At 32.9% G+C, this 72089-nt stretch overlaps 3 protein-coding genes and 2 long non-coding RNA genes across 10 annotated transcripts; 3 read left to right on the forward strand and 2 right to left on the reverse strand.

Moving 5' to 3' along the window:
* Positions 1–3131: 3131 nt before the first annotated feature.
* On the forward strand, positions 3132–14319 carry LOC128163734 (uncharacterized). Its single transcript, XR_008240856.1, has 2 exons — positions 3132–3427; positions 13355–14319. It is a non-coding gene; the product is annotated as an uncharacterized LOC128163734 (long non-coding RNA).
* On the reverse strand, positions 8806–18374 carry LOC128163735 (uncharacterized). The gene is made up of 3 exons (XR_008240857.1): positions 18241–18374; positions 10781–10856; positions 8806–9245 (listed from the first exon to the last, which is right to left on the reverse strand). It is a non-coding gene; the product is annotated as an uncharacterized LOC128163735 (long non-coding RNA).
* LOC128163732 (kinesin heavy chain-like) lies at positions 17905–30524 on the forward strand. 6 transcript variants are annotated; one of them, XR_008240855.1, is made up of 9 exons: positions 18377–18523; positions 19090–19541; positions 21349–21397; positions 21617–22424; positions 23814–23948; positions 24721–24808; positions 25147–25279; positions 29300–29404; positions 29973–30524. XR_008240855.1 is itself a non-coding variant. In XM_052827385.1 (8 exons), exons 2-7 carry the CDS (start codon positions 19133–19135, stop codon positions 25272–25274), a joined length of 1617 nt encoding a protein of 538 aa, XP_052683345.1. In that variant the 5' UTR covers positions 17905–18278; positions 19090–19132; the 3' UTR covers positions 25275–25279; positions 25686–26665. The 6 variants fall into 6 exon arrangements, 4 of the variants coding, with proteins under 4 accessions (XP_052683345.1, XP_052683346.1, XP_052683344.1 ...); XR_008240854.1 differs by having other exon boundaries at positions 29317–29404; XM_052827385.1 differs by lacking the exons at positions 18377–18523; positions 29300–29404; positions 29973–30524 and adding exons at positions 17905–18278; positions 25686–26665.
* A 1659-nt stretch (positions 30525–32183) lies between these two features.
* On the reverse strand, positions 32184–49026 carry LOC128162980 (kinesin heavy chain-like). Its single transcript, XM_052826430.1, has 25 exons — positions 48562–49026; positions 48028–48115; positions 47068–47141; positions 46835–46939; positions 46527–46575; positions 46170–46225; positions 45201–45288; positions 44615–44739; positions 44148–44252; positions 43702–43850; positions 42543–42691; positions 42120–42298; positions 41518–41673; positions 40872–40991; positions 40413–40562; positions 39844–40035; positions 39163–39280; positions 37954–38140; positions 37544–37706; positions 37285–37356; positions 37000–37116; positions 36609–36745; positions 36297–36382; positions 35835–35967; positions 32184–35368 (listed from the first exon to the last, which is right to left on the reverse strand). Exons 1-24 carry the CDS (start codon positions 48688–48690, stop codon positions 35840–35842), a joined length of 2922 nt encoding a protein of 973 aa, XP_052682390.1. The 5' UTR covers positions 48691–49026; the 3' UTR covers positions 32184–35368; positions 35835–35839.
* A 2028-nt stretch (positions 49027–51054) lies between these two features.
* On the forward strand, positions 51055–53571 carry LOC128164266 (uncharacterized). Its single transcript, XM_052828039.1, has 2 exons — positions 51055–51365; positions 51629–53571. Exon 2 carries the CDS (start codon positions 51886–51888, stop codon positions 52864–52866), a length of 981 nt encoding a protein of 326 aa, XP_052683999.1. The 5' UTR covers positions 51055–51365; positions 51629–51885; the 3' UTR covers positions 52867–53571.
* The last annotated feature ends 18518 nt before the right edge of the window (positions 53572–72089 follow it).

A 72089-nucleotide genomic window follows, 5' to 3' on the forward strand; every position in this document is an offset into this window, starting at 1 on the left:
AGTATCTATCCAGTACTTATAAGTGACAAAACGTTCGTTCTTGTTCAAAGAGTCGCTCTATATTTCCGATTCGAAAAAAGGTCAGAGAAATGTCAATTTTTGACTGTTTTTGATTGAATTATAAAAATAGCGTTACTTCTGACGTCATATACTGTCAGTGAGTGCGTATTTTATAAAAAAAAAAAAAACAATAGGTGAAAAACATATTTTAATGTCAACTCTTTTATAAAATAACACTACAAATTAATGTACCTGAATCACTTTAAAATAATCGAATTATGGTGGCCAAATTTGACTAATATCATATTTAGTTCTTTGTGGTGAACACAATGAAAAGTCATGTTTTAGACTGTCATTTTCTATGTAATATATAGAAAATAAGTATAAAATCAATGAGTTTTGTCCATTTTTTTGTAATGAGATACATCTAAAATGCCTACAGTTTGTCCAAAGACGGCACTCAACAAGCTCTTGACTTTCTCTTTAAAAAATATGCCAAATTTTATATTGGTCCGGGGTTACTTTTCTCGTGAGTCATTAAAGAATGTTAAATAATTGTTTATTAGCTCACCTAAAAGCTCAAGTGAGCTATTCTGATCACATTTTGTCCGTCGTTCGTCTGTCTGTCTGTCTGTCTGTCTGTCTGTCTGTCCAACCGTCCGTCTGTAAAAGTTTCACATTTTAAACTTCTTTTCTAAAAACCCTTGACCAATTTCAACTAAATGTGCCACAAAGCATCCTTATGGTAAGGCAAATATAGATTGCAGAAATGAAAGTCCGATCTTTATTCAAAGCGGAGAAATCCTCGAAAATGTAGGAAAAAGGGGGGGGTGCATTTAAAAGTCTTCTCAAAAACTACTGAGTCAGATTCAACGTTATTTAGCAGAAATATTCCTTGTGGAAAGAAAATATAAATTGCAAAAATTATGGGCTAATTCTGTTTCAAATCTGAATTAGTACGAAAATAATAATAAAGGTAATGCGTGTTTCGATCAGATTATAACTTCGGGTTCGGTATTCCATACTTCTAAAACGGGACGGTGTAAAAGTAGGTTCTTTGTTTAAAGAAGCCATGTTGAATGATAAACGGGTCGATCTCACAAATGTTGTGCAACAGTTTGCGTGCAAAGGGAATGTTTGAAACATGCAAGATATATTGGTGCCGATTTTGTGAAGTAAATTGAGGTTAAATATTTCAGTGCGTTGACAGTTTTCATACTTGACGGTTGTGTTATATTAGCTTGTTTTGATTTTCGTTCATTTTCATAATAATGCCTTGTAACCTAGGGAACTATCGCCTGTATTTTGTAATTTTTACGTATCAAATCAAACATAGACTTCGGTAATGTCAATGACAGTTGATTGTTTACCTGCGCAAATAAGCAAAATCTGATGTATTAACAAATTACTAAAATACAATTCATTCTATTGGTAAATGGGTATGATTTTTTATATAATAGTTGATTAATGCAATGTGTTTTGTTAAAATGCTCAGCATTTTCTCGGGTTTATTCAGTTTGAATAGAGTTTAATATCGCTTACGGAAATATGTACTAGGTATATACATGATACATTTTACCAAAAAAAATGGTTTTAAAAACGTGCCTGTAATAGTTTGTGTTTTGGTCTTCAATTCATGTTCATGACTGTAGTATGGCTTAGTCTTATTTTAAATTACATTAAAAAATTGTCAAATATATGACTTGGAACCCCTACCCCCAAACAAACTCAAATATAAACTGTTGCCCCCCCCCCTTTAATTGTCGAATGATCTTTTAAATTCAAAATATAATTTGGGGTCTTAAAAGTTTTATAAACTGGTAAAAATTGTTATTCTTAATTTTTTTTTTTTACATTAAACCTTGCATAATTGACAAATGATCTATTGAGATATGATGAGAAGTCATATTTCTACCTGGGATCAATAACTAATATTCATTGACAAGTTAAAATTATGGTACAATATCCTTTGAACGCTCATATAAAGTCATTGTTGCTCAGGTGAGCAATGTGGCCCCATGGGCCTCTTGTTTTTTAATATCATTTCTTTAAAGCCGTAGAGTACGAGAAAAAATATTTCACCAAATCTATAAGGACTTCATAATGGATCTAGCACCAAAAAGACACTCTGAAGACCTTGATAAAGCAAACATATGACGTCAGAGTTAATCTAAATTGAATCTAAATTACTGTTTTTAAGTATTTTTCTTGTGATCCAAATAAATAAATTGATCACTTTCCTAAAACTTCAGGTATTGGTTAATATTTTCATCACAATATAAAATATTAACACGTTGTTAGTAGTTTTCACACATAAGACTTAGACCTAATTATCATTAATCAAAATAAAGAAAACATAATTAACACTCGATATTTTGTAGAAATATCAGGTATAATGGAAACCGACATTTAATTATTTTCTTTACGACGCAGAAATGTTTTATATTTTTCTTTTCTAAATCACGCACAATGTAGCAAATCCGTGAATTACTGCTGTCATATTGAAAAATAATGATTTTACTACCAACGGTTAAATTAAAGAATTGCAACGTGACATCTTAACAGTATGTCTTTACGTATTCAAGTATTCAAGCTTGTAACTTTGAACTGTAATGTTTGTTAGCTTTCATTTTTTCTGCCATTCGTTTTAAAGCAAATTATATTACTGGTAAACAATTTCTATAATTTAGCAATTAGTTGGCAGTTTCATGTAAATCGCAAGAAGCAAGAAAAGTGTTTTAGATTGATTTAATCATCATTAATTAAAGATGTGACTTAAAGTAAATAATCTATTGTAATCAAAATAAAATGCTTTTAAAATAACATTAACAAAACAGGACAGCAGTCACATGTAGCATGTTTCTTAAATTGTACAGTTGATGCTCGGATATTTGATTTCCATAAAGAAACCTTTAAGGGTCGCTACGAAAACCTCACATATTTTCCATAGTTAACTTCCAGCAATAAAACGCGTACGTCCACGGGGGAAAATTCTTTCTCAAGGATTTGATTTATACAATCTATGATAAATCATACTCAAACATTAGTTGATCCATATCGAGCCATATTATCGTAATCAATGAATTCTACTCACTCTAATATATAAATAAAATACCGATTGGTGAGTTAGAGGGCATTCCTTTCAATAAACAGCGTCGCTGATACTGTATACGGCCTTTCATTATCATAAGAGTTACAATGGAGCCATCTGCTTAATGTAAGACAGTTGATTTACTGACACTGAAAGTCGAATAGGAAGAGAGTATTTAGTCAACTAGCAACAAATCTCGTTATCGCTTATGTGTGCCTGTCTCAGGGTATAAATTCTTCCCTTAGTTACGTATCTCGTAGTGTGCTGGCAGCTTCGATTTATAAAGTTTGATCTACCGTAATATCTCGGATCCTTCAGGGCCACCATATTGATAAAGTGAGTATGATTTACCTTTACTTTTGTAAATTAAACAGGTATTTGATAGCAATAGTCTACATAATTAGCTACTATAATCATATCGCATTTGTTTGTTTTATTTCCTATATATTCATTGACAATAAGATAGATAAGAGAAAAAATATTTTTCTGATATTTTCCTATATCCTGTTTCTTATATTTGCTAAATTATTTGATTCTACAAATATTTTGACTGTATAGTCATATTAGAATATGGGGTTAAAAATGATTTAATTTGCATCATACTTTTGGTTCTGTACACGAAACAGTTGAGTTTTCATGCATATGTAATTCACATTTATATATGTTATGAATTATATTCAACTGAAAAGTGGTTTTAAAACTAGTAAGAATGTTTTCGCTTCTTGTAACTGGTCCCTGATTCGACCAAGCCACGAATATGTCAAACCAACCACCCGGTTTAAGTAATTATCCTTTCCGAAAATCTAGAAGCATAAGTATAGTATGACAATGTTCTGTATGCTAATAAGAATACCTATTCCACCAGACTTTCATGATATCTTTAGCATCAACGTTTTCACAAGTACTTAAAGGAATTAGTTATTACCCATCGACGATCCTATTTTCAAATATGCTATTATATATGATCATAAACTATAAGAAAAGACATATCGGGATTGGCATGCGAATGATTTAATATTGGAGTATACTGCATGAGTCATTATTCAACAAATATAGCTTTTTCAAGATTATGAAATTTACTTAAGAAATAACAATTGTTTGGTACTTGTGGTACCTGTAAATCAAAAAATCTTTAGGAGTTCTGCGTATACCTGTGTATGTATAATATAGAATGTATGTATATATGCATATGATTGACTGTTCAACCAGGGTTCTGTGTTTGTATATTAAGCCAGTTTTGCGAAGAACTGTTACATAATGCAAAACTAAATTATTGAATTATTAGGTTTTCCAATAATACTTAAATTTCGTATATAAAAAAATAAAATCCAAAACAAGGAAAAAAAAAGCATTTGGTCATAAATTCAGAAAAGATTGATATCATTCGTGAAAAACACGTAAATAGAGCTACCATTTCACTAGTCTGTCACTTTAAATAGAATTTCGACAAAGCAAAGATACAAAAATTGAATTTAAAACACAGCATAAAGCTTCTGGTCGCTAAATTATTTTTACTCTTTCCTCACTGGTATCTTAAACGATTCTTCATTTTCCAGGGTTTGGTTTCACAATAATGATTACGACAGGTTCGTAACTCTTTTGGGTCACATTGAATAATTTTCAACATGCACGATGTTTACAAATCAGCTTTTTCAAAGTATTTCAACGCTTACGAGAATGTTGTTGTACTTCTTGTTGAAATGCGTTGTAGCTAGGCAGGTTTATTTTAAAAATAAAATATTGCATAATCAAAAGAAAAAGTATGACTTGTTTTATCAAATAAATATCGCTGATATTACTCCCTGCAAAGTATTAAATATATGATATATCAAGCTTTATCCCACAAATTATTAGATGATCTGTCTTACGTTTGAAGCCAAATATTAAAAGGTCTTGACAACGTTTTAAATCTTAAATTAAGTAATTCTTGTTAAATTTTTATGCACATGCCGCTCAGTTATGAGATTATATTTTTCAAAAAAATAATTATTTAATGCTTTTATTTACATTTTAAAACATTTCTTGGTCTGCAAATGGGAGTTATACCTAAACATTCCATTTTATCGTATGATGTGACTTCAGTGCAAAACTCACCATTTGAACCGTTGGGTATAATGTCTGTTATGGTGTTATATCTAAAGAGCTTTCCACACACTTTACATGAAAAAACATGTGGAATGTAAATATTTAGCTTCATTTTCTGGCAAAACTTCACAAATACTTTTTTAAAATATATTTTTGAAGCTTTAGAAGGAGAACGTGTGTCAAACTAAGATGACCTCTTTTCTGTCACGTGAAATCTCACCTCCTACCAGTTTTAACACTTTTTTTTTAAATTATTACAAGCCAGTACTGAGTTAAGATTATTTTACCTAGATCTTAAGGATTAACATTGGGGTAAGTGCAACAATTGATTTCCGATAACAAAATATTCAGTAAAGAAATACTTATTTGCCCTAAGGGAGGCTGTGGATGGTCAACAAATGTACCATCAGATGTGACTAAAACTTTTAAATGTGATATTTGGCCCTAAACTATTCACTGAGTAAATTAATCCCCCGTTTAAGCTTTTAAACTTGAATGTTTTCCTTTATTTTCATACAGAGCTTTTTATTTAAAAGGTTATGAATATAGCTTAAAATGGCTATGACAACCTATCCCCTTTAAGCACATACTCATTTCACAATTCATATTAAATTTTAACTTTCTGCATAGAAATCTATAGCCATATAAATGAAATTGCATGTAAATTAAATTGTACAGTTGTACATATACGCAATGCAGCCAAAAATGAGCTTGCAACTACCCGAGTTTTAAATTATGTGTACATAGACTATATTGTTGATTTATTTTCTTATATTTCAATTGTTTATGGACTATTTAACACTCTTTCACCAAGAGATGTTTAGCATTGATCATATTCTTGTTCATGTCACATGTTCAAGGTATGATTTATTTATCGTTTTGAAAACAAAACACATTGCATTAATCAACCATTACGCAAAAGATCATACCGAACTTCAGATAGAATGAATTGTAGTTAAGTACTTTGTTAATACATCAGATTTTTCTTAATAAATAAACTGAGTGCTCATATGTACTACATAGTTACTATGAGAACTAGTTGATATCGTATTCATTGCCTTTATGAGAATTTGATAGTTAATGTCATTTAAGACTATTATTGATCTTTATAAGAAAAATATCTTTTTTTTTTTTTAGATATAGGGAAAATATTAAATTTCTTAAAACTTAGATAAATGGACTTGTTTATGATAATAGATTACAGCTTTAAAGTCTTATCTTAAAATATAAGGTTAATTTGGTCGCTAATAATATCTTTGTTGACCAGGCATGTTAAAAGACGTGTTTGATTTCCTATCGCTGTGTTTATATCAACAGTACATCAATGTGTGTTTAGGATATGGAACCTTAAGTCTGATATCAGTAATATCTCAAACATTTCTTGAACCAATCTTCTATTTGGATAGTATCTCAGAATATCAGCCATTGCCGAATTCTTCAATGTGATCTCTATCAACGTTTCCAAACATTTACCTCCCAAAATAAAAAATAATTCTTGCATCTAAAGACTTTATATTATATCATAAAATATAAAAGTGTTAAGTTTTTTTTCCATCAAAGGATGAATCTCTGCCATTCAGTCAACTGAATGACAACCGATGGTCTTGAAAGGTGACTGAATGGCACACATATGCCATTCAGTCACATTTCAGTTACCATTCAGTCATCTGTCAATTGACTGAATGGTAGAGATTCATACTGTGCTTTCTAATGTAAAAAATGCACAGTAGCAACTGTTGAATTTTAACTGATTCTACTGTTATGTTCTCTTCTTACTTTTTCGTTTGAAATTCTGATTATCAAAAATGAAACGAGGAAGGGTGGTTAGGTTGGTGGGTGGTGTAACAAGTTCGACACTCAATATCTGACTTACCGTTGACAATTTGCAATTGTATTTTTATATTGACACATAAGTGCATGCGGGGAGAGATTAGAATTATAGTGTTTGCACTTAAATGTGATATATTTGATTCGATTTTCATATTTAGAAATATTAATACTTTTGGTTAGTATAATAAAGGGATAAAAATGATACAAGGTGTCACGTATAACTGATTAATTTTACCAAGAAACAAATTATTTCTACTGCATGATTAAAAAATGGATATAGCAGTGAGAAATTAGGAATTTCCACTTCATTATTTCTGCTTGGAATTACATTATTGGCGGATAAAAACGAAAATCTAGAATTTATTAGTCATTCTTCTAATGCAATCTATGATACATGTACAAGAATATTTAGTTAGAGTTAGAATATTAATACTTTTAGTTTCCAAACATTGCTTAGGCATACGTGGTTTGTAAAACAATTTCTCAATCCCCTCCTACTCAGGTAAAGCTGTAACAGTTAGCCGTCGATTATTTTTGTTATTAATTTTACTATCGGAATAGCAACATCAATCATAGTCCCTCACTTAATCCCATACATAAGACTTAATTAAGACGTTGGGTCGTCCACAGGTATTAATCCCACGTTATAAGACTTAGTCGTATACGATGTTTTAATCCTTTCGGCAACAAACGGGAGTAATAGTGCTTTGTAGGGTGTTTGATTGACGATGCTAGATTCCGACTGCTGAAACTCAAAAGAATTCATCAGGATTATTGTCTGTAGTAAAATGAGGATTTTCCCCCGGTTTACATGGATCTGTCAGTAGGTTTAAGTCTGAAAAATGTGTCTTAACGTTCAGAACAGCTGACATAAGTTTTTTCTGGCTTCCAAGAGAGTTAGAATACCCTCTGATTAAAACTCTCTTACCATAATATAAAACACACTGTCTCTTTCCTTAAGATTATATAAGAGCAATATCAAACAGAGGTTTTGTTTTTCAACAAGACTTATTTTCATTATCTTACGACATGCTTTAGTGCAGTGTGTAAATTTGACGTTTTTACGTATAAGTGATTTTAACATATACAACGTCCTATCATATGGACAAAATTACTTTTATGTTTGCTACATGTCATCTATCATTAACGTTATTCGCCTACGAATTTGTTCTCTTAAGCGAAGCAGCGTACAACAACGTTGCTTACTTCAAATAAAATGAATGAACTTTAATATATTTTTGTAAGCCAAGTTTTATTCGAAATGTCCGAGATGTTTGCGAGGGCCTCATTGTCGCGAATATTTATCGCCGTGAACCAGTCGTTATCGTATGGTTGTTATGTCTTGAGAAAACTTGGTCGCCGCGAACCAGTTTATCAGAAGTAAATCGCATAATGAAGCCGTCACGAATACAAGTCGGTTAACAGTAGTTATGTCAATGCTACTTTTACAAAAAAAAAAATTGTAAACTTACATTACCCTACATATGCAACTTAATTATTTTAACTTAATTTCTCACGAAATTTTACCATATGTAACCCTTTTCAGAAAAAACCCTTTTTACTTACGAGTGGTTTCCTAAAAACGACTTAAGAAATGACTTACGGTATTCGTAAGTCTAATAATTTAAATTCAATTTTTTTTATAGGTGGAAAGGGCTTCATGTCTCCACTATATCATAGACTGTTCTATACCAGTGTTATACCCACCCGGTTATCGTTTTATTCGTTACTTGTGATTTCAAACCACGCAAAAAAACAAAACAAAAACAAAAACACAGAGCGATGACGTATTCATTAAATATTGCATAGAGTTACCCTGATATGACTAAGGCACAGATATTAAAGACAAACAGATTTTGTTTTTTTCAGTTTAATTAAGACCTTGTTTAGCTGCTGATGACTAACGCATGAAATTGAAGTCGTCAATATTTTTTAAAAAATGAAACCATTCTCAGTGCTTCGGGTTCTTTATGACAAACGCAATCTTTGTACTCTTAAATCAATCAGCGAGCAAGAAAATTTTAATTCACTTTAATCATGATATAATTGTGCACTATTCCAAAATAAATGCTCCCGAGGTGGTTCATTGGAACACAAAGGTACCGAGTGACGCAGAAAAAAAAATACACAACACGAATAAGAAATGAAGACATTTTTAAAAAGAATTACGTTTGTTTTTATGTCCTTGTTCAATTTTCATTTCATTTCAATTCAAATCTTTTCCGGTCTGCTCTGCTCCCTGAAATTAAAAATAAAACTCAGAAAAGTGTGTTTGTCATCACACAAATTAAGGGAAAAAAATTAGGAAAGTTTGTGTGTCATAACAAAATTAAAAATAAAACTCAGAAAAGTTTGTGTGTCATAACAAGAATTCATGATAAAACTCAGAAAGGTGTATCAGACTGATTAGCCCCATATATCAACAATTAATGTGAAGAACGTCTTATCGTTAGCAGAGAATCTGAATTCGCTCTCGTCATATTTGTTTAAAAGACGAAAGTTTAAAGAATATTTATATGCGTTTGTTTTAACTTAGAATTAAAAGCCAAGATCTAGTAAATGAAAAACGTCTCCGAGATTAAAAAATTCAGGATATAAATTCTTTTGATGATGTTTCATAAATATAGCCTTGTTTGATACTGTGTTTAATTACCGGTAAACACAATGGAAACCGTGTTTTAACTGCCAATTGCTTTGTATATGCAAGTGCATAATTTTGAGGTTTTTTCCATTTTGACTAATGAAAAAAAAGGAGAAAGCCCACATTCTCTAAAAGTGGCAATGGTCAAGCTATTGACATTCCCTTTAAAATAATGTCTAATGAAACAGAGGTATTAGGATTCCTTTTCCCATAACTGAATGGAATTTCATGAAACTGTTTCAACAAAATTCCTTCAAAGTCGTAAAGTAGGGAAAAGAGATTAAACAATTAAACTATGACGTCATAATGGTTCTGGCACCAACAAGACATGCTGGAATCATTTACTAAATTTTGACAGTCAAGATCAAATAAATCATTTGATGGGTTCTTTTTGGTGCTAGAACAATTCTGACGTCACAATTGATTCGATGAAAAAAATAATTCTGTACTCTACAAGCTCTTGACCTCCGCATTAAAATCGCCTCAAATTGAATACATTTATCGGGATTGCTTTTCCCGTGATTTAGTTTAGAATGTCAAGAAATCGTTTCATTTTCTACATATTTTCTTTAAAATCGTAAAGTACTGGGAAAAGATGTAATAAATCAATTATGACGTCATAATGGTTCTAGCACCAAAGAGACACTCTGGAATGATTTACTAGGTCTTGATCTTAATTAAGCGAACTGATCAGTTTAAACTAGCTTTAATTTAGCATAATCAAAGAAACAATTTGTATCTCAAATTTCAATAGCCAGTTCCAGTGCCCTTGATTACTAACTATCATAACATGATAACATCTTCTCAAATTCCCCGCATACCATAAAAACAGTGATAGTTAAAGTAACAAATTTCACATGTTTTTGAAGATTGAAACCGGTCATTACTTGCATTATTTCGAATCCTCCAACAATTAACAATATCAGAGCGATGCATTGTTTCCTTTGATTTAGCAACATGTTTCTGATTTCAATACTGAGTGGCTTTATATATCAACGGTAACACAAAATTTAAACTGTCCATCAGTCCAATTCTCACTCCGGCTTCGTTTATGATATGATAACACGTCATTACAATTACAGTTTTTAATTATACATTTGAAATATGAATAAAAATCAAATCAAATTTTTTACAACATTTTTCACCGGATCTCAGAACCACACACGTAAGACAATATGTTCACTGTATCAAAGACATCGTTCAACATATCTAGGGATAGGTAAAAATACAAGTTATGAACAACATTGGTTAAAGCAGGCACAAAAATTATTAAACGGTTCAAAAAGGCAAAAACAATGTAGTAGTATTAATAAATATGTAACAACTTTGCTACATATGTACAACTGTTATGATAAAAACAATTATCTGCAATGAAATCATAATAAAGAAATATATATAATATATAAAGTGAATAAATGCTATAGTGCACGAAGATTAACGACCGATCGTAGATTTCCTTATATTAACTATCTGGGTACTGACGACGTGATATAATCAATTAATCCATTGTCATGTCTTACAACAATGTGGACGTGAGACTGATTTTTCATCGCATTTAATTAACTTATCTTACTGTCATACTGATATATTAGTGACGAAACTCATAAACTTCATCTAATTTTGATTTGATTAACAATGAAGACCGAACATTCGTAATATTTGCAATAACACCTGGTAATCTCGCCCACCTTTAATAAAGGAAATTAACATAAAACAGCTGTTATTAGGTTCCTTAATAAATTTTTACTAGCCTATAAATTATTCACCTCTGTTTGCTTACCAATCATATATTAACATAAGAGTATATAATAAAAAAATTGAAAAAAATATTGTGTTTAATATATTAATATCGGTAAATTCAAATGTATATGGCCTCCAAAATATATGATTTCTTCATTGTCAATTGAGACGCTACGATCTTAGGGGCGAGTACCCGTGCATTGCTACCTGTGCACTCTATGTCTGAGATTTAATCAGAGGAGGATGTTGTCTAATTAGGCAACAAATATCGACAGGAAGTTAATTAGAATTTTGTCCGCCAAAACAAAGCTCGTTATCATTATTAGCCAATATCATAATGCGTCGGGAAGATCGGAGCTTTAGATAAAGAAATTTGTGACAGCATTTGGTGTTTGTCTGAGTATCGAAGTCGAGATTGACGTCATGCATTACGTCATTAATGTTTAAAAAAAACTTTTCCTTTGTAATTAATATAAATGTCGTACTTTTAATTAAAACCCATTTTTTGATAATTAAAACCCATCGTTTGATATTTAAATTTCTAATTTGAGAAAAACAAAAACTAGCTCTGGGACTGATATTGGTGTATGGATTGCGTTTAAGAGCATGCTTAATGATAATGATACGGTTCAAAGTGATCCCGTGGCCATTATGACAAGACAAAAAACTGTCCTCTTCCTATAATCAATCGTTTTAATCCACATCTTATGATGGCAAAATAGGTCAAGGCATCATCGGACAAGAAATAATTTGTTGATTATTGGATACACGTGGTCATTAATATTGTTTATTAGGATTCAGTGAAGTCTACAAACTTTCTTTAAATGAAGACAAATATTGTCTAGGTTATATGGGGTTTTTTCCTGTTGTGTTTTTTTTACTAATGACACTGGTTTGCGTTTGCTTTTTTTTTTTTTAAGTTATAGTCTTTAGAAAATTCAAAACGAATATATGAAATTAAATTAAAAACAGAACAATAATATGGTTAAGTGATGCAAGGATGTTAGCCTGCTCATTTTGCATGTGCAGCGTGTGTACATGTTACACTCGTACCACAGGTGCAAGAACTCTTTGAGTGTGTTTTCTCAAAGAAATGGCTTCGCCCCGTAAACTTAAGTTTGACTTAATTACTGTTTTAATTACCTGGTGTCACTTGTGCTCGGTTGTATCACTATATATCTGATTGGCTCTCAGTTAATCTATTTTAGCTTGAGTCAATTCAATACAATTATGTATTCACTCAAAACTCACTCTCTATTGTTTGAGGTTCGAAATAAGTATATACAAATGTACATGAAAAACAGTCAATGATCACATATACAGTAGAAGTAATAATGATAAAAAAAGGAAAAGATAAGTTTGCAATACGGGAGGTTGTTAAAGTTTATTTCTGGAAGAACAGATTTTAAAAATTTTCTTAATCTTGACAAGTTAAAAAAAAAAAGTTTTTCTACATTATAAGTAAACATTAGTCACACAATGCATTATAAACATTTTTAACGCATATAATCAGTAATATATCCGGCCCCGTCGTCAACAAAACTTTAAAATCACTTAACTCGAGTCGCAACTCAAATTTTTATTAACGTCCATACAGCTAAAGTCAATGATCAGCTTTAGCTTAGGAGTGCTCAATGGTCGTGACCAATTTAAGACTGTTCTGAACTCCTTTAGATGAAGAGCTCTATGTTAACATACAGAAAAACACTGAAATGTGAAAGGTTATATTTATCGATCTTTTCCTTACTTGATAAATGTTTAGAGCAAAACAAATTATATCTTAAAACTTAAGGTAGATCTTATGGTTAATGTGTTGACCATCCAGCCTCCTTAATGTAAATACTGACTTTGATTTGGGAAAGTTGTGCGGGCGGGGCTAGATATCACTGCAATAATTGTTATGAACATAAGCAAATATAAATACTAGTACTCTACTGTGACTTCTTAACGTATTTAATCTTTTTCAGACGACAATGAGGACTGGCGTTCTTTTCTACGTCACCATTGTTTGCTGCATTTCAGCATCCGTTGTGTGCGCCAGAAATTCTCAGTTTAAACATTTGCCCGTTTTCCCGGGATTCCTGAATCGACCTCTGTCCACCTCACCTCACTTTGATCTGCAAAACCTGTACGGAACAGTCGACAAGAGGTTCAACATGGATAATAGGGCATTCGGCGAAGACGACAGATTCAATCATTTCATGGACTGGAGAACTCTGTTCGGAAAGAGAAGTTTCGGAGGCCCGGATAAAATTGGATTCCATAACATGGAAAGTCCATTTAAGAGTTATTACCAAAATTGGCGGGAACGATTCTTTCCCAAGAAGAAGGGTGCCAACAAATAAGCGTCATTTCCTGTCAACTAACGTCTGTCACCACTAGAAACGATTTACTTATTTATTAGGAACACTCTATTTCCTCTGTTACACCATTTCTGTCCATTCCGTCAGTCATCATTCCAAGGAAGTGTCCAAGTACGATACGTACATCTTGCAGATCGTGATTTCATTATTTCGATGTCCATTATTTTACCCGAAAGAAATGTCATGATTGATTTTAATTTTCAGATTGTTTTCACCGAATGGTTTCGGAGGGTTTCAATAAAATTCTGCTTCAATGCATCAAATTGAAAACCAAAAGAGAATTTTATCATTTTAGAAGTGAAAAAAATAATCTTCCACCTCTGTCAACAGTAATGTTTTGGTGCATCATACCATTTTTCGTATTTCTTTTACACGCTAAATGCATGCTCTATATATCTTAAGGAAACAACTAAGTGCACACATTTTTGATCACATTAAAAAAAAAACTCACTTAAACCTTCTCTTTTTGTTGTGTCTAGTCTTAGAAGTTGATTTCCTTTTTTTTTCTTCATCATAAGTGAAACTTGATTTTAATTTCCTTTTCGGGGAATAAATTCTACTCTTTTATATATCTCCCCCGTTCTCTCTGAATGAATTGCTAGAGAAGCAGATTGATTTTTTTCCACTTCTTTGTGATTGGAACAAGAGTCAGCTAGTCTGAGTAATTTTAGGTTGAGAGCAAAGCTTTAATTTCAGCGATGATAAATGGAATATTCTTAGCGGTGTACACGAATGTATGAATACTCATATATTTATTACATGTTGCAGTTATTTTCCTTTTGTTACGTTAAAAGTTTAAAATCAAAGATTTCTAATGTTTTTTTTTAATTTTAAAAATCTATAATCTGAAATTTTTAAAACTTTATATGACTTTATATGATATCATTTACTGATGGGTTGTATTTTCTTAACAAAAGCCTACTTGGGAATTCTAATCCTGACTATGAAATTTCAGCAGCGTTTTTTCCTTAGTAATGATCGAAGAAACATTTATAGTAACATAAAGTCACATAGTGTTTGGCCTCCTTCTTTCAACCGATATTTATTTCACCTCTCATAACTTTTCAATTTAAAGGGCTATATAGGCGCGGCCATTTTCCGACTATATCTATCTGGGGTTTTTCGTAAAAAAGAAGCTGGATTGAAAGAAACTACTCAAATCTTAAAGTTTAAAATTTTCAACATTTTTTTACTTAATGATAGTTTATGTCTAAAAGATCATGCTCAAGGAGGCTGAATGGTTAAAATTTTATCAGATCTACTTTAAATCTTAAGATATGATTTGGTTAGCTAAATATTATTATTAAGTAAATATTAATCCCATATTTGATCTTTTAAATTTTGTTTTCTTCCTTTTTATAGCTCTTCTTGCATAGGAGATCAATACAGTCTAAAATGGCCACAAACATCGAGCCCTCTTAAAATTTAAGAAATCGAATGGGTAATAAGTACCTAACTATCGTAATGTCCTTCAATGTACAAATATTTCATCTAATATTACTGGATATATAATGTATCATGAAATCACTATTGAAAGAAAAGCAAAGGCCTCATAAAATTTCAGTGGAGATTTTTCTGATTTTCATTTTCTGATTTTTTTTATATCAATGGTATTTGAAGTTTAATTTGATGTTTGTGACCGCATGATAATATTTCTTGGAACTTGTCATGAATAGTTATTAAATATGGTGAAGATTTTTCTGTTTGCTAATATTTGGAAAATCTAATGAAAGTTGTTCACGGAAAATGTCACTTACAGAAAAGAAAGCAGAAAACTATTGTAATAAAACTAGGCCAAATTGAAAATTTAATTGGAAAAAATTGCCAAATCTTACATCAGAAGCAATTCCCATTGAAATAAAAGCCATCAGAATAAATGCAAAACATTAGTCTAATTAGTTCCTTCTACTATGAATACTTCGCAATATGGTAATACGTTCAGTTTTTTTAACCGGGTTAAAATAAAGTAAATAAATCTTTTTATGACATTGTTACTTTTTGCATCCTTATAATTAGAATTTCAGACGACGTCGTTCATATATATATATATATATATATATATATATATATATATATATATATATATATATATATATATATATATATATATATATATACATACATACATACATATATATATATATATATATATATATATATATATATATATATATATATATATATATATATAATATATTATATATATATATATATATATATATATATATATATATATATATATATATATATATATATATATATATATATATATATATACACAGCTCCTATCTCAAAATGAATCTCTTACTGGATCACTGCATTCGCCGATATCTATACTTTTACTAAAGGGGATTGAAGGAGAAAATAAATGCAGTCTTTCTTAATCATTTATAACATTAAGAAGAAGAAAATATGTTCATATGTTCATGAGCTTATGTGGGACAGTTGAAAATTATCCAATAATCTTGAAACATATCATTTATTAAATATCCTCTCTCTCTCTCTCGAAAAAAAAGAAAAAAAAGAAAAAAAAGAATTACATTATCCCCGCATTAAGTAATAATAATAATATATCAATTAACTTAAAGGAAAATAAAACTGATAACATACCGGTTTAAATTATTGCCCCTAGTCAATTAACATGAAAGTGAAATTGGAAAAGGGGAAAATACAGAATGAAGTAGAAAAAAAAAATTTCTCTCAAAAATTGGAATTACTCTTGTGATTATCATAAAAGTAATATGCAACATAATGGTATCATCATAATAAAAGATTCTTTTCACAAAACAAGGACTTTCCCAGAGTGGTTTATTTTGGCAGTGTCAATCACAAAATAATATCTATGTTCTCCCTGTAATCAAACCAGAGGCCCATTGGCTACTTTGTTCAACTGGGTAATAGTTAATATTTCAGCAACAATTGACGTAAATTGAGTCAATTTACTGATTAGCTCCAAATTCAACATAACAAATGTATCTCCATGCAAATTTAAAGGAAATTACTGCACACCCATGAAAATGAAATATACTGTTATCGTTTTGAAATGAACTATTTCAATAATTATTTTATATATAAGTCGGGGTAGCTATTAGATGAAGCAGAGTTGCTGTGTAGTTCAAAGAAAGTGAGTTACATGAAAACCTGAAAGGTTAAAACTTCCAAGAAGTCAAGGAAGAAAGAAGCCAGGCGAGGAACAGAAAATGCGAGGGTAGGAAGCAGAGTTCCATCAGCTCTACTGGTATCTGGAAAGTCATTTAGGAATCAGACCGAAGCAATTATGTAGAAGATTGGTGTACTCGTTAAATTACAAATTTACGTGAAAAATAATATATTCATTATACAAATTAGTGAAATATTGCGTATTGTAGTCCAGCTTAACATTTTTTTTCGTTTTTCACAGCACTGTCGGGTAATGATATCTATGCTCTTATTCACCAGTTCAACCGAACATAAATTATTTATAAAATAAAACGCAAACACATGCTTTATAAGATGAGCTCGCAAGTGCGAATGCATCAGACTTTAATAATGTATATACAAGTATATAGTACAATGTACATGGCTCTCAAGTCACTTTACTTTCATGTAGAAGCATTTTCATTCTATTAAAGAAGACAAAATCATGTAAAAACAAAACTGACCAAAATTTAATGTTATGATTTGGGAGGGGTGGATGGGGATAGTCTGTTGCAAAGTGGCATCGAACTTCGAATAATAAAAAAACAAATTCTACTTATACCGTATATGTACCATATGTAACTGTATTGAGATAGGAGATGAATTTCATTATTTATTTCATTGTACAGATGTAACAATTAAAGATAAGAGATTTTTATACATACCTTCATACTTCTACACACAACCAAATGTTTACAAATTTCAACAACTCTTTAATACTAGTAATAAAAAATTGTTGATTAATCTGTGTAAATTCATTAAAGTTATAATTGAGAGAGTTACATTGTAGCTCTCTAGGTTAATTGTTTATCATACTTTTTTCCCTTTTTCATTTTTTTTCCTCACTTTTGTATTGTCACTCCAATGCATGCAATGTATATACTATATGTATTATTGTTCAAAATTTTTTTGTGATTTTTCTCAACACTGTAATTTATGCAGTTCAGAGAATAAAGAAATTGTCATTGTCATTATACGTGTACAAGTTATGCGTAGCAAGGATTAAATCACCCTATTCACCTGTAAACATCCTTAAACAGCCAATCGATATACATGTATGATCACGCCCACTTAATTCAAAACAAACACACGTGTTTTCTGTAACTTTTATGAATATATTTGTCTACACATTTTAGTGAATATCAACTGTATAACCTAAAGCCTATCCTATGATGCTATGGATTCCAAGTATTTTTAAATCGAAAATGAAACTACTTTTCAAAAAATTCTCTAGCCTGTAACTACGAAATCTGTTGTGAGAGTATATATTTCTTAATGAAACTCACAAATATGAGTTATGAGTTGTTACAAACCTCCAAAGTCTGACGGATAAATAAGACGTCCAACTTCGGTAAGGTACAGGTACATATAACAACAATGGATATGTATTTAATATATTGTGGTTATTTATTTAATCCAGAACCCGATGGTAAAATTCACTACAATTCCAAGTATTTAAAATCGAAAATGAAACTACTTATCAAAACATTCTCTAGTAGGCAGAAAATGATCCGAAAAAAAATATAATGTGGACACGTGTGTGTAAATAACTGCATATGGAAAAGTGAATGTGTGGACTAAATAGACAGAATTAAGGTATCTATAAAAAAGGTGTCTCAAAATACATGAGTACGAACATAAGAAAAATGTTTATCCTAAACCGAAAGCACATGTGTGTTCTTGAAAGGGACATAACCCTGATTTTATTGTTCGATTTGCATGCGTTACTAGTATTTCAGTCGTCGCTTCAAATGCGAAAATAAACTCTGTCAAGGGAATTATAATCTTTTAACGCCTTTTGTCATGCTGTTTGACGCACTTCGGTGGTAAACGTAGAGACAAAAGATGTATTAATTACTTTGAAAGAGGTTCAGTTGCTAAATGATTAATAAAAGAACGAAATAGTTTTCAGTTTTGGCTTAAAAAGTACGAAAAAAGTTTGAAAAATCCAAACAAAACTTAACCTTCAGAATAAACACATTATCAGTTATCTGTATTCATTTGACACCATACGTTTTGGAAATTATTTTTAAAAATATAAACATCGAACATAACAGGAACCAAGTGCAAACATAAGAATCATTAAATCGCATTGTATTATTACATTACTGATTTACTCCGCTAAACACATCGCCGTTTTAAATTTTCGACTTGTTCTTCAGGAAAAAGGGGTCAAAACCAATAGTGGTTTTTGTTCTGTTTGGTATGATGGCAGAAGAGACGGCATCTAAAGACACCTATTGGTTAAGTGAGACTCCATCTCGTCGAATGAAATCATGGCGGTCCCGAAGATTCAAGCCTTTTGACAGGAAACGCAATATAAGTGAAAATGAGGACAGCCACGACAGAAATACGAAATGTCCACCAGCCCCCTCCCTATCAGTTTCAAGTATCAAAGCCGACGCAACATTGAATTTCAACATGGAGGATAATGATACTGAAGATGTAAGATGGTATATTGGAAGAAGACGAAGAAACACTGAGATGAAACATCTTGCATATACAATGAATAGTTCCCCGTGTCGATTTCCTCTATATATGGCAGATATATTTAGTAAAACTAAGGACGGACAGAGCAGTGCATCTAGGTGTCGGTGTTGTATTTACTTAAAAGGTATGTGGCTAATTTTACATTCGATAAGCCAAATACATCAATAAAAAGTATTTGATTTCTAATTGGAAAACACCAAAATAATGAAACCCTGTCATACAGTCAAATGAAATGGGACTGAAAGCAGAGGTCTGTCATTCAGTTGCCTTTCCTGGCCGTTTCATTAACAATTAAAGGGAGAGTTTATTCCTTAGAGAGACGGTGGATCGAGTCATTTGCGTGTTTCCCAAACAGGAATGGAATAACTAATTTTTTTCCCTCTGATTTCTATACTATACTATTAATAAATCTGGTTATAAGTAGCCGCGTACCTGAGTTTAATTTACTTTCAATTTTCTTTCATCATAACATATTACTGTTTGAAAGTCTCCCCAAGTTTTATCTTCTTCTTTTAAAGAACACGATCGTGAGATCTGCAAATACTTTGTATTTACGTCTTTTTCGCCTTTTGATGTATGATTAAAAGTTTTATTAAATCTGATTAAGACCAGGTTTCGAGGCCAACAACGGTAATTTTTTTTCAGAAAGTTTTTCCCACCAAACGTTCAACAAAATAAACAGGTCATAAACATGAGAACTCACTGAAAACATACTCAAGGGTCACATATGAAGACAAAAAAAGAGAATGTCTTCTCTCTTCATTGAGAAATCATGTGCAGGGATACCTGTTAAAAGCCCTAGTGCCTCTACCATAAATGCTGACGAAGATGTTGATCTTCGCAACATCATTGGTAACATCAATAGCAGTGAATAAAGTGTCTAGGAAGTTAGAACCATTTTAACAAGAGCTTGGACTTTGGGTAGTTGTGCTAAACTGTGACGTTGGTCTGTCTATTTTATTCCTGGCCACTCAGCGATGACGTTTTGAAATCAACAAGAGTTGTCTGGCTTTTGAGGTAAGACTATGCAATCGGTGCATATTTCGCTAGAAACCGCGTCATTTTAAACTTGTTTTGACGCAAGAAATAGAAAGCTACGCCCTAATGAAAGTCCAAGTTCTTGTTAAAATGGTTCTAACGTCTCAAGTTCAATCTGGACAACGTTTATCACACCTTGTCTCTTCCTTCTGTCGCCATTATGCAGCCTCTTCTTCCAATGCCTAATCTTTATCATTGCTCCTATCTCACCATCAACTACAGCATTACTTACAACAATTAACTGATCGAAATTTCATGCAGAATGGAAGGGTACATTTAGAACAGTGTTGAACTTTGTTTAACTCTTTATTTCAAAACATTCATATTTGAAACTTGTTGAAGCTATTGCTTGGTGATGTGTGTAATCCTTCTTATATTTTACAATTTAGAATGTTTTGTGCAATATTAAGTTCTACATGTTAATGTTGACTGTTATATTTTTAGTTTACATATGTTTAAAATAATTATCGTGATACTTAACATCTGTTTCATGTTAACTTATAGAATGCTACAGACAATATGTTAAATGTTGAAATTCATTATTTGTTTTCTACATATATTAGAAGATGTGAATGTGTAACATTTCCTGACTAATTATTTCATAACATAAAAGTTTCTCCAATCAGTTAGAGTAATTATTAAACTATTATGGACTTCATTTTTGGTCGATATGTGGTTATATGGACCAATGTAAAGTGATATCGATCGAAGACACAGAAAATGATATCGACCGAAGATATCACTTTCTGTGTCTTCGGTCGATATCACTTGACATGGGTCCATATAACCACATATCGATCTACAATGAAATCCATTATTGTATAATATATCTTTATAAATAAAGATTGTTTTAAAATATACTTTTAAAACAATTACTCTACTTATTCGTTTAGAAAATAAAGAGCCTGAGGTTGAAGTGTTTGATCTGGTGGGAGTACAAACAAAGGTAAAATCATTGACCCCCAATTTTTTTTAAAATTCTACATAGTGTTAAAAACAACCGATCAAACCAATTTTATTCAAATTTCAAGGGTAATAGCTATGCAGTATTTAGATGCAGAGTTCAATTACAAAACCATATTGACGTATTTTTAAATTAATTTGCGGATATTAAAGCCATATGAAATTTGAGATATTTTTATTTTATTTTTAATATTTGTTAGACTCAATCAAGCCAGAAGATAAAGATATCAGGAGACCTAGAGGGGTCCAAAAAAATTATTATGGCGAACTAAAGACCGAGGAGACAGGGTTATTAAAGACATTCCAAACTGATTATAACAAACTAAAGACTGAGGAGACAGAAAAATCAAAGAAATTAAAGGAACTACAAACTAATTATGACAAACTAAAGACCGAGGAGACAGAGAAATTTAAGAAACTACAGGCTGATTTTGACAAACTAAAGATCAAGGAAACAGAGAAAGTAAAGAAACGACAGGCTGATATTGACAAACTAAAGACCGAGGAAACAGAGAAATCAAAGAAATTAAAGAAATTACATACTAATCATGAAAAACTAGAGACTGAGGAGACAGGGATATTAAAGATATTACAAACTGATTATGACAAACTAAAGACTGAGGAGACAGAAAAATCAAAGAAATTAAATAAACTACAAACTGATTATGACAAACTAAAGACTGAGGAAACAGAGAAATTAAAGAAACTACATACTGATCATGACAAACTAAAGACTGAGGAGACAGGGATATTAAAGATATTACAAACTGATTATGACAAACTAAAGACCGAGGAGACAGAAAAATCAAAGAAATTAAAGAAACTACAAACTGATTATGACAAACTAAAGACTGAGGAGACAGAGAAATTTAAGAAACCACAGGCTGATTTTGACAAACTAAAGACCAAGGAAACAGAGAAATCAAAGAAACTACAGGAGCTGTCCCTGCAGATAAATTACCGCGAGCAAGCTAAACAGGATCTAAAGGGGCTGGAGGAAAATGTGGTAATTAAACTATATATATATATATATATATATATATATATATATATATATATATATATATATATTGCCATAAATTTTTGCGGTATCGAACCCATATCATAAAAACCCTAGGTACATAAGGTTAGCTTATGTCAGGTACTCTAACCACTGAGCCATTTCAGACACAACAAAGTTGGCTGATTAAATATTATGTTACTTTGACATAAAATTTACGCACTTGCATTATTTTTTCAAAACGTTCTATTGTTGGGAAACAAAATGATATTTTAATGTATAGTGGGTCATCTCCCCACGTTTTTGTTGATTGAAACTGGTAGGTACTTACCACAATCTCCTCTTGCCCATTGCTTACCCCTTTTAATACTGTTTGGCCTGCTTAATACAGTGGGGCCTCAGATATCCGGACGCCAGATAACCGGACGCTTCAGTTTACGGACGATTTTATTTGGGAACAGTTTTTTTTATACATTATTTTGTCTCATTTATCCGGAAATCCGCGTTCCGGATCCGGACGGTTTGTTTTTACCACAAAACACTTATTTACTACTAATCTTGCTTCATTTAACCGGACAGTAAAATTTGATGATACCCTACTCAGTACAAATAATTACCCCTGTCAATTAAGTTTCACACCTTTTTTACGTGCTAGACCCTAATGAGTAGCTTGTATAAACACACTGACTTCCCAAATCACTTTCAAAAATTGGAAAATTGCAAACAAGAGTGTATCACACACATATCACACTTGGACACAAAGAATTTAGCTAGATTTGGTTATCATTATTGTCCGGTTAATATTTTATGACAAAATAATAAAATGAAGCAGAGTTCTTTATATTTAAAAACGTTCATATCAACAGACAACTCTAGCATGTGTTGCTATATGGTATGAAAGGCAAAAAAAAACTAGTATCAACACTGGGAGCCATTGTATACAAAAACATTATCATTCATGACAACAATAGATACATTTCAGATATCCGGACGCTTCACCTATCCGGACGATTGGACTTGGGAACGAAAGCGTCCGGATAACTGAGGCTCCACTGTATACAGTTACTGATTGAAACAGTATTAAAAGGGGTAAGCAATGGGCAAGAGGAGATTGTGGTAAGTACCTGCCTGAGCAATAATGACACATATACTTGTATAAACAAAGAAAACCTGTATAATATAGACACATATACAGTATCTTTGCACTATTTTCTTTGGCTTCAGAAACAAAGTATTATCTAACTTATCTCATTCAAATTGTTTAGGTGTAGAAGACCCCATTTTTATCTACAATTGCAACAGATAAAAGAAAAACAATAAGTCTTTACTTGCTTGGAAGACAATAAAAAAATTATGATGAGAGTGATGAACAAAACAATTTTCTGTACATTTCAGCTTGTGAGGGATAATGCTGACCTGCGGAGTGAACTTCCTAAGCTGAAGAAAAGACTGCGAGCCACAATGGAGAGAATAAAATCCCTGGAGACAGCGCTAAAGGAGGCCAAGGAGGGTGCCATGAGAAACAGGAAGAGGAAGGGAATTGTGGGTAATAGGGAAAATAAAACAGTATTGTGGGCAAAAGGAGGACACCATAAAAGACAGGAAGAGGTAAGGAATTGTGGGTAATAGGGAAAATAAAACATTATTGTGGGTAAAAGGATTGACCTGTGAGAGACAGGAAGAGGTAGGGAATTGTGGGTTATAGAGAAAGTAAAAAAGTAGTGTGGGTAAGAGTAGTGAGCCATAAGAGACAGACAAAGAGGTAGGGAATTGTGGGTATATGGGAACATGAAAAAAGGGCCATCAGGTTTGGCTTGTAGGTTGAAAAACAGGATGTACAGTACTGATCAGACCCAACCTAACACCAGAGTAAACACCAACTAAACCCCGGGTTTACTTTTTGGGTTTACTTGGGGTTTACTCTGGGTTTACTTAGAAAATCTGGGTCAACTCGTGGTTAACTTTGGGTTTACTCAGGGTTTACTTTGAAATTGCTTTTGAGGTCAACTGTATGCACTAATGTGTGAAGCAGACTAGTATTTTATCTTACAATCCTACTGCCTGTAATTCCTACCCTTTGTATACTTCTGACTGGGTTAACTCTCTGTGTCCACTCTGGGTTTACTTTGGGTTTACTCTGGGTCCACTCTTGTAAATCCAGAGTAAACCCAGAAAGTAAACCCAGGGTTTAGTTGGGGTTTACTTTCTGTTAGGTTGGGTCTGATCGGTACTGTATAGTATATAAGTATGGAATGGATAAGGAGTGGATGCTCAATAATCCAATTTAACCTGGGGTTTTTTCAGATACCAACATGAGGTGGACAGGATTAAGGAAGCTGTCCGACAGAAGAATCTCGCCAGGCGGGGCCATGCCGCTCATGCACAGATTGGTAAGTGGGGCCACCTCTCTCCCTCTTTGTTATAGTATTCCTTCCGAAGTATTACATATACACCTGGTACAGCATACATTTCTCATGTTTCTCTCTCTGCTTTGTTTTTCTCTTGATTGTTTGTTTTGAACCAACAACATACTAACCCCCCAAACTTTCTTTCTGCAATTTTTCCATCACTTTCAATATCTGTCTGTCTTTCTCACTTTCCCTTTTTCTCTCTCTCACTTGCATCAAAATGTCTTGGCTGTAGTTAAATTTCTTTTGTATCTTATATCATTATGTAAAACAAATTATTTAAAAAAACCAGTAATGATAATTCTTGATTGTATTTTCAGCAAAACCCATCAGGGCTGGACGTGCTCCTGCAGCATCCCCGGAAACCACAGGGATTCGTGGGGGAGGAGGGGGCGTTAATGGCCCCGCCCCCATCAAATCAAAGATGGGGACCGAGTCACAGGCTTAATGGAGGTAGGCCATAAGACTTAACAGAGCCTACCCTTCAATGTGTACTTAAATGATGAGAGATCATGGTGTATGATAGAGCTCACAATACTTTTACAAGGGTACACGTAGAGAAATTGCATGATTTGAATTAAATTTGAAGGTTATTTCAGGGTTTTTTTTGGAGGGGTTGGGAGGCTGTTTCCTAAAATACAAATTATGAAACGGTATATGAATTCAAAAGAGTTTGGAGTTTGATGGAAAATATTGTTTCAAATTATCATTAGCATTGAAATTAAAAAAGTTCTTAAGATATTTGATTGATTTACAATGGTATGTTTGAACTATTCAGGTACTGTTATGTAATTCTTACATCAGTTGTCTCCCTTTTGTCAAGTTTAAGCTGCTCACTTTTTACCTTTATCTTTTTCAGTTGTCAGTAGTGTTGAGCTAGCTAGCCTTGAGAGGATGTTCTTTGTATTTCATTACAAGAATCACTTTGCAACCACTATTGAAATACAACTACTATCGAAGTAATTATTTCAATAGAAGTTAGGGATGCATTTCATTATAAGAATCACTTTACAGACACTTTTGAAAACTAATGTTTGATTTATTTTTTAATCGTAGACGAGAATGAATTTTTTATAAATATGACTTTGTAATCACTATTGTTACACATTTGGAAAGAAAAAAGTTGTACATCATTTTTGCAAACTAATTTGAAATGCAAGAAAAACTTTATCTCGCAAATAATTTCAAGTACACAATGAAGGTGTTATAGACTTGCATATTTTATGGTATTAATAACAGAGACTAAAAAATATATGGTATAATACTACGATTTTCACGGGTGTGCAGAAATAAATAACCAATTCTCGGAGATTAACATGCATATAATTTTTTTTTTCTAACGAAAAATTTCAAATTCACAATAAAGGTTCTAAAGACTTATATTTTTGGTAATAATAATCGAGACTATAAATTTAACGTACATATCTTAGGATTTTCACTGTTGTGCAGATATAAAATTGTTTTTATATTCTTTTCTTTACCTATTTCTTTCTTTAGATATATCATGTTCTATGAAAATTGTAAATTATTTGTACAAGAATGAACACATTAGATATTGTCACAACTTCTATTCAAACACCCTGTACTTTGAAAAATCATTTATAGACCACTATTGAAATAAATTACTTCAATAGTAGTTGGTTATAAAGTTTATTATGAGAAATAATTCGTAACCACTATTGAAATACAAACACCATTTAAAACATTTTATAATATATATCATTATAATTATTTTTATTGAAATATGTTATCGTAATGGTGGTTAAAGATGTATTTCATTATAAGAATAACTGCTGTGTTTGGAATAAATTTCATTTTACATATCACATTTATGATAAAGGTCGTGGATGTATTTCATTATAAGTATAAATTTGCAAATAATAATTCAATATTTTGTTACAAATAAATGTATAAATGTTATTATATACATGTATATCATTATTGAAAAAAAAATATTTAAATAGAGGTTGAGGATGTATTTTATTATTAGAATCAATTAGCAACATGACTATCTAAATACAACCACTGTTGAAATAAATCATTTCAATAGTGGTTGAAAGGAAACGCATCTCCAACCACTATTGAAATAATATTATACAATTATTTAATGCTTGAGCTGGTCTATTGACTGTTCAAGCATTAAATAATTGTTTTATTACCTAATTCCTTTTTTAGTTTTCGGGGTTTACAATTTGCATATTGCAGATGGTTTTCGTGCGATTATGCAATATACTCAGATTTTATTTTCATCTTTTACATGCACAAAACCTGTTGCATGCATTACAACATATCAATTTAATATTAGTTTACACAAAGAAGGGGGAGTTTTCAACACATTAGATTTTAAATAGTCTTTTACCTTATGTAAAGCTTTAAACTGTTGATTATTTGATACTCCATGCATTTTGATAACATTGAATTTGGTTTCACAAAGTACTAAAAACAGCTTCTATGTAAAGGAATATACATTCCCTGAGAAGTATTGAAAGGATGTAACATTAACATACCCGCGTTCTGAAATACGTTGCCGGTCCAATAGATCGCAGTTTATTGACCGGCGGTCTAATAGATCGCAGTCTATTGACCGGCAGTTCCAATTAGACGCAAATATTTAATTTGTAATAAAACAACAAAATCCCTTTGATTAGGTAATAAATTTCATTATTATGCCTTATTTTGTCACTATGTATTCAGTACCCATCTATTTCCGCATAGTATCAAAGGATTTATAAAGCGTAAGCATACTATGCCGAAATAGAGCACGGCAAATGTTTTCAATGAAAATTTTTCAAGCGCCGACAGAGTTTCGAACTCACGACGCTAAAATCATTCCAGCGTGAAGCCCAACGCGTTACCGCTACGCTAAATAAGCAGTCATCTAACTCGCGGTATTTATATATATAAAACGTAGATATATACGACTGACATCAAGCAATTAAAATTATTCATTTTTCCAAAAACACTTCATTATTGACGGTAATTTTAAAGTTAAACTTTCTTATAAACTTTTGAACAAATTGATTGACCATTTTTCAAAGAAATTCTACATGAGAATCACAAAAACGCTTTTTTAAATGACGCTTGATAAAGAATGTACAAGAAAAAAATTCAATTAGATTTCGTCTGCTAAACATTTCGAGTTTTCTCGGTAAGGCCAAACGTCTCTCATTTCTTGAAAAGAACATAAACCTTTGTTGACTTTTTATTGTACAAAAACTTGTTGATTAAATAAACAATCAAATCAATTGATTAATTTGAAAAAAAAACCCCCCACAAACGCTTGCTTTTCCGGTGATTATTTTTAGGGACTTGTCAACCCTCGAACGTCACAGCTACTTATAGCAAAGCACGTCAGTATATTCAACAGTCGGCATAATAATAACAATAGTGTTGTGTTGTGCATGTACTATGCCTAAATAATAGTCAGGGTTTGATACATACTCTGACTACTATTTAGGCATAGTACATGCACAACACAACACTATTATATATAAATAGTGGTCGTAATGAACTACACCCCCAACCACTATTGAGATAATGTATCTCAATAGTGATATTTATAATAATATTTATCAATAAATAATTATTCAATATACAGGGGGTTTAAATAATGGTTCTGGCAATTTACAAGATGTTCACTCCTGTACAAATAATTTACAATATTCATAATACATGATATTTCTATAGAAAGGTAAAGAAAAAATATTAATTTTCAAAGTAATATTTATAAAGAAATTTATTCTAAGCTATGATTGAAAAAGTAATTTTTTTAGTAGTTGTACTTCAACAGTGCCTGTACATTGATTCTTAAAATGAAATATATCCCCAATTACTATTTCAATATTTTATTTCAATGGTGGTTGTATTTCAATAGTGGTTGCAAAGTGATTCTTCAAATGAAATATATCCCTAACCACTATTGAAATAATTTATTTCAATAGTGGTTGTATTTCAATAGTGGTTGCAAAGTGATTTTTCTAATGAAATGCATTCCCAACCACTATTGAAATAATTTATTTCAATAGTTGTTTTATTTCAATAGTGGTTGCATGTCATTTGTAAAATCGTGATGAATTGAATAACTGAAACTGTATTTGATTAACAATTGTTTTAAAGAAGAAAAATAATTCTTGAGATAAAAATACTAGTATTATAGTTGTATAATAAAATCCAGTCCCACCCTTCTATTGGAATGGAGAACAGACATACACGCTTAAAAGCAAAAATGAATGCACTAAAAAGAATGCATTGTCCAACCATGATCTCTTGAAGTTTAAAAATTACTTCCAGTATTGTAACCCATTTGAAAATAATTCTCTCTCTCTCTCTCTCTCTCTCTCTCTCTCTCTCTCTCTCTCTCTCTCTCTCTCTCTGGTGTATACAGTCCTGTATTAAGTACAGTAGTTTGGACTGATAGAAAATACAAGATTTGTGCATTTTTTCTATTATTACCTAAACCCTTATATATCTTAGATTTTCACACCCAAAAGGATGCAGTTAAAAGATGAAACCTGTGAAACATTGATGATCATAAAGTGCAACAGCAATCTTGTATTAGCTGATAGTGAACAAGAACCTGTAAATATTTTAAACATGTTTTTTAATGAAAGCAAACATTTACAAAAACTCTTTATTTAGCTTTTAAATTACTTTTTTAAAACTTACTGACTTTTCACAAAGTCATGGTTATGGTAATGCATTACTTTTCTCAAGTAATGCTGCCCTAATTCATGAAGTAATGGTAATGTAATGCATTACTTTACAATGTAATTCGCCCCAAGCATGGTCATTTTTATAGAGATGTGAATCACAATCGGTTCTCTTAAGAAATAAGGGAGAAATTACTTCGTGGAAAATACTTCGTGGATGTGTATATTTTGCAATAAAAAGGTTTGTGGGGCAGAATTTCAATTTTTAATGACAATTAGCCATGTTCTTATGATGATTATGGTACCATATTTGGATATCAAAATAGATTATACATGGGTGTATGCCCTTTACGCACAACTGAATAGAAAATCTTTTTAATATTGCTGCTGATAATAGGGCCTATTATCATTTATCGAAACAAGCTGTTTAATGACTATGGCTACTTATTACTAATTAATGAACTAATGATAGAACATCTGTACTTATTACTTTTCAGGAATATCTGATGCAATGATGATAGAAGATTTTTAACACTAGTACTGAAGTGATGTAATAAAAATGATGATCTGTAAACAAAAAGAAAGAAAGAAAAATATAGCAATTCGCTTTATCTTGTATTATAAACTGTATTCAATTGTTTATTCAATTAAATTTACTGTATTGTATAGTACAAAACAAGTTTGGTTTGCCTAAAACCCGGGATGAATATCGGTAATAGGTATTGACAGGGATATCAGTTATCTTTCGCTTCTTTTTTTGTTTTTGTTGTTGTTGTTGACCGATTCCCTATCAGCGATACTTAAAGAAGAACTCCTTTGCATCATGTTAATTATTTAGAGTAAAATATGTGGACAACAGGAACGGTAAAAACAAGCAATCCTGTCCAACTCGTTACAGAATTGGCCTTTGAACGTTCTTGATGCAACATCTGGAATATATGATGTTAAAATTATGTATTGGGTAGCCATTTTGGGTCACCTCTAGTCTGAGAATTCTTTATCACATATTAATTCTAGCAGCATATTCATATTTTACAATGCCAACTAAACTTTATTGAATGAAATTGTTTAAAAAAATTAAATTCATACAGAGTTTAGTAAGGCACTATAATGGTTTTACAAAGATTCTGCTTCATTCTATCGATATATTGGCTGAAGATACATCGATGTCTCTCTTCATGATCTGTTCATGAGCTTATTCCCATATATATATTTACATTTTCATCTGTCTTTGTCCGTGAAAACATAAAAAGAATCAATTTTAAACCCTAAAATCCAATAGCTTCATAAAACATGAGCGACAAAAAATATTAATGGGCGTGTCTTATAGCATAACCGAAAAACATTCATGTGATACATGAAAAAAAAATAGTGGCTTTAGTTAATTTATGTTGTTTTAAAGTGTAGAAATTAGAAATAATAATAAATATAAAAATAGGTAATGAGGAATCATTCTTTGAATATTATGAGGTGATAATTTCGACCGGAGCGTGGTCAAATCTATCATAAAGCCCTTCGGGCTTTATTAAATTTGACCTCATAATACTAAAAGAATGATTCCTTATTCCTTAAATCATTTTGATCACATGATTCCCACGTTCATCATCAAAACTTTAAAATCCCTCAAATCAGTTCTTGAATCCTTTTAAGGTCAATGCCAGTTCTGAGGCCGAGTATTGACCTGTTGACTTGTTGACAGTTGATGACGACGGAACCCTGAACAGAAATAAAGCGTTCTTCTTGGTCGTTCTTGTCTATCTTTGCTTGCTAAGTGTTTAATACAGCCGATTTCAAAAATTCACAGTTTCTTTGATTTTCCTTGCGTTTTTTTCTTCGTAGGATTGGTATATTTTTGCACACGTTCAATTTTACTGGATGGATATCTAGATGTAGTTGAATTGTTGCATGGCACAAAAGCTCTGTTTGTGTTTTCATTTCAATCCAAGATGTCTTAAGCATTACAATTGTATTACCCATTATATGCCTTATCTTATCCCATGTCTTCTTTCTAGACACATTTTGTTCCAAGACTTCTCAACCTTTTGGTGTGTTTGATCTGCTTCCTCTACGTACAAGTGAATCCTTATGCATATATTTCTTAGCAATATTATATTAAGCATAAACTTTCTAAGCCCGTGATCAGCTAAAATCCAAAACTAGTTTAATTTAATTGTTGTTTTTAATCGAGTCTAATGTTCTACTAGTATCCCATTTCTTTTGAGACCACACTCTTAAGTTGACACGACTGTCTTTATAACCTTTGCGCGCATGTCCATGGATTTTTTTTTCGTAAATGGCGATCAGAGGCTTCTCTTTCTGATCATTGTTCATACACCCAGAAGGTTTTCTTCTGAATTTATGAAACTTGGTTATGGCATTACTGTTTGAAAGAAATATATTCGGCCATGTAGCCACTGTATTTATCAGCTCTAAAGATCAATTCATGGGTTTTCTTCACAAAAGTTATATTCTATCCAGAGCTAAGATTACTTGTTCTTCCAATTTCTTATAATGATGATTGTTTCGAACTTCTTTGGACAACAGTAAATAAAAGACTTTGGACAATAGTAAATAAAAGAAAACAATCCAGGGTCACTGATCTAGAGAATTGATTAATAAGGCGTTTCTACCCTGACACTCCAGGTTACATGGGTGTAAATTAAAATAAGCATCCTCAAATTTGTTGACATAAATGAAAACAACATATATAGCATAATAATAATTTATTATCAGCAAATAATTTACATCATGTTCAATATCACGACTATTGGCAAGCAGAAATAAAGAAACCAGGAAACCAAAATAATAGCAGTTCATGGCCAGAACGTAAACAATTGTAAATCAATATATGGCCCATGGACAGAACTTCTAGTCAGTAAGCAATGTATGTTATAATTCTTTGTTTCAAAAAAACGGACAACATATTTTTTTTCATTAAATTTATTGATGTTATAGCCAAACAAAAGCGACCATCAAATAATTAAGTACAGCAATAATTGTTCTAATTGAAATGGAAGAAATGACATACATGTACATTAAACCTATTCACAGTTCCACTCAAACACATTCATACGCATGCGCACACCACATGTACAAATCTCCGCGGAGTGTGCAACTGTAATAAAACATACAAAGCTTCCACAAGCCATTTAATGATAATTTAAGCCCAAATTCTGAGCATTATCAATGCACCAAAGCAGTTTTTTTTCAAAATTATTTTATTTTTATCATCTGGAACCATCCTCCATCCTGAGAAATGTCAATTATTGCACAAACATCTAATAAGTGGTTTGACATATCAAAGTACGTTTGTTTTGCAATGAAAACTCCTTTTACATCTATATATCTTCTATAACAAAAGATATTGAGGAGACCTCAATATATGGAATACCTACATACAATACATGTTTAAAACATTGTATATGATTCATACAAAGTCAATTTGAAAGAAATTTCAGCTACAAATGGTTTTAGATTACATTCAACATACACGTATACTTAAAATGTTACATTTTATAATAGTTATCTGATATATCTTACATATAATGAACACAATATTTCTCTTAGTCCAATATACTCCAAAACGGTTGACATGTATTTGTTTATTAAATAACTATCCCAATAACTTTGCTTTTTGTTAATTGGTTTATACAATTATACAAAAGTTCCCATTTACTTCACTGTATGAATTTATGAATATGACTTTTCCTAACAATATTACACAAATGCTACAGCACGACTACAATTCTCTATAAAAAAAAAAGCCACATACCAAAAAAACTCCATTTACAGAAAAAGAGACGAAACTTATTTTCTAGTACATACACTTTACAACACATTAAAATGAAAGACTTAACATTTGCAAATCTACATGGAAGGAATTCTAGAAATCCTTGTCTGTCCAACACCTTTGCCCTCATCATTAATGCATCACTTAAGACTTTTTCAATTTTTTTTTTTTCATGACAGATTCATATGTTTCACAATAAATTTTCAAGAAAGAAAGGACTGAATTTTATCTCTATCGCTTTCCCTGGGCACCTGTGTTGTAAACTGACTTTAATTCATTTAACATTCATATCTTCGTCAATTTATCACACTCTGTACCTACACATGTTGAAGACAGCGAAAAATCTTAAACTGAAAATTCACCAGTACACCCACTACAACTGTTGCGTGGTTTAATTTCCAACTCAGCACATCCCCAGTAACCAACACAAGTAACTCAACATTACTAACAATTAAGGAAACTTACCTCATTCCATTTTTAAAATTATACACTCAACTACCAGTCAAAGCGATGTTCTGTCATTTTTTCACAGCAAATTTGCATCAATTGACTTTGTACACCTCAAACCACAAGCAATAAATAACTAATCAAGCTGACATATAGGGAGAAAGGGACCTGAATCTAAAAGCACAAGACACAGAGACAACTTTTACTAGAGACAATCCATCTTACAGTAAGTCATTCACTTATAATACAATCTCACTAACACAGAAAAAAAATGCACCAAAGTTTATTAATAAAAGAGATGAATTCAACTGAAAAAGCTTGTTGTAATTCCTTAACTGTAATAGAAGACAGGAATGATGATTAGCTATTTAATATGACTGCCAAGAGTTCAAGAACAAACGACTTGGTTAAAGCCTGGAATAGAGACCTATAAATTTCAACACAGTTTGACATGGGGTATTTCTTAACAAAGGGGGTCCCTATGTAAACATCTACACCTCAACTCCCCCAAAACAGCAACCTTCTCTTCATTTTAAAACAACTTCCCATTGTGGGACAAACCTGGCTTACAACAAATGGACAATAAATTCCCCTTGCACTATTCTTCCTTTCCTTATATAGACAGAACTGCCCTTTCTTCGTTAATAAATAGTCTTCTTTGCCAATATCTCCACATAATGTTGTTCATAGCTTCATTGACTTGTCAATTTATGAAAGTGAAGTAAATTATTGTATCTACATGAAAAGCAGCAGGTTTCACCTTCTCTACATCAGGAAAGGAACATTGGAGGAAATATTGGCCTCAGGGACCACCCAAACTCCATGGCAACCAACCACCCGAAAATTCTTCCCCAAATTCTGTCCAGTGCATTTAGGTGTTGTACTCCATGAGGACGGACATTTCACACTCAATGCCCGATACAGAAAAGTGACACACAGGTCCTCAACAGTGACCTGCCTTTCTGTTATTGAACACACCTAAATGACCAACACTTCAATCCTGATTAGGATTATAACCTGTAGGTTATACACTCCTTTTTAAAGTTCTGTTAAGAAACTTGCATATCAAACAGGGTTTTTCAGGGTTCATCATCAGATGGGTCATACCATTCTATGCAAAAATGTCAGATACCAAAAATAAGGACTCAAAAAAAAGGCTTAAAGCAGAATCTATAATCAAGGAGATATCAGTCCCTATTCAAGAAACCCTTAACCATAATTGCTTCCCATGTCATTACATGTCTAACTCGCACACACATTCCAATTGAACGCATTGACACATCATTTAGCACTGTGTACATTAAGCAAAGTAAATAATGAAGGGCTTCCCCAACAGAATGGAATTCTCCAGTGAAATCTATAAGCACTGACTTCAATATATTCCTTCTTCTTACTGACCTTCGTGGATTGAGAGGAAAAACCCCACTTCCTTTCCAGAAATATGGGTGGTTATCCCAATAAATTAAAATACAGTCATTGCACGACATGATGGTGTGAACACTTAGGACACAAAATCCAATGAACTTTGACCTCCGGACCTGAGGTCACAATGATGTATCAAAGGAATTTTCCAAGTAAATGTAAATCTTGTGAATGTTTGTTCAAAACAAAAGAAAATCCTCTTCTCAATGCTAGCTAGTTCAACACTACTGACAACTGAAAAAGATAAAGGTAAAAAGTGAGCATCTTAAACTTAAAAAAAGGGAGACAACTGATGTAAAAATAACATAACAGTACCTGAACAGTTCAAACATACTATAGTAAATCAATCATATATCATCAGAAATTTTTTAATTTCAATGCTCATGATTCTAATATGAAACACAATTTTCCATCAAACTCCAACCCCAAACAGGCATAAAATATGTAAAAAACACCTCTTTTTAATTCATATACCGTTTCATAATTTGTATTTTATGAAACACCCCCCCCCCCCCCACCTCCTCCAAAAAAAACAAAAAACCCTGAAATAACTTTCAACTTTAATTCAAATCATGCATTTTCTCTAAGTGTACCCTTGTACAGGTATTGTGAGCTCTATCATACTCCATGACCTACATGTACATGTATCATCATTTATGTACACAATGTAGGATAAGCTCTGTTAAGTCTAATGGCCTACCTTTATTAAGCCTGTGACTCGGTCTCCATCTTTGGTTTGATGGGGGCGGGGCCATTAACTCCCCCTCCTCCCCCACGAATTCCTGTGGTTCCCGGGGATGCGGCAGGAGCATGTCCAGCCCTGATGGGTTTTGCTGAAAATACAATCAAGAATTATCATAACTGTTCTTTTTTTAAATGATTTGTTTTACATAATGATATAAGATACAAAAGAAATTTTACTACAGCCAAGACATTTTCATGCAAGTGAGAGAGAGAAAAAAAAAGGAAAGTGAGGAATACAGACAGATATAGAAAGTGATGGAAAAATTGCAGAAAGAGAGTTTGGGTTAGTATGTTGTTAGTTCAAAACAAACAATCAAGAGAAAAACAAAGCAGAGAGAGAAACATGAGAAATGTATGCTGAATGTAATATTTCAGAAGGAATACTATAACAAAGAGTGAGAGGGGTGGCCCCACTTACCAATCTGTGCATGAGCGGCATGGCCCCTCCTGGCGAGATTCTTCTGTCGGACAGCCTCTTTGATCCTGTCTACCTCATGTTGGTATCTGTCAGAGGAAAAGAACCATTAAATGAGATTATTGAGCATTCACTCCTTATCTATTCCATACTTACATACAAGACATCCTGTTTTTCAACCTACAAGCCAAAGCTGATGGCCTTTTTTCATGTTTCCTACTACCCAAATTTCCCTACCTCTTTGTCTGTCTCTCATGGCTCAATCCTTTTACCCACAATACTCTTTTATTTTCCCTATTACCCACAATTCCTTACCTCTTTCTGTCTCTCATGGCGCCCTCCTTGGCCTCCTTTAGCGCTGTCTCCAGGGATTTTGTTCTCTCCATTGTGGCTCGCAGTCTTTTCTCCAGCTTAGGCAGTTCACACCGCAGGTCGGCGTTATCCCTCACAAGCTAAAATGTTCAGAAAATTTTTTGTTCATCACTCACCATAATTTTTTAATTGTCTTCCAAGCAAGTAATGACTTATTGTTTTTCTTTTATCAGTTGCAATTGTAAATAAAAATGGGATCTTCTACACCCAAACAATTCAAAAGAGGTAAGTCAGATAATACTTTGTTTCTGAAGCCAAAGAAAATAGTGCAAAGATACTGACCAGCACTCATGTTCATTTTGAGCTCTTGACTTGAGCAGCTATAATTATTTACCTGTTTATGGACTTTGGTCAGCTGTTCCAGGTTGTTCTCTAGGAATGATATCTTCTGTTTCTGTGCCATGCTTCCTCCTGTGTCATCATCATCCTCATCCTCTTTCTTATTGGCTGACTGTTGTAAACAAATTAAAACAAATCAGTTTATTGGCTGACTTGTAAAGATACAAAACAAATCATCTGATTGATTGAATGATTTTTACATTTTAACTGACATGACAATTGATCATGATGATTAATAGCAAAATAATTATATCTTATTAAATTTTTTAGGTTAGCTCACTTTTTTGACACGGTTCTGTAAGTCTTGTACAAACAGCTTCCTCAAGTTGTGAAGGGTCTGCAGCTCTTTGGCCTAGAAATGAAAAAAATTGTATGTCATGCAACATAGAACACAGTCATCTTTTGCATAAATATTACCACAAAAAATATTAACATTTTCTACATCCTAACTGTGTTGGTTCTATTTTATTGAAGACTTTTGGACTTCTATTCAGCCTTCTCTATATATACAGTCTCTGCATTGTATACCAGATACTTACCACAGTCTCCTCCAGCCCCTTCAGATCCTGTTTAGCCTGCTCACGGCGATCTATCTGCAGGGACAGCTCCTGTAATTTCTGTGACTTCTCTGTCTCCTCGGTCTTTAATTTGTCGTAATCAGCCTGTAGTTTCTCCAGGGCCAGACTCAATTTTTGGTTTGTACTGTAAAGAATAAATATACACACATTAGGTTTGGGTTTTCTTTGACAACATGCATAATAGAGGCAAAAAAAGAAATAAAGCTTATTCATAGTTTGTCATTCAGTCTTTCATTGTGCGGTACCCTTCAGTCAGTTTACCCTTCAAGTTCAACTTGATATAAATCTTGACTCATTTTTCAAGTCAATGATTCGAGCTGACAATAAAGTCTTGAGTTACTCTTTGAACTGACCTACAAGTCACAACTTACTCTTTGAGCTGGTCAATGAGGCTCTGCTTCTCAGCCACTTCCTCTCTGAGGTCAGAGAGATGCTTGGCATGTTGCTGGCGATGCTGCTCCATCTGTTTCTCGAGCGACTCCTTCATGGCCGAGATATTCTGGACACGGTCCGATGCCTCCTTCTCTCGCTCTGACACAGAACTTAGATGCATCTTCTCTGTAAAAACATCAAAATAAAATAAAATTCTAGGGGCAGTATCATTATATCAATCTTTTAATATTTTCACAATCTCTTATCATTTTAAAAATCTAACTCATTTGGAAAGTTTTTTTGTTTATATTTGGATTGAATAAGTGTCTCTTTTCCCCCTCAATGGTATAAAATATTGTTATGCACTTTCCATCTTGAGCATCTTTACCTCAACATTGAGTCCAATGTCATAGTATTTGTCTAAAGTCTATAGCCCCCTACCCTGTCTATCTTTGTAAAAGTCTGTATGCTGTAGTACATATCTTCATCATTATGCAATTCCGCTATAATAGTATTTGGTAATCTTTGTACAGCTAGTGTCTTAACACCCTGGATTGTCTGTATTAATTTGTAATAGTCAGTATGTTGCAGTACATGCCTTTCATCTTAACATCTCTACCTCGTCATTGAGAGAGTCCAATGTCATAGTATTTGTTTAGTGTCTATTAGGGATGGGACGATCCACCGATGCACCGGTGCATCGCGGTATTTATTTTGACGATATTTGGATCGATACGTTTACCATTAATACAACGATACCTTACCGAACTTTTTTTATTTTTCAAAAATATCCGAGCTTCATATATCCGCTATTTTTAGTCCGCGCGCCTAATATGAAAGTACAAAGATGGCGGAAAACCTCGTAAAGTTGTCAAAACTGTTAGGAAGCTAAATATGGAGTGTAGAAAACTTTTGGAGTACTTGTTTATGAAAAACTAGTGTACACGAGACTAAAGTAATTTGTAAATTGTGCAACGCTCATTATGAATATAACAAAATAACTTTGGACATGCGGTAATACATCGACAGATTGAATAAATTTTAAACTTTTATTCATGTTTTCATTTAATTGCAATGTATCGTGATATGTATCGTATCGCATCTCATGTATCGTGATATGTACCGAATCGGCTCAGTACAGTATCGTCCCAGCCCTAGTGTCTATAGCCCCTAACTTTGTCTATGCTTGAGTATGTAGCAGTACGTACCTTCCATCTTGAGCATCTCCACCTGGTCATTAAGGGAGTCCACTGTCTCTTGAAGCTGCTTCTTCTTGCTGTCTATGTCCTTGATCGTCTCATTCAGAGTAGACATCTTAGCCTCATACTGGTTAATTAAGATAATTATCAGATATATATGTATACAGCTTAGCCTCATACTGATAAATCAGATATCAATATCAGATATCAAGATATCAATTTCAGATATAATAAAATATCATGGCATATCAATATCAGAAGATATCAGTATAAGATATCATTGGATATCACAACCAGACAGACATCAATATCCAATATCAACAGATATCAATGGATATTAACATCAGAGATAAATATCAGACAACAACAGAGGAGGTTACTTAGCAAGAGTCAAGAGTCGATTTATGGGATTGAAAAAATAAATACGGGCGAGACGACAAGTTGGCAAATTTTTGACATCTATAATCATAAACTGTTGAATCATTTGGTCTCATAGAAAAGGCAAGGGGTAACTTTTCTATAGCTTTGTAAAAATTGTAAATTCAAGCTTAAAAGGACAATTTATGGATTTCATTAAATGCAGAAAAAAAACCCATGAACTACTAAAAATATAATTTCATTTGAGTATTCCAACAATCCCACATTGGTCATATTTTACACAGATAGAAGCTTATCCCATAAAAGACCAACCTGCTGTATGGTGAGCTTGCAGTCACTGAGCTCTTTCTCAGCACTCCCGAGTTTGTCCTTGACCTCAACCTCGGTGACCTCCAGCTGCTGGGCTCGAGATACCAGTGTTTTGATGTCACTCTTGATCTTGGTGATGTAGATCCTGGCCACTGTGTAATCTTCCTCCAACTTGTCAGGGGTTCCCCCGCTGAACTATAAATAGAATATGGGAAACCCTCATGAATGTCCTATACTGTCATTGATATGAATGTGCCGTCCTTGATGTCATTGATAAATTAAGAGGTAGATAATAATAATAATCAAATATTTTGTTTAGGGGTAGTGATTACATTTTCAATGATCAAGAAAAATCATGCAAAATTATACTCCTATCTAAAAATCTTAAGTTTATCTAAATCAAATAATTTTTGTTATAAAGTATTTTGGTCATTCCTTGTGGCTAGAATGTACATGTAACCTCAAGTTTTCATGTTTTTAATCCAATGCTGTTAAACTTGCACAGTGTATTAAAGACAAATATGAACCACTCTTGCCATGGCCATCATTCTCTGACCTAAGTATTACCTTACCTTGAACTCGTTCGCGTTGCCCCCGACGACACTGCCGATCTCGGACATGTCTTTCATCAGACTCGCCATGATCTCGGTCATCTTCTTCCTCTGGTGAAGCGAAGAGTCCTTCAGCTTCTCAAACTCAGCTTTAATGTTGTCCAACTCGCTCTGTAGAAAATGGCTCAAAAATGAGTCAAAGACCAATGAACTCATGAATTCATTTATCTATGTAATATATGTACAATATTAGAGAAGATTCAGTTCCCCAAACTCAATTTGATGTTGTCAAACTTACCCTTTTAAAATCAAAACTTGGTGATTTTTGGAAAAACTCAAATGAAAACAAATATTATATTGATTGATTGAGTGATTAATATTTCGGTGCACACGTACCAGCTCGGTGTTATATATATTATTATGATTTTTGATGCACACATACCAGCTTGGCGTTATATATATCAATGATTTCAGACGTACCAGCTTGGTGTTGAGCTCGTCGACGATCGTCTCGTTCTCCTTGTTCTTATTCTCCACTTCCTGCGACTTCTGGTCGTAGTTCATGGCCAGCTCCTCCAATGCCTGCAACACTTCCTTAACCTGAACACAACAACACAAGTCACTACACATGTAAATGTTAAACACAATACAAGTCAAAATAATGTAAAACAAGTCATAATTCAACAATACATTTGTGAAACAAATCAAATCTAATAGTTGGAATCATTAGATTACGTGGTGGCTCAATTTTCGTGGAATTCGTGGGTACCACTCATCCACAAATTAACATCCTCCACGAATAAAAAAAAATAGGGTAATAAAGTCATATTTCCTTTGTAGGTTTAACAGAATACACAAAATCACGTCTCCACGAACCCGTAAAATTTAAGCAATCAACGAAAATTAGCCCCCACGAAATTAAATGATTCAACAGTATGTATATGGAATTTTTGCACTGGAGAAATATTTGGAAATTAGTTCTGAAGTAGAAGTTTAGCAAAATTCATCACATACAACACTCATCTCACTGCTAATCGATTCATTATTGGCCTGTATTTCTACATGTATATGTGTACCTGTATACATTAACAATAGTGTTGATTACTAAACACACTACTACACTAACCTCGTCCTTTGCTGAGTCATTATCAGCCTGTATGCGAGTCATGTCCTGTTGCAGCGTCTCATAGTCTCGTTTTCCCATCGAGATGAGATCCTCCTGTTCCAGCATCTGTTCCCTCAATCTCTCTATCATCTGAGATAACTCATTAATCTCCTCATCCTGTGAAAATTCAAACATCAAGTGTTATTGAAATTTTTCATTGATATTTTAAATAATGGTCCTTCCCTTTCATCTTAAAAGTTCTGGGGGAAAAACAGTAAAAGAGTTTTTTCTTCTGCAGGTAAAAGTTTTGCCCTTTTATTTCCTTATCATCCAGCTGCTGGTATATATCAACTTTTTCTTTAAAGTATCTTATCATCCAGCTTAGTACATGCACCTTATCCTTTGTAGATATTTCATTAATTACTTTATCATCCAGCTATTTTTGTTAAATTAACTACTTTAAGTAAGTACTTTAACATGCTGGTATATTTTTCTATACTGATGGAGCATTGACATACCTTTTCATTATTATAATAACATATTCACTAAGAACCTTATCATAGAGCAATTTTTATTTATGAATTATCTTATCATCCAGCAATTTTTATAGATCTATGAAGTACCTTATCATCCAGCTGTTGGTAGAGCTTCAGCTTCTCCTCCTCAAACAGAGCCTTGGTACCCTCGTCCACGATGGAGCTGACGCTGGCTGTCATAGGTGGCGCTGGTGGTTTCTCCTCCTCCTGTAGGGACGCAGTGCTTGCCTTCATGTCCACTTGCTCATCCAGAGACACAGATTGACCTACAAACAAAATCAAATGTGTCATGTGGAGTCCTCTAGGTACAATGTGTATGTAGATCAAATTCAATGAATTAAGGTGTATAAAACATTTAGGAAAAAGGAAAATGAAGCAACACCTATCAGTGCAGCACTTTTGGATATCAGATTAAACTTTGCATTTATTAGCAGTTTGTTGAAATAGGGGTTAGCTAGTTATGCTAACTTTTATGGGCTGTAAGAGAGAGATTACTTGTGTACCACATACCAGTGCGCCATTTCTGGAGCTCTGCCTGACACTTCTCCAGCAGTCCCTTGTAGCGGGCCGCCTTCTCCTTCTCTTTCTCGTACCGCTTCTTCCACTCCTCAGCTGTCAGCTCTTCATTGACAGACACAACGTTCTTAATGGTCTTGGCACTAAACAAACAGACACAGAAAATCTAAAACCTGTAAACTGACAATAACTACATGTATCATAACTCATTAGTTATGTAAATATCATTTGATTCTCCTCTTGGTGCATTAGTAAAAAAAGATACATATCTTATGTTCTCAATTCCAAAGCTGTTATCATGTGCCTTGTTGAATGTTTCCATTCTACTTCATCGGTGCCAGCAGGGGTTTCAATAATTTTGAAGTGCAGAGGTGAATTACTCATTTGTAGAGTTTGTTTTAGAAATGATTTTTCAACAGGTAAGGAATTTGAACCTGCTAAATATCGACTCCTGCCTAATTGAAAACCTTGGTAGTATGGTTCTTTTATTTTTCCTCGACAAATGTTGCCTTTGATTTGATTTATTTAATTCCAAGTGACTGATGAAACCAGTACAGCATTTTAACTTCTGAGCCCATCAAATAAAAGAAACATTGAGTTTTCTGCACTCATTGCTGACCAAAAAGAAGAGGACTTGGTCTGGGACACTTACGTATATAAATATTGGATTACATTAATCTTTAAATATTGGATTACATTAATCTTTAAATATTGGATTACATTAATCAGCACTCACCGCTGAAATCTCTGACTCATAGTATAAATATTGGATTACATTAACCTGCACTCACTGCTGAAGTCTCAGACACACATATAAATATAGATACTGGATTGCATTAATCTGCACTCATCGCTGAAGTCTCAGACACACTTATAAATATAGATACTGGATTGCATTAATCTGCACTCATCATTGAAGTCTCAGACACACATATAAATATAGATACTGGATTGCATTAATCTGCACTCATCGCTGAAGTCTCAGACACACATATATAATATAGATACTGGATTGCATTAATCTGCACTCATCGCTGAAGTCTCAGACACACATATTAATATAGATACTGAACTGCATTAATCTGCACTCATCGCTGAAGTCTCAGACACACATATATAATATAGATACTGGATTGCATTAATCTGCACTCACCGCTGACCAAACAGAAGTGTGGACTTTGTCTCAGACTCATTGAAAGAGGCGGGGGAACAGCAGATGACCACAGTGGTTCGGGCATTCCCTCCCAGACTTTCCTGGAGAATACGGGTCAACTTGCTGTCTCTGTATGGTACGTGGCTCTTCTGTTAAACACAACATAATCACAGCATTATATCAAATAAACAGAAGCTGTGAAACAAAATTCTAAGTTGAAAGGCAAATTCTAAGAAAAAGTATAGAGAGAGTCATAATTTCCTGCAAATATCGGTAAAATGTTAAAAAAAGAATTAAAATGAAAAAAAATCCAGGACTAAAGGGTAAAAATCATAATACCCCTGCATCTCACTTCAGATATGTAGGCTATGATAACTTTTTATTTCTGTATAAATTTCATACTTTGGACAGATAATAGATGACTGATGTTCTTTAAGATTACTTACATTACCATCAGCCAGAGCGGCGATGACGTTTCCGAGAGCGGAGAGTGATTTGTTGATGTTCTTGGCTTCGTCCAGCACAGCCCCCTCTGCTCCGGTCTTACTGACCTGTAGAATTAAACAATTCCAAAAATCATCACCAACTTCAAATCTTTTGAACATCTTCCATTAAATTAAATCTACTATGTTTAATACTATAGTATGGTTTTGTAGAGATATTTTCCCCTTAATTTTGAATATTAAAAATCGTGAATTAAAGTTTCTGTACATTAATATTTTAAATTAAGCATTTAAAATTCTTTATTGTAACTTTGTATTACTAGATCACTTTTGTGCCTTATGCAACTAATCACTCCAAAACTTCACACAGATTAAAAATTCAGTCTCAGAAAGACTGCAAGAGCATAAGTGTCTCATATTGTTGAGTGTCACATTCTAAACAGCTCCACGACCCTGACAGAATAACTTACCTTTTCACTACCAGCCAAGTCGACCAGGTAGAGCTTGCCGTTCAGTTTCTTCTGATTCTCTAGATTCTCTTGCTTCACATTGATCAGAAACACGCTGTGTGATCTCGAGCTGTGCTCATTCATGTCTAAAAATAAGTCAAATATAAGTCTTACTCAACTGTTTATGCCCATACACTGTGGCATCTCTAGTCGTGTTTATTCCTGTCTAGAAATATAACTCATATATAAGTCATGTTCAAGTGGTTTGTAACAAGACACTGTAGGATCTACAGATGTGTTTCACTTATCAATGACCAAAAACATAAACTAAATATAAGTCATGCTCAAGTAATTCATAATTTTTCACATCTTATTCCAGTCAACAAAAACTTTAAAACTGAATTATTATCCTTAAGTTTGTTTGGTTTTTTTCAGTCCACAATAAATAATCAAAACAAAGTTGAAACAGTCAACAAACTAGTCCAATTCACTGCTATAAATGGACTTAAGGCATACTTGAATTTGATTAAATTCTTGTTTACAACACCAGTTAGTTTGAATTCAGGCTGCTGTAATTAAATTAAAGCTTTGAACTGGTCTGACTTACTGGTGACAGCGACGTGACGGTTAGCCTTCCCCTCATCAATGGCCTCCATCACTTCTTCAGGACTTGAAACAAATCTCTCTGTGGCCCCCTACAACACAAATCAAAAAACTGAAAATACTGACAGTATATATTGTTTACATTTCAGTAGCATCATGACCTCTGCCCTCTTAATCATCTTCTGGATCCTACACTCCTTTTCAAAACATCTCTATGTTTTTTAATGTACATTTATACAGTCTAATAAATTTTTAATGCTTATTTGACTTTTGACAATTTTATGGAACTTTCAAAAATGTTCTCTGGTTAATGATTATGTTTCATACAGCACTGTTCAGAAATTGACGCAAGATTGTACTATACCAACAAAAGCCTCGAGTTTTGCTTTTCTCTTTCAAAGGTGACTTAGAACATGGAGTCTTATATTATGCAGGTAAATTTCTAAATGAAAGCAGGTGACCTTGAGGATTTTTCTTTACCTTTAAACACAGGTACATGTAAAGCCAAAAAAATGTAAGTTTCTGGTTTCTGCAGAAGTCAGAAGAACCCTAAATTACATCATCACATTAGCAGATCCTGAATAAAAAGTCTTAATTTTCCCCAAAATATGATTTTTTCCTCCCCTAATTTAATAATGTTTCACTTTTACATGTTTTATCAACCCCATTTTTTTCTTGTTTGAAAATGAAAGCATTACTTTATACGGAGTTGTTTTCGCTCCATGATTTTTTCACCCTTCTACACTTGCAAACATTTTCATCCCACCTTGAATTCATCCAGACACAGTTGTGTGTTCAATACTCTTTCTAATACTAACACAGAAAATTTAAATATTGTTTTGTTTTCGCCAAGTCTTAAGTTCCCTGTTTGACACTGAAGAAAAATGTGGATAAATAGATCTGGGGGCAAATATTTCCCTGAATACAGTATATATTTATTTTGGCCTCAGTGCCCTTCAGCTAGAACACTTACCTTAACATAGGGAACTCTGTTCTTGTCTTCATGTACTGATAAGTTCACTTTAGAGACTAAACAAACAAGGAAAATATATCATCATACCAATTAATTGATAAAGTAGGACTTTAAATTTTGACAGATCAGACATAATAGGAAAAGAGACTTATAGACTTTTTAAGATAAATAGCATTTTTTCCTGAATTTTGTTGTAGAGTTATAATCCATAAAAATTAATTGTTCAATAAAGTAAGATATTTAACCACATTTTTTATTTTGTCAACCACTTAATTTATCCTCAAAACTATGCCTTTTTCTACATTCTCGAAAATTGATGCATATGAATATCAATGAAAATAAAAGTATTTTACTTACTGTCTAACAAATCTCGTATTTTGTCCATGTAAATTTCAAAGTAGGAAACCTAAAAATCAGAAATTAATCATGATCATTGACAATGTTTTTTTTTCGTAAAGCTGCAATTCTATTGTAGTCTTATGTCATTGAATAATCTCCCTTTATAGGGGGATCTTGTATCTGAAGCAGTCTACTGGCAACACAAATTTTAGTATTTTTTTTACTGTAAAGCTGCAATTCTCTTGAAGTCTTAATTAAATGTATTCTTCCTTATCCAAGGGATCTTGTACCTGAAGCAGTCTGCTACAAACAACACAAATACTTACTTTGATGTGGAACTCCAGGTTTTCTTCCATTCCGTAGATATAAGTGAAAATGTCCTGTACAATCCGTGGAATGATTCCCTGCATCTTGTCATTGCCAAGGACACCCTGTGTAAAAAAGGTATCACATTTATAAGTAAACAAAGATTACTTTTAGGGAAAAAACTCTGAAACTAAACTATGGAATGTTAATGCTTATATTTGTCATGCTTTAGACAAAACCATATAGAACTTACCTCCATGGTGTGTGTTTTACCAGAAGAGGTCTGTCCGTAGGCAAAAATGGTTCCATTGTAGCCACCTAGTACATCTAAAAAAGGTTGAATAAGATTGTGAAATATGTTGAGATAAAAATAATCTCTTTTTACAAAAAAAAAAAGGTAAAATAAGTTCGTGCAGAGACATAAATAACATATAGACATAAATAACATATAGACGTAAATAACATATAGATATAAATAACATATAGACATAAATAACAAATAGACATAAATAACATAGACATAAATAACATATAGACATAAATAACATAGACATAAATGACATATAGACATAAATAACAAATAGACATAAGGCCTAACAAAAAAATAGGTTTGTCTCCGCTTTCCCGACCGACCCTAACTTAAACCCGCCGACCCAAAATTTTTTTTCGAGTTTTTTCGTAAAATTCCGTTTTTTGTTAAAATTTCATTTTTATCCGATTTAAAACTTTATTGTGTCCTCTAAATTTAAGTCGTAAAAATGCTTATAGAACTTATTTATATGTCATCAGTGTTGTGTAGATGTTTGTTATTTACAAATGGCAGCACATGTTGTGCTAGTTAAGCTTGAGAAATGTTCCCACCAACCAGGGAAAAAGTTCATCAGATCATTTAAACAATGACAACAAATACTTGGTTTTTGTTTTTATCTTACCCAGTTTAATAGATAAATGGTTTAATATGCACAGTTGAACAAATGGAGAGGGAAAAAAAAAAAGATTAAAAAAAAAAAAAAAAAGCCGACCTACCGACCCTAATTTTTTTCAGCCTGAAAGCGGAAACAAACCTATTTTTTTGTTAGGCCTAAATAACATGTTATTTATGTATGTCTCTGGTTCCTGTTATTTGTCAGTTCATCACACGGTTTCTACAAGAGAAGAAACTGCACTTAAACTAATGACAGCTAATTTGATTAATTCATCAATATTTCATTACCTGCTACGATGGGTTTTGCCGCTGTCTCGTAAACTTGCTCTTGGGTCACATTTGGTTTCAGAACTTGATCAAACACAAACATTTTACCCTTTAAAATGAATAAAGAAAAATTAACAACATTAGTTTCATCCTAAAGCTGCATTGTCTGGCCTTAGTAAGACAATACAGACACACACAAATAACTGCATGCTGCATTGCAAGCACTATTGATGCATCAATAAAATGCAATTCAGTTCTGCATGTACATAATAGTTGTTGCCAAGAGACATTTCTGAATTATTTCAAAATAATTTTTTGACGATCGTCAAATTATAGCCTCTGAATCAGCTACATGACATGCACAAGATGTCTTCTTTGATTTGATCAATTTCTAAACATGATTGCGAAGCAGCATATTCAGTAAATGCATGTATATGGGGGTCAAACGTATATATTTGTATATCAAGAATCTATATATATTTTCAAGTAAGCATGTTTAACATCTTGAAAATGAGAGGAAGACAGACAACCTCCTCTCCTCTATCGGGTACTTACACCACAGTGAATGGTGTCATCCGTGGGGAATTTCACCACAAACCTGCTCCCGGCTTTCTCCTCCGAGGAGTTCAGAGGCCGTATCCGGCACACGACTTTGATGCCGCATTCGTCCGCCGGCGTGGTCATCTTTCCCCTGGACAATACCGAGTCTTTGATCCTGGATACTAATTATGCCGAATTATTCATCAACTCGATACACCTTCACCAGTCATTATAATAACAAACGCATCAAAGACCTTGGCAAATTTCACCAAATAATTGAAGTCTGCTACAATATTTTGTGAAATACCTATCCTGGAATGTTCAGCGATATTGTCGTAACGATAGGGCGTAGTCTCACTCGCGCTTATTGCTATGGATCGCGTCCAAAATCTTCATATAACGTCTGCTACACCTTCCATAATCAATGTCAGAAATGGTGCATGGTGGAAGATGACGTGATTTATCGATCACAGATTATCCTCGCGACTTTAGCCTTAGAAATAGAGAGAGCTCAAGAGAGACACCGAAAGATATTTTGACATAATGAAATATCCGGTTCAAGACAAGTCGTACAGAGGATTGTCGTAAAAATAAACATCTCCTTTGACCAACGTAAACAGTCATAAAGGCCCAATAATCCATAACCTTGACATATCATTGAATAATTGTAATCTTTTGTGTCTTTTGTCTTTAACAATAAAATATTTATCTGAAGGGACATTACTATTTTAGATCAAAGAAGATTGTGGGGGGGGGGGGGGGGGGGCGCACAAATGCCCATTTGGTTTAGTCGTAACACTGAGAGGTCAACATAAATAACATACAATTTCATCTTTCATTTTTTTTCCAATTAAATCTCTATTTGATAAATCTATATTACAAGTTTGGAAAAGCACAATATTTGATTATATCTTAGCAAACGGTAAGAAAAAATATTGCCGTAAGTTATGGTGGTATCGGACCCACAACCACAAAAGCCTAGATCTATAAGGTTACCCAACAGGTATTATAATAGCGGATTTAGAATACGATTTCGCCTCTAATACACCACTTTTGCCAACATAAGGCATTTTCAATATTATACATTATTTAGTTAATTAAAATATACCCAACGGAATTCTTCACGCAAATTACACAATTACTTTATTAAATGAGTCGTAATTGTTTTACACGACATAATTAAAATATTCAGGTTTTGTAAGTGATATAAACTGTAGGAAAATAGTTAGTGGGCAATAAAAAGCCGGATATTTGACTATTTGGAGCACTTTAAAGTTTCAAGTAGTTCAATAGTTTAAAGTTTAAACCAAAGAAATCTGACGAAAATTATGTCCTACAGGTATTGTAATATACAAGTGTACAGTAAACTAAAAATAACTGAATAGTAATTCATTCAGAAAAACAGGATTTATAAACTCAATTAAACCCAAATCCTTCATAATGTGATGAGATTGTATATCGATTAAAGTTACTCATACAATCTTGATAATTATGCTGTGTTTGAATTTATTCCCATATGTAAGCTGCATGCAATAAATGATATTTAATAATACATGTATGTTTGCGGTTTCCGAGAAAATAAATTGTGAAAAAGAATAGAATTGATATGTAAATTTTTTGACGTCTATCTATTTTATATTTTCGTTATCGTAGCAATTTTAAAATATTGATATGATTTTGCAATCACTTGAGCATATCATATATATTTAATATACTGTTTGTTTGGTTGTTTGTGTTTTGTGTTGCATTACATCTAAGACTGAAAATGCAAATAAAAAAATTCATTTAGGTTTTTATTTATTTTTTTGTGAGCACCTGTCATGTTAAAAACAAACAATGGACTTTTTTATTAACAATTATTTCAGTTTTTGTACTTATAAATTTGGTTTATTAAATTATTCCGTTAAAATCTAAATTTTGATAAAGAACGTAGTAAATTGGCATAACAAATTTTGCAAAGGAAACCACAAAATTTCCTTCAAATATTATTGGTTGACTAGTTTTTTGCAGAAAACAGCTATTTTATATCTTTAGAAAAAAGATTTTTTTAAAATGATAACGGTTCATTTATTTTATTTATTTATAATTTTCATTTCAGCTCTTTAAATTGATTAACAAAATACAAGTGTTCATGCTTGATAAGATTAATGAACATAAGATATACCGATAAAAAGTAAACTTTTTAGAAAATACAAAGTTGAAATACATAGTTGAAAATCTTGAGAATTGTCAACTTCTAAAAAAGATGTAATTAATTAAATGTGCCTTCTTAATTCTATAGGATAATTTTTCACGTTTTAAATGTTTGCAACTGACAATAAATACAAAGCTCATGTAAGCCATAATTTATCATGTAATGCTTAACCTTTCATCTTTTGAACTTTTTTATGATAATTTTTTTCCTCTTTCAATCCACCCATGCTATACTCCCTTACAATAACATAGACGCCTCTACATTTCCTTCAATTTGGTCCAAACAAACAATTGTACATCTGTAAGAGGGTGGAATTTGAATAATTATTTTATTTTGATATTTATTGAACATTTATATAAAAAGAAAAGTGTCTGTGGTTTTGGGGGATTGAACCGGGTGCCTTTGGTCTGTGGGCTTGTGACTTATACCACTAGGCTAAGTCAGATTTATATTTATAGCATATCTTTATTATCGAAAGTACATTTAGGTTTTTGGTTAATTATTTTGTGATGTCATAGAAAGAATAGCATTCTGGGTAATTCTTGCCTAGCTCATTTTCATTGTCCAAGAGAAAGGCAAAGAGAGAAGTCAAGAAATTTAACCTTCACAGTGTGTCCTTGCTTAGGTATGTGCATTTGTTAATTTCTTTGCTTATTGCAATGATAGTGTGTGTTTAAACAAGTTTTATTATCTATTTAATATTGAGATATATAATTTTGTAAAGTTTTTGAATGAGAATAGACAAACCTGTATTTACATGTATTAGACAAAGGAAAGGGTAATACTATAGATAAATGAATAATAAAGAGTATTGGGAGTACATGTATAATTATGATATTTACATTATATATAACAAGTGTGATAAATAGATTTTATTTAAATTTTTAGGATCTGTCAACATTTATGTATATCAGGAAATAAAGAACCTCAACACAATATTCAGAGTGTTACATTTGGCGTCGCCGGTAGGATTCCATTCGGTTTCCCTGAGAACAACTTCCAGAAGGAAGACAGCTAAGATACAAGTTGACAGCGCACATTGTGAATAGTGAGTAAGTGATATCAACTCAGAGTGATTAGTGTTCACAACATTGAAGTTCAACAGACAGAGTTGTACCATCTCTGGACAAGTTTCACAAGCCACAATGGAGGAAGAGATAAAGAAGTTACAGGATCAGATCAAGAATCTAGAGGCTAAAGGATCCCAAGTACCAGTTGTTTATCTGAAATCAGACCGCAAATTTCCCAAGTTCGGAGGCCGACCTGTCAAAGACGGAGATCCGGATGTCTACGAATGGATTTCCGATATGAGAGAACACATTCAGTCCACTAAATCGAAAGATGAATTCGTAGATTTCATCATGGACCATCTGACTGGATCAGCGAAATCAGAAGTCAAACTTCGACCTTTACAGGAGAGACAAACTGGAAAACAAATACTGGAAATTCTTGAGACCGTGTTTGAAATCAAAGAAACAACTACCCAACTTCTTCAAAAATTTTATCAGCGAGACCAAAGACAGGATGAAACGCTCGAAAAATACTCTCTTGTGTTAACCGAGATGGCTCAGAAAATCAACAGAAAAGAAAAGAAAGATCAAGTGAATGACATCAAGTTGACCGAGCGATTCATTGATGGCATAGGAGATCAAAGTACTAGACAAGAGCTAAGGAAAGTTGTGTTAGACTCTGGCAACATTCCATTCTTTGAATTCAGAATGAAGATGCTACGCTGGATAGAGGACAATCCTAATGTGGATGCGAGCATTAAGAAAACAATGTGTTCTCCTACTCAAAGTACTGAACTAGATGAACTGAAAACTTTGGTCAAGAAACAACAAGAAATGTTAGAATGGCAGCAAGAACAGATTGACAGATTAACAAAGAAATCTGATGAGAGACTCGATAGACAATCATATTATCAACAAGAGAGAGGAAGATCAAGACAACGATTCGGCCCTAGATTTAACAGAGGACGTAATGGAAGACAGGGAAGTAACAGAGGAAGGCAGTGCTACAACTGTGGTGGATTGGGACATATGTCTATGAACTGTCCATCTGAAAACACACCCCCTACAGGATCACGTCGTACATCCGGTAACCCAAACTGGAAACCTTCTCAGTGAGGAGTCGAGCTGTGAAGGAAGAGGACCAAGACTCAGCTGAAACCTTATACCAGAAAATCAACAGCGCCGCAGCCAAGTGTCCAGAAACTTATATAGAAATTAACGGAGTGAAAGTGAAATGTTTATTAGACACTGGGGCTCAAGTTTCAACTATTTCAGAACATTTTTACAAGAAATACTTACCTGCTTCAAAACTCAGTAATACTTCAAAGATCCTTAAACTTTCCGCAGCAAATAAATTACAGATCCCATATCTTGGATACACTGAAGTTTGTTTGCGAATTCAAGATACTATGTATACAAATGTTGGAATGATTGTAGAGAGTGTGACTAACTGCAATGACCCAATTCAAGTTGTACTAGGATGTAATGTTCTTAGAAGCGTCCGAAAACATGCGTTAGAAACAACTTCACCTGTAATACATGATCCAGTGTGGGATAATGTGATGTCAGTTCTAGACTTGGAGAAAGAAGTGAAACAAATTGGATTTGTGAAACTAGCAGGTCGTCAACCAGTTAACATTCCTGCAAACTCGATGAAAGTAGTATTTGGTACAACAAGACGGAATAAGTCCACTGCACCGTATACCGCCATAGTTCAAGCTATATCTTGTGAAAACGGATCTTTGCCGAAGAATATATTGATGGTGGATACTTTCGTTGAAATGAAAGACGGGATAGTACCTGTGAAACTGATGAATATTGGAGAAGATGTGTGGTTAAGTTCAAAAAGCAGGATAGGTGTGGTTCATAGTGCAGAATTACTCCAATCATCAGAGGATGAATATAAAGTTGAAATTGTTCCTGATACAGAATTTGTGATACGACGGATTATAACACAAGATGAACAAAATAAGAGAACTACGTGTCAAGACAAAATTTCAGCATTTTCTGTGAAATTAGATGTAAATGATGTTGAATTTTCTGAAAAACAACACCAAAAATGGGAGAATCTGTTACAGAAGCATCAGGATGTGTTTGTGTTCCGTGATGAAGATATTGGTTATTCAACAACAGTAACACATTCTATTAACCTTACTGATGATACACCAATCAAGATACCTCATCGACGCATTCCCCCAAATCAAATAGAAGAAGTGAGGCAACATATTCAGCAACTATTAAATCAAGGAATAATCAGGAAAAGTCATAGTCCATACGCAGCTCCAATAGTTATTGTGAAGAAGAAAGATGGGAGTTTACGACTTTGTGTAGATTATCGTGCCTTAAATGCTAAAACCATCAAAGACGCTTACCCACTTCCCCGTATTGAGGAGACTTTAGACCTGTTACATGGAGCCAAATATTTCAGCACCATTGATCTAGCACAAGGATATCACCAAGTCGCTATCGATGAGAAAGATATACACAAAACAGCTTTTCGAGTTGGATCTGGTGGCCTATATGAATATCTGCGCATGCCCTTCGGACTTTGTAACAGCCCAGCGACGTTTCAACGCTTAATGGAAGTGTGTTTACATGAAGAAAACTTTGATATTCTTGTGTTATACTTGGATGATATTTTAGTGTTTTCTAAGACCATAGATGACCATATAGAAAGATTAGACATTGTGTTTTCAAAACTCAAACATCATGGACTGAAATTAAAACCATCCAAGTGCCATTTCTTCAGGAGACAAGTATGTTATCTAGGCCATATTGTGTCTGAGCATGGTGTGTCAACTGATCCCGCAAAGACAGAAACAATATCTTCCTGGCCTAAACCAACAACAGAGCGACAACTGCGTTCATTTCTTGGTATAGCAGGATATTACCGCCGCTTCGTTAATGGATTTGCAAAAATTGCTGCACCATTACATGCACTGTTGTCAAAACCAAAGAAAACCAAAACAAATATGAAAACTGAGCAGTTTGTGTCATTATGGAACCATGATTGCGACAGAGCATTTGAAGAATTGAAAACCAAACTGACATCTACTCCGGTGCTAGGATACCCTGATTTTTCCAAGGAATTCGTGTTAGAAATCGACGCCAGTTTGCAAGGTTTAGGAGCTGTCTTATCCCAAGAACGCGACAAGAAAAATGTGGTTATTGCGTACGCATCAAGAACTCTCAGACCCACAGAGAAAAATATGGATAATTATAGCTCCATGAAATTAGAACTTTTGGCTCTAAAATGGTCTGTTACCGAAAAATTTCGAGACTATTTATTAGGATCCAAATTTGTGATTTTTACGGATAATAACCCGTTAAGTTATTTGCAGACAGCGAAACTAGGAGCAACAGAGATGAGATGGGCCAGTCAACTTGCACAGTTTGATTTTACCATTAAATACCGATCAGGCAAAGTGAATAAGAATGCAGATGCGTTAAGTCGAAGACCAACTTCAGTGGAAGATCCTGAGACCATTATTCAGCCAGTGACGAATACTTCTGTGATATGTGATATATTTTGTGATAAAAATTTGCATTGTGTGAAAACGTGCTCTGTGCGTATAGAACAAGCCGAATCATCCCCTGTGTTACCTGGATTTATTCCTGCAGATATGGCACCGTTACAAGAGCATGACCCCGTTTTAAGTCGTGTGTTGTACTGGTTAAAACGGCCAAACCAATTAACCAACAGTGTGATTCGCAAGGAGAAGAAAGATGTGAGAAAATTATTAAATCAGAGAAATAAGCTGTGTTTTGAAAATTCTGTGTTATTCAAAAAGTGTATGGATGAAACCGGTGAAATCAAACAGATTCTCCTTCCCCAAGTTCTTAAGGATAAAGTGTTAGAGAGTGTTCATGATCACGCTGGACATCAGGGTGTAGAAAGAACTCTAGCATTGTTACGGAAAAGATGTTTCTGGATTCGAATGGCTCAAGACGTAGAGAAGTGGTGCAAGAACTGTGAACGCTGCATGATCGCAAAAGCTCCCCTTCCCAGCATCAAACCACCAATTGGAAATCTCATTGCACATCGTCCGATGGAAATACTAGCAATGGACTACACTCTACTTGAGAAGTCATCAGATGGCCGAGAAAACGTTTTGGTGATGACGGATATATTCTCCAAATTCACGCAGGCTATACCAACCAGAGATCAGAAAGCTGTGACCGTGGCCAAAGCGCTAGTGAAAGAATGGTTTGTTCATTATGGAATACCACATCGTATACATAGTGATCAAGGACGAAATTTCGAGAGCCAAATTATACAGGAACTGTGCAAGATATATGGAATACACAAGTCAAGAACAACGCCGTACCATGCTGCTGGAAATGGACAGTGCGAACGTTTTAACCGAACCATGCATGACAGATTACGCACGCTTACTCCTGAACAGAAGAAGAGGTGGACCGAATTCCTTCCAGAACTAGTGTATGTGTATAACTCAACGGTACATTCATCCACAGGATATTCACCCTACTTTTTATTTTTTGGCCGTGAACCTACATTACCGATTGATTTTATTCTTGGAACCTATACTGGAACAGAGGCGGACATTTCTTCAGTAGACGAGTGGATCTCTAAACACAGAAAAAGATTAAGTGAAGCTATACATTCAGCAACTATAAATACTGAGAAGAATGCTCAACGTAGGAGAGAAATCCACAATAAGAATACCAAAGAAGCACCAGTTAAGATTGGCACAAGAGTGTTAGTGAGGAATCGTGTCTTAGGAAGAAACAAAATACAGGACACATGGTCATCCGTACCTTATAAGGTGATTGCAAGACCTGGAGATAACGTTTACTCAATTCAGCTTGCAGATGGATCAGGACCAATGCGAAATGTTACAAGGACTGAACTTTTGGATAATGGTGAAGAGGTTGGTGAGGATAGTGATAGTGACAGTGATGTGATTGTTGACCAGGCTATGGACATCACACCACAGCAAGAAACCCTTCCGATAGGAGATGAGGGTGAAGAAGATGATACTGGTGGAAACAGGGAAGACGAAGTTCCTGATGAAACAGAAGAATCCCGACCGAGGCGTTCAGGACGTCAAACTGCAGGGAAACATTCCAATCCGTTTCATTTACCAAAGAGTGTCCTTGCGTCGAATCAAGAAGTACGCGCTTCTCCGACAGATGTGAAAGACTTTCGCGAACTAAGTGACGCCATAGCTAATTTGGGTGCATCTTTAGGATCGTCTTTAAGTGCAACATTAAGCCAGTCATGGGCCAATATTCGTGAACAAAAACAGTGATTTTAATTATTGCTTTTATGTGTGAAATACTGAATATAGAGACAGTTGTGTTGATATTCATATTTTTGATGTTGCAGTATTAGTTTATATACATTGCTGGGAACAGTTGTGTTGAAATATGATTTTTTGATGTAGAAGTTTATCTTTACATTGCTGGGGACAGCAATGTCAAAGGGGGGAGATATGTAAGAGGGTGGAATTTGAATAATTATTTTATTTTGATATTTATTGAACATTTATATAAAAAGAAAAGTGTCTGTGGTTTTGGGGGATTGAACCGGGTGCCTTTGGTCTGTGGGCTTGTGACTTATACCACTAGGCTAAGTCAGATTTATATTTATAGCATATCTTTATTATCGAAAGTACATTTAGGTTTTTGGTTAATTATTTTGTGATGTCATAGAAAGAATAGCATTCTGGGTAATTCTTGCCTAGCTCATTTTCATTGTCCAAGAGAAAGGCAAAGAGAGAAGTCAAGAAATTTAACCTTCACAGTGTGTCCTTGCTTAGGTATGTGCATTTGTTAATTTCTTTGCTTATTGCAATGATAGTGTGTGTTTAAACAAGTTTTATTATCTATTTAATATTGAGATATATAATTTTGTAAAGTTTTTGAATGAGAATAGACAAACCTGTATTTACATGTATTAGACAAAGGAAAGGGTAATACTATAGATAAATGAATAATAAAGAGTATTGGGAGTACATGTATAATTATGATATTTACATTATATATAACAAGTGTGATAAATAGATTTTATTTAAATTTTTAGGATCTGTCAACATTTATGTATATCAGGAAATAAAGAACCTCAACACAATATTCAGAGTGTTACACATCGATACATACAACATTTTATTGACCTTATTGGCAGTTACCACAAGGTATGTGGCAAGAAAGTAGAATATCGTGTACGGATGATTGGTTTACGTGGTGTAAAAATCATAAATCATAACCAGAATGTGAGTGCCAGTTGTCGAGTTATTATAGCAAGATACAAAGCTCACAATTCTTTTTTATGTAAACAAAGCTCAGGTCTTGTTTTTGTTTAATTACATTTTAAATGTTGACAAGTAAATTCCACTTTAGTAATGTAGTTGTATGTGTAATGATCAACCAAACTTTGAGAGTTCGCAGAGTTATAAGCAAGATACAGGGACCACATTTTTTTGTTATGTAAACAAGGGTCGTGTCATGTTTATGTTTACATTTGCTCAATATAACGCGGGAAAATCATTTTCAAGCTTATTTTTCTATCTGTTTCTTCGTTTTAAACATACAAAAAACAATTCCTAGAGCTGAATTGTCACATTCGTTTTAGATCGAAACCCCATTGTAGACAATAAAAACAGAAAAATAAAATTTGACCAAATTTGGACACTGCCCCCTTAACACAAATTTGAAGTCGATAAAAAAATGATGTTTGCAATGCATATACATGTATCCACTTTTTAATTATGTTATATTTAATTTCGTTTATAGCATTAACATAAAAAATAGTCCTGGATTTATGAAAACTTTGTAACACGTATCCCTGTCCTTCGTGTAAAAATATACACAAACCATGAATGAGCAACATATATCTCCGTATCCATCAGTTGCAGTATAGGAAATCCGCGTAAGACGGCATATTGTAACAATATCCTCATCACGAAGTTCGAGTCCTCTTTATTGCTACTTTTGGGCAAGGATAAGTTGAAACTGAGAAGGCAATGAGACCACCTGTTGCTGCTGATGAAGTGTCAGTGACCGTGCTATTTATTTAATTTTCATTATTTAATTTTTTTTTATTCTAAGTTTTTATATTATTTTTACAAAATGATATGAGATTTCTCTTTGTTTGGGTTGATATATTGATTTATCATGTGTGTCGCAATTGTTTTAGTTAAATGATACTAGTAGATCAAGACCGTTTGCAAAAATAAGATTGAATCTAAAATATTATTGCATAAAAAGGTAGATTTTTAACATATTATTATAATGTTACTAGAAACTGTGCAAGAATGTATATGCTTATAATGTTCAACATCTAAAAAAAAGTACAATGAGTAAGTGGTTTTATTAGTTAAAACACTGAAAAAAATTCTTTTAAAAAAATTTTAAAAATGGGTTGAATAAAATGGGAATTTAATATGGAAGTAAACGTACAGGTTTTTCATTGTAAAATAAATCTCATGCGATAATTTTTATTACTATACTTTCATGTTGAATACGGTTCGGCGTAGAATTCACGTCATTTCTATACAAAAGCAGTAAAAAATTCTCTAACATTCTCTAACAGACATTCACTATACTAAAATAAATAGTGCCTGTTTGGGAGGATAACAGTTGAAATTGACACCCCTCGAAAACCATTGTCACCCTCCCAAACAGGCACTATTTATATAATGTTATTTTTTTCTTTTTAACATTTAATATTAAATTATTTATAACCAGTTTGTTCCATTTGGACTAGATAAGATTTACACCTTGCATATTTTGGTTTATTTATTCAAAATAATGTTTTTCGATGTTGTACAGTATCAGAACTATTTTATCTGCATCTGTACAAGGCAGGAGCTGTTACAAGAAAGTTAAAAAAAAAAAAAGCAAATTAAACTAATTACAAGAGAATACACAGAGTTGAACCAACAGGTGTGGTTAAAAAAAACCCTTCAATTATCACGGAGTGGGTAACGCATATGTATTTTATATTATTTATTGTTTAAAACTTCCGTGCAATATCATTTTGGGGAATGAAATGTTTTGCGTTCGTTTAATAAAAAAACATGAGCTATGGTTGCCGATTTACTTAATGATTATTTATCATAAAGCCCGAATTCTTTGAATAATATGAGGTGCGCGATGATTATTTAGAATACATGGGTTTGTAATGTTTTTTCTTTAATTTTAGTAAAACAATAACGAAGTTAATTTCTACTGATATAAAAAGGATTTAAAACGAATTTTTAATAGAATTACTCATTAAATTACATCGTATGCACATCCTCGTGATTTTTCATAAGCATGGAATGAAAATTCGAAGGGGTGGAAAATGATAAAAAAAATGTGACGATGACATGGAAATATTACATTTTATTGCCCTGGCATGTGATTGCCTAGAACCAATCAGATGTCGCATTATAAAGAATAACTATATTTAGGTTTATATTATACAATTATTGCTGTTTTTGAGGTCAATACGATGATTTAGCCACCCTAGAAGTACAATATTCACCATATATTTTCCCAATCAATTCACTTGTTTTAGTAAGGCACAAGGTATGATTAATGTTTTATTCCGTTATCTTAGATTTTTATAAAAAAAAATTCTTTCTTTCTTTTTGAAAATTTAATCGAAAAAATTGGCATTGTCTTAAATTATACAAACCAATTTTGATAGCAGAAACATATATTGATATTTATTAATAAATTTTATGAATAGTTATAACGCATTGAAGTCAAAACGAAAGTCAGATTAAACCATCATGTAATCCATTGTCCAAGCGTTCCAAATCATGGTATAATAACATTTCCTCATTTCTTCAAAGCAAGGTCTTAAACCTTGATGTAAAAATAAAATCAATTAAAAAGTTTTCATGTTTTACAAAAAGAACATAACATTCAAAATATGAAATACACAGAAACATGAAAAAAGTCTTACCTTATTAACTATATATACGCTCAAACTTATTTTTCTTCTTAAAGTCAGTTAAATATTTTCAAAGTTGATGGTCAACCAATTAAGTCATAACAGTATCCGTTGGTTTTTTGTTTATTTTTTTGTTTATTTTTTTTTTTGGAATGGGGTTGATAACTATATTGTCAAAACAATGACAGTGACGTTGATTATCGTTTAAAGAATTTCTAATTCCCATTGAAAGGGAAATTACTTCTTTGAATAAATGTAATAGGATTGGTTTTTGTTTATATTTACATTTATGTATAAATATAGAAGGCTACGCTAAGGTAGCAAGTGACGGTTTCGGCCGATAAAGCAATATTTTTGTAAAATTGAGAGTTGCTGTACTAAAAGGCTTATGAGAGTTGCTTAAATTCTTGAATGATTAATGATTGATATCATTAGTTAGAGGAATATCTCTCGTTGAAATTTTTATGCAATATATAAGCCCTTAATGTTTTAAAAGTACATGGAAATCAGAGGTAAAATGCAAAAGTTGCTGTTATGACTGTTGTGTTGACTTTGCACGGTGAAATTGCAAGTTACAGACTGGAGGTAAAATAACAAGAAAAATCAAGTGGATGGGATATAGTAAACTCTACATTGGATAGTTCCTGGCATGTGATAGTGCAACATGCACACGGTATATAATGTCAACCCTTTGCAGGGAATCAGCTGGGGAGGTCTTAAAAAACCTGACAAAAATCATGAAAAATGGGCGAAATATGAAAAGGGTAGAAAGATCAGAAAACCCAGTATGTAGGATATTTTACACGTTTTCACTAGTAATTTTCATCAGAAATTGGTGATTGGCCTTATAAGGAGTGAACTAAAGATATTCGTTAATGGGAACTGAGGAAATTCTAGTTACACAGTTCCAAAGACACACATCCCCCTGGCTACAGTGAATTTTATCAACAAAACTGTCCCTTGCCACCTATGAATATTAAGTTGGTGACCGATACTTAAACACTGAAACAGTATTCAAACATTTCATTAAGTATTCATAACAATGGTTCTTAAAGACATAAAGCAATAAACGCATTATTTCCAGGACGTTTAAAAATCATTTATCACATTGTTTTACCGAATAATTTCTGTTCGTTTGATAGCTTTTAGCTGAGTGCTTCTGATCACAATATGCTCACGAATGTATTTTTCTTAAAACCAATCATGACATTAAGCAAACATCTCCTGAACCAATCCGCCGTGTTGATAGCATAATTATCATCTCAGATACTAGTTAACGTAACACAATTCATATTTCGATATTATACTTGTTTACAAAATTTTTTTTTTCGTTTTTTTTACTACATGCAATTGATCATAAAATTCCAAACTTCATTTTTGCCTATGTTGAATCAGTTAACCCACCTTCGTTGCACAATTCCCCGTGATAACCAACACTGCATCCAGTTAAACATGTTCCGTTGATATTAGAACACTGGTTTACGTCACGACAGTGTCCACATGTTTCATTGCAGCCATCACCATGCATTCCTTTGTCACACTCTATTTAATTGAATGAACATTTGTAGGATTTTGCAGATTTTCCCTCATTTGGGGCGGGGGGGGGGGGGGTACTACTTTGTAACATGTTGTAATTTTTCTTTTTATAGTACTTTTATAGTACTACAATTACAAATAAACCTTTGTTTTAATGCAGATTGGAATATTTTAAAATAATTATTTATTTTATGTATTTTACCTACATGTATAATAAAAACATCATTTACCAATGTTTATTTTTACAACCTAAAACGAGCGAAAGATGTCTTGTAACGAGAACTTGATTGAACATAGCTCAGTGGTGAAAGTATCAGGCTTGTGAACCGCAGATCATAAGTTCGAATCCGCCCGAGCATTTGTTTATGTTTACTGAATGAAATTTTTGAAAATATCATTTTTTTTTTCAAAATTGCAAATTTTTTCGCCTAACTGACATATATATTTATTATCTATCAATCAATCACAATCAAGTAATTTTCTGCTGATTTTAGAAAATATTTCAAGGTTTGGTGAGGAACCTTAATTATGACTTGGCCCGCGTTTCGCGTTTTTTTTTTCGCAAAACATTTACAAACGAAAATATAAAACAACCTTCAGCTGCAATTTATAAATTATTTTTTACATACACAATTTTAAAGAGGTAATAAAATAAATTGTGCTTTATAATTGTACTCTCTATCTTCCGTGGGAAAAAAATTGCATGGAAAAAATATTGTTCAATGTTCATCAAATACGCTGTAGCCTTAGCAATTGAAAATAATGAACAAACTGTACATTGGTAGATTGACACATAAACAAACATTTAGACCCTCAATGTGTTTTTTACAATTTGTATAAAATGTAGACTCAATGACTGAATTCTTTATTGTTTTCCGTTTGGGGGATTTTTAATTACGTGTGTACGCTATGTGTACATATAGATTAATAGCCATATGATATAGATAAACACTTTAAGTGTTGAATTTTTGAAGGATATTGTGTACATGCAAAGCAATGCAATGCTAGGGCTATTAAATTCGAACAATGTATATTGTGAGGGTCTGACTCATCACGGTACTGCTTGTTCTACAAATAGCGAATGTAAGACGAAGTATTGGGGTGTTATTTTTTTAAACAAATAAGTATTGCTTTCTTAAACGCTTGCATTACTAAACAAAGTATTTTATTGGAAGCAGTATTAGTTACCTTAGCTGCATATATGTAGCTCTCGGTCTTGAAAAATTGACTACCATCCGAAATTTTTCATACAAAGGCTACAAACTTGCAGCTTACATTACCTTTAAAAATACATTTGAGAATTTGCCACTGTTCATAAATTCATTTAAAAGGCGCGCAGATTCAAGTGGTAATATGTCGTTTGATATTAGACTTATGACGTCTATTTATATTGTTTTCATTAATATTACATTATTATTTTAAGCTTGTGGGTGGAATGAAAACAGCTTCACATGCTAAATGACATAAAGATAACAACATTCAAGGCCTTTCTTTATTTTCAAGCAATGATAAAAAGGACTCTCAAAATAAGAAAATAGGCGCAAAGTAAAATGCATTCACGGTACAAGTTCAGATTGTATAAAGTGTCTTAAAAATTCCTATTTTTGACTCGTTCACTACAACTGCGAAGAAATTAATGAATAAGACATTCTGGCGCGGAGTCTTGTAAATGAAATTTCCAATGGTCAGAATTAGTTCTTCCGTGAGGGTAGGGGTAGGTGTAAAAACTAATTTAATCGTTCAAAGTTTTTAATTGCTAACAACGATATATCAGATCGAATGTCTTAGAACGATTTATAAATCTAAAATGCAGTCATTTTTAATCGGTTGACGTGTGAGCATGTGTATTACACCCTAATTATTCAAGACGAATGAAATCGTCCAGCAGATAGAGAAAACAAAACTCCCTGGCATTTTAGTTCTTCCAGTTAACTTTCAAGACTGCATGTTATTATAAATGTATGATCTTGTTTGTTGATAATAATTCAAAATCAATTATTTATTAACAATGTACACTCTAGTACGCTAGTACACAATCTTGCTGCGATGACCCCCCCCCCCCCCCCCCGGGCCATGAAGCCTATTTTTAAATCAGGATTACACATGTGCTTGCATGTGACAGAAGACAACATGGAACTTAACTGTTATGTATAAGTTACCGATATCATCTCTTTGGTAATGTATTTCTCCGTAAGTAGATACGTGTAGTAACAGATACATGTAATTGTGAAAAACCAAAAGGGAATGCATAATAACTGCTTGATACAATATTTCTTTTTTCCAACAAGCTTTAAGTTAATAATGATATGAAAAAAATATGCTTGACTTCATATCTGAAATTACTTATTTTCTTTATTCCCTTTTCCAATAAACAAAACAAACCAACAGACAAAATTGATCCAAATAAATATAATCATCAAAAATAAACTTAAAAAACAAACTACACATTCATCATTCACCCAAAATATTGTCTTTTCGATATTTGTCATCGTTGTAGACCCGTGTACAATCTATTGAGTAGATGCCTGCACGACATAGAACCCGTTGCTGATCATCGTTTTCCTAAACGCATATAGAGAAAAAAGATCTTTGGATTTTTTCTTGAATTTCCTTTGATGAAAAAAAAGGAAGAAATTCGTTCTCGGTCTCTCTTTATGCTTGTTTGTTAGCGGTTAATCTAAGTTAATTTTGCAAATCCTTTTGTAATTTAAAAATATGCGATGTGAATATTTTTTCTATGCAATATTTCGAAGAAAGCAATGACGAGTAGTATCTTGAAACTTTACAAAATTTTATTAGACCATATAGACCCGCTGTAAAATTTCCAGGATCTCCGCATATATACTAAAATATTCATTGGCGCTTGCGTTCGATAAAAAATTCGTGTACAATGTTTAGTCTGTTAACCTTCATACCGGGCATACCCACTGTGTGAATATAATCGTCGTCCATATTTTTTCTATATTAAGTCAATTATGATGATTAGATAAGTTTCTCAAAATAAAATGCACATACAAAATACAATATGCGGCGAATCAAACTTTTTTCTGTATTTGCTTATATACATGTAGTATAGTACTTTGTTTCTTTTACTCAGTGTTTATACATCAAATATTGTACCTTGGTCAGGTATCAATTTTTGTAGTACGTCACATGTATGACGCATCTACGACGGAAGACCTAATCGTTGCTTGAAACGAGCTCGTCTCTAGTTCAAAAACTATTTCTTTAATATTGATGAAAAAAACCAATATAGGCAAATCTCGTTGGTTGCATCGCAAATGTAGGCCTTAGATGACTATATATGGTTTAAGCCTAAAATGGCCCCCTAAAATAAACGTTGTCATTTAACCGTAATTCTTTGTTTTAATTGTACACATATACATTTGAAGTTTTTTCATAATTTTCATTTTGAATTTAGTGTCCACAAGTTAAAAATAAGACATCATAAAGTTTATCTTTTCCCGCCATTTTCTCATTTTTAGCATAAAACGGCTTGTTTTGAGGCAGTTTGTCTTTAAGGAAACATTGAGCGACTTGAACAAACAAAATATTTTCACCAAAGATGTATCTTTCCAATACTTTTAAGTGACAAAAAGTTCGTTCTTGTTCAAAGAGTCGCTCTATATTTCACATTCGAAAAAAGATAAGAAAAATGTCAATTTTTTGTTGATTTTGATTAAATTATAAAAATAGCGTCCCTTCTGACGTCATATACTGCCAGTGAGTGCATATAAATCAAATAAATAGGTGAAAAACATATTTCATGTTAACTCTTTTATAAAATAAAACAACAAATTAATGTACCTGAATCATTTTAAAAATAGCGAATTTTGGGGGCCAAATTTGACTAATATCATATATAGTTCTTTGAAAAACTTCTCTTCGCAGCACTGTTAAGTCTTCCTATGAAAATATCAGCGGATTTGAACGTTTATAAAACGATGCATCTTTTGTTTCAAATATTTATGTAATGTTATTTTATCATGATGTAAATGTGATATTAAATGAAACAGTATGGTAAATGTTACATTGGATGACACTTAGTGTGGTCCCCTGAATTGATAGTCACGTGACATTTGTTGGTAATTCTCCCGTATGGAGGTCATAAACAAATTTCAATATTACGAGGGCATACCCTTATTTGAATTAAAAATTTAAATGATAATTAAATTCTACTTTTCTGGTATATTCTGAAAAGTGCTGCTGCTTTGTATATGGTTCACCTTTTATTACAATAAATATCAAAGAAATTGAAGCAGCAGAACTTTTTTTTTATAAATTAAACATTCCCTTAATTTATATCCAAAAGATCGTAATGATCTGTTTAGCGTATGCCCTTTTAAAAGCTAATTTAGATAGGCTTCCAAGTGTCAAACACCTAGAACTTGTACATTAAACACACTAGAAAAGAAAAAAAAATACATACTCTAAAAAAAAGATTAAATGCCGAATCAAAACAAGCATAATAAATAGGATTTAATGGTATAATAATTGTTTTAAGATTATGCTCGGTTGATTTATAAAATGCATTTCTCCATTTTTAAAATTGATTAATTCGCCTCTCTATACACAAGATGACGTCACATCGACAAGTGCACCGCGATCAGTCGGTTGTTTATATTTATCGTTGTTGGACTTATTTGACTACAAAATTGCACGCATAGGTTACTTTTATTGTAGTTTAATTTTTTCGTCCGCATTACAATCGGAAATTACTTTATTTACTTGCATTTTTGACGACTTGTTATTTTGTATGATGTCATAGTTAATAGTTAACATTTCCCGTACTTTCTTGTCGGCGCGACCACAAAGTATATGGCACGCCAAATTCACCAAAATGAGCTAAACATAGTTTCATAGTCGATAAACTAGGTTTATCAGCTGTTAACTATGGTTTACGGATCCTAAACTATAGTTTACGATTCGTTAACTATGGTTTACATCTGTGAAACTATATTTCTCGAATGTAAACTATAGTTTACGAATGGTAATCATAGTTTATCTATCTGTAAAAACGTTAACATTAGATTTTGCTGATAAATATAGATTTACATTTGTTTATTATTATTTACAATCGTAGACTGTATTTAAGAGTTGTTAAATATAGTTTCACAAATCGTGAAACTACATTTATCAGACAAATTCACAAAAATGAGCTAAACATAGTTTCACAGTCGATAAACTAGGTTAATCGACTGTTAACTATAGTTTTCGGATCGAAAACTATAGTTAACGACGCTATTCTATATTTCACGTCTGTAAACTATAGTTAACGCGATAATCTATGATTCACATCTGTTAACTATAGCTAACACTGAAAACAATCATTCGCGATTGTTAAACATAGTTTATCTGATAAATATAGTTTCACCATAGTGAAACTATGATTAACAACTCTAAACTGTAGTTCACGAATGCAAATTGTATTAATCACAATCGTGAAACAATATTTATCAACTTTGAACTATAGTTTACGAATGTAAACTATAGTTTACAGATGTGAATCTATATTTATCAGCAAAATCTATTGTTAACGTGTATTTCCAGACATAAAACATATATTTGCTTTCGTTAACTTTAGTTTACAGATGTGAAATATAGATTAACGTCGGTAACTATGGTTTAGGATCCGTAAACTATAGTTAACAGCCGATAAACCTAGTTTATCGACTGTGAAACTATGTTTTGCTAATTTATGTGAATTTGGCGTGCTCTAGTTTAGTTATAACCGTAGTTTACTGACCATAAAACCCTATTTATCAGATAAACTATGTTTAACAACCGCAAATGATTGTTTTCAGTGTTAACTATAGTTTACAGATGTGAAATAAAGATTAACGTCGGTAACTATAGTTTACGATCCGTAAACTATAGCTAACAGTTGATAAACCTAGTTTATCGACTGTGAAACTATGTTAAGCTTATTTTTGTGAATTTGGCGTGCCATAAAAGTACTCCTTAACAGTGCTGCGTTCAATGTTTAGTTTCATATGATCAAATATTTGATGTAAAGGAGTATATCTGTGCAACCTTTAAAGCCCACAGCTAAAAAGTCAGACTCTTTAAGGGCAGGTCCAATACTTTGTTTAGAAAACATGTTGGTAAGAATTTGATAGAAACTAATTTCAAAATCTTTGGTTGATATTTCTGATTTACATAAACAGTCAAAAAAGCAAGAGAGTGACACTGAAAAAAACAATTAAATATAAGTTCAAACTTTATTTTTGAATCCTTTTGAAATCAATTATTAAATCGTTATTGACATGTATCTTTATGTATAAATGTCTATTTTTTCAATAAAATAAAGTTTAAGTCGACTAGTTAATATCGTTGCGGAACATCTGACTGTTTATTAACTTACCCTTGAAATGTAAAAAACCCCAAGTTTTTTTTTTAAATATTTCTAACACAGGATGTATGACAATCTTTAAGTTCTCCTTAAAGATAGCTTAAAGGTAGTTCAAAGGCAAGGCGATTTTTAAGCCACTTTTAAACAATATATGATGCTCAAAGGTGTCTTAAAGAGGGCTTAAAGAAAGCGTAAAGATGGCTTAAAGGTGCTAAAAGGCAGCTTCAAGACTATATTGAAGCAACCTTTTAGCTACCTTTAAGGACAACTTATTGGTCCTTAATGTCCTAACTTTTTTAAGCCACCTTTAAGCCATCTTTAATATGGAGGGTAATCGTGTTCAAATATCAAGAAATGTTAACTTGTAAATCTGAATATACAATCGTGTTTGTGTGTGAGCCTGAGTATAAAAGTGTTCTGATCGTGTAACCTATAAAACTCGGGTATAAATACATGGAAGATTTGACTCAGTTCCTTCGTATGATGCAAATTTTGCAGCTTTATTGTTTTCATTAGTTAATTAAACCTTCAACTTTGCACACTCTTAATCCGTAGTTTCTGTATTTTGTATCTTCAGAATCGGCAATAGCACATCTGACATGATACATATTGACAAATGTAAAGTCTACAAGTTTGTCAAACTTTGACATGACCTTATATGGCAACTGCCTTGCTGCGCGAAAAGGCATGCCGCAATCGCCGGAATTGACGAAAATAAACATAAAATTCAGCTAAACTGTTGCATTAAAATTTTTTAATGAACGACACTTTTTCTATCAAAAATACCCGTATTATTGTTGAGATTAATTGAAACGGAACCAACCAGGAAGAGATTCATGCCTATGTATATAAAAATCGTTGCCGATGTGATGAATGCGCTAAATTCTCATGGTATTATACAATAAGGGTTTTAAAAAAATGCCCAATATCTTATTTCTCTAAAATAATCTGACATGTAACTTTAACTGGAATATAATTTGTACTCTTTTCTAGAAATGAGACGGATCAAGAAATTTCCTGAGGGGGGCCCGGGTGAATATATTGCATGGGTGACATGGGGTTCGGAGACCGATGTGAGTTCCCATGTATGTAGCACCATTGCTTTTGAGTTCGAAGAATTTTGGAAGAACTTTTAACCGGGTTTTTTAAATGAAAAATCCGGTTATTGAAATAGTGAAAATGGCGGACAAGCGCGGGCGGGTGGCTGCCAAAAGGGTACCCTTATTGTACCGATAACCCATCGTACAGTTTTCAAGATAGGTAGTTGTCCTTTTGCAGATCAATCATACTTATATTTTTACATTTTCCAGTGTCTTTGCCTGTGATAACACTAGGGATCGATTTTGTACTTTCAAAAGACGCGAAACTGAGGCGCAGACAGGGTTTGCTCATATTTAAGTATTTAATCGTACGTTGGCTTAAAATTATATGAATATATGTAATAATTAAGGAATCATTCTTCGAATATTATGAGGTGATCATTTCGGTCGGGGCGTATTCAAATTATTCCTCAAATCAAAGGTATATAATTTGCTAGGATTTTGATTTCTGATAATTTATAAAAAACATCAGTTGCAAAACTAAGTCATTTTTGGCAAAAATATTGCATATAGAGTACCCCATGTCTTGCGATAAGTAGTGTACATCAATTCAGGGTTGGCAAATGGATAATTGATCATGTTCACTCAAAAGAAAACCCGGTTTGTTGTCACATTGACAGCTTTTCTCTTTGTTATTTTTTCTGTATTAGTTAGAACTAGAGGACTTTCAAAGATTTGGTAATTTTTCGCGGAAAAATGTGAGTAACTACACATGTATGAAGACTTCTTTAAAATATCGAAATGATTTTGTTGTGCAAATGCAAGATAAAAAATAAAACACTCTCTAAAACTGTTATAAATAGAAGTTTTATTATTATTAATAAGCACAAAGGGTTTTTTTTCAATTGAAATACTAGTATGTTAATAATTTTGTAATTATATTTTTTCTTCAGAAATTGGATTTCTGAAATTAAGGAACGGTGTAGGTAAGAATAATTTGATCGTTTTTGAACTGGTAGAGTTTTAATCATAAAATATTTGAAAATTTACACTCTACTATTGACGATAATATTACAATGTTCACATTACAAGTGGATGTAGAGGTGTATTATAATAGCACTCCGGAAAATTTCTATCAACCAACTTCATTAATTGAAGCGACATACTCATATCCCGTAATCATTGCTTGAAATAAAAGAATTGCCGATTTTCACCTTCATGATAGGCTTTTTTCCTGTATATTGCTGACAATGCAAAAATGAAACGTTTTAAAAATACTTTACACACATTTTAATTTTACGACGGTTAACCTTTAATCATTGGAATTTTTATTTATTTTTTTAAGGGGGGGGGGGGTCGTTTCTTGTGTATAACTTTGCAACTCGGTTTTTTAATTGACCAGCTGGCCACGTGCCCCGTGTAATTTTTTACCCGGAGGATTGGAGAGGGGTCTTGTCCCAACTTTGTGGTAGCGATAAGGATACGTCTGGAGATATTTTCTTTATCTAGCCAAGCTCTATACTTTAACAATTTGTTTCATGTACTCTTATAAAAATGCGTGTATATCTATGTATATTCAAACATGTCTTTAAATGTATTTTTCCCCAGTTCTAAGACGATACCTGAAACCAATCGAATTTTGCACTTGCATCATTTATACATTCCCTTTATAAACTATACACAGACCTCATAATTTTTTTTCCCGAAAAATCATACATCCTAAAAAAGGTTGTTATCCAAAGATACATGTATTATGATTAAAGGCCTACCTAGTATTTTTTCTTTATTTATTCCGTCCCCATTCCGGCGAGTACGACATGCCTTTACCTGCAGATAGGCTTTTCTATCGGTGACGTCACTGTTTCCATATATGGTCATATCAAAATTCGACATACTTGTAGACTTTACATTTGTCGCAGAAAACGGAGATACAAATACATGGACTACAGATGAAAAGTTTGTATTATAGTAGCAAGTTATATGTAGATAGCAAACAGCCTTTCACAGCTGCAATTGTGCATCTGTGGGAAAAATTAGATTGAAGGTCTGCGGGGTCAACTCTAAAGTGTTTATGCCTGATTTTTATAGGTTATACGATCAAAATTGCACTCATTCATACTCGGGTATATCCACCAACACGATTGCATATTCGGATATACAAATTTACATGTCTGGATTTTTGAACACGATTACCCTCCAGTCACGATTTTGGTCAAAAAATATTTTTTCGATTTAAATGTTTACAATGCTTCAGTAAGGCATTTTAAAGGGGCATGGTCACGATTTTGGTCAAAAATTATTTTTTCGATTTTAATATTTACAATGCTTCATTAAGGCATTTTTAATAGGCAGCCAAAATTTGAGTGTCATTTGTTGAGTTAAAAGCGAGTTACAGAGCTTACAATTCTTCGCTATGTAAACAAAGCGTTTGTTTACATTTTGAATGTTGAAGTGAAAAGTCCCGTTTTAGACCTCAAATGAATGTGTTAATCGTTAAAAACTGTTT

This window comes from Crassostrea angulata, chromosome 9 (genome assembly GCF_025612915.1).
Source record: "Crassostrea angulata isolate pt1a10 chromosome 9, ASM2561291v2, whole genome shotgun sequence".
Taxonomy (NCBI): Eukaryota; Metazoa; Mollusca; class Bivalvia; order Ostreida; family Ostreidae; genus Magallana; species Magallana angulata.

Bases quoted from the DNA above. Each gene is read 5' to 3' on its own strand.
- LOC128163732 (XM_052827385.1), top strand. From the start codon at position 19,133: ATGATGGCAGAAGAGACGGCATCTAAAGACACCTATTGGTTAAGTGAG. The intron at 22,425-23,813 runs GTAATTAAACTA...TGTACATTTCAG, and splicing joins AGGGGCTGGAGGAAAATGTG to CTTGTGAGGGATAATGCTGA. The intron at 23,949-24,720 runs AGGAAGGGAATT...TGGGGTTTTTTC, and splicing joins GTGCCATGAGAAACAGGAAG to AGATACCAACATGAGGTGGA.
- LOC128162980 (XM_052826430.1), bottom strand. From the start codon at position 48,690: ATGACCACGCCGGCGGACGAATGCGGCATCAAAGTCGTGTGCCGGATA. The intron at 45,289-46,169 runs GTAAGTGTTCTA...TTTGTGTTGTAG, and splicing joins ACAGAGTTCCCTATGTTAAG to GGGGCCACAGAGAGATTTGT. The intron at 42,692-43,701 runs GTGAGTGCAGAT...CTGTTTGTTTAG, and splicing joins ACACTTCTGTTTGGTCAGCG to TGCCAAGACCATTAAGAACG.
- LOC128164266 (XM_052828039.1), top strand. From the start codon at position 51,886: ATGGAGGAAGAGATAAAGAAGTTACAGGATCAGATCAAGAATCTAGAG.